This window comes from Pelophylax lessonae, assembly GCF_965119305.1.
Source record: "Pelophylax lessonae genome assembly, chromosome: 7".
Taxonomy (NCBI): Eukaryota; Metazoa; Chordata; class Amphibia; order Anura; family Ranidae; genus Pelophylax; species Pelophylax lessonae.
In genome coordinates this window covers 238,128,950-238,201,038 of record NC_138774.1, presented here as the reverse complement: position 1 = coordinate 238,201,038, position 72,089 = coordinate 238,128,950, and the positions used below count along the sequence as shown (strand labels likewise).

General features: G+C 43.4%; 1 protein-coding gene across 1 annotated transcript; it reads right to left on the bottom strand.

The window, feature by feature from the left end:
* Positions 1-39,754: 39,754 nt before the first annotated feature.
* On the bottom strand, positions 39,755-71,671 carry LOC309560957 (transketolase-like protein 2). Its single transcript, XM_082264656.1, has 14 exons — positions 71,538-71,671; positions 63,838-63,955; positions 60,070-60,183; positions 57,946-58,043; positions 56,956-57,147; positions 50,863-50,990; positions 50,589-50,782; positions 48,392-48,556; positions 46,816-46,972; positions 44,212-44,342; positions 42,667-42,750; positions 42,478-42,574; positions 41,160-41,279; positions 39,755-40,000 (listed from the first exon to the last, which is right to left on the bottom strand). The coding sequence occupies exons 1-14, from the start codon at positions 71,642-71,644 to the stop codon at positions 39,828-39,830; spliced, it is 1,878 nt and encodes a 625-aa protein (XP_082120782.1). The 5' UTR covers positions 71,645-71,671; the 3' UTR covers positions 39,755-39,827.
* Positions 71,672-72,089: the final 418 nt, after the last annotated feature.

Sequence of the window (72,089 nt, the reverse complement as noted above, 5' to 3'; positions counted from 1 at the left end):
AGATGGACAAACATGACTGGGATTAAAATCATTTCCTATTTCTGTATAAAAAAGTTTTGTGTTTCATAGTCATAGCAGTCAATTGTTTTTTTTCTAATATGCTCTCAAAATTTAAAGCTGTCCCTGGACTTTGGAGGATGCCCACATATGCACAGACAATCTGACTCTGTTGACTGTCAGATGGAAGTGATCTAGCAGCTCTGCAGCCACTGGATCCCCTCCTTGGACCCCCCCCCTCCCAGTATGCAATTTTTCCCAGACTCTGCATGCCCATTGGGTAATCCAGACCAGCATGGCAGGTCCCGCCAGGTAGCAGGGAGAAACACTAATATCCATGATTAACTCCAAAATAATGGCCTGTAGGGACTTTTAAAAAGTGTCACGAATGAAAGATGTAGGTGTTGTCGTTTCATGGGTACATGCAACATTTTGCGTATCTAGGGTTAAAATGTTGCGTATCAATTTACTTGGCGCAACCTCATCTATTCATTTTTAACAAAGAGTGGGTAATATATTGCATATAATAAATATGCTAAATTTCAGTAAAAAAATACACTAAAAGTAAATTTAGGGCCCTAGGTATCAATACATATCCATACACATCACATTTCTGATGAAATTGTGCAACAAAAAAATGTGTTAAAATACCAATAACACTATTGACACTAATAATAATGTGCAGTAAGACATAAAAGATCATACGTGTCCTAAAAGCTAATTAATAAATGTGTATGAAATCCTTGTGCTTAAAAAATGCTTTCCAAACAGTGCTCTTCAGTGGTTCCACACCAAAACCCTCTCACGGGCTACAACTCACCAGATCCTTAGACCCAGGGTTTAGGTGGGTCTAAAAGTGCTTTGGTTGATTTTCAAATCAGCATATCAGTATAGCCAGCTTCCTAAAGGCCCGTAAACACGATAAGAAAATCTGTAGGGAAAATTCGTCCGACGACCGATCTGTCGATTTTCGGATTGTTAGTATGGTGCTTTTGACAGCCAACTCCGACTTTTCGGCTGACAAAATCCTCATGTGCAGGCTATAAAATTTTTGTTGTCCATAATACAACGTCCGATTTTCGTCTCATTAGTACAGATTTAGACAGAAAAAAAAATCTTAAGAGCAAGACTAGGCATGCTCAGAGAGAAAGAACACATACAAAGCAATCCAACACATGACATCACTTCTGAAGAAGAATTCTGTCGTACGGGAAAATTCGTATGAAAATAACCTCTTCACTTTCCACATTAGACTAGCATGCCACAAAAAACGGACGACAGATCGTTGGATAATCTGATCGTGTGTACGGGGCTTTATAGTTCTCTTCTCTGTCTTTACAGCTCGGTAATGGGAAAATCAAACACAAGATCATTGTGCAACCTATTTAATAAAATGAGGTTCAAACAAAAGGTAAAAATGTTCCACTCACATGTATTGTTATTATTATATGGGCTTTATATAGCGCCAACAGTTTGCACATCGCTTTACAACTCAAGGGCAGACAGTACAGTTATGATACAATTCAATATGGGAGGAATCAGAGGGCCCTGCTCGTTAGAGCTTACAGTCTAGAAGGAAGGGCCAAATGATACAAAAGGTAATAACTGGGGGGGGGGGGGGGGGGGTGAGCTGATGGAGAAAATCATAGTTCAGTTGTTAGGTGAAAGCAGGATAAGCTTCTCTGAAGAGGAGGGTTTTGAGGGATCATCTAAAAGCAAACAGAGTAGGAGATAATTGGATTGGGTAGGGAGTTCCATAGGATGAGAGAGGCTCTGGAAAAATTCTGGACGCGAGCATTGAAGGAGGTGATGAGGGAGCTAGAGAGCAGGAGGCCTTGGGAGGAATAAGGAGAGAACGATTAGGTTGGTATTTTGAGACAAGGCTAGTGATGTAGCTGGGGGCTGAGTTGTGAATGGCTTTGTAACTAGATGGACTATTGTCTTTATTCAACCTTACCCACGATGTAACTACGTAAGTTATTGTTAGTATTTTGAATTGAATTCATTGGGTGAGTGGAAGCCAATGGAGGGATTGGCAGAGAGGAGTAGCTGGCACGGAGCGGTTGGTAAGATGTATGAACCTGGCAGCAGCATTCATGATGGACTGAACGGGGGATAGTGTATGTAAAGGTAAGTCAATAAGAAGTGAGTTGCAGTAGTCAAGGCAAGAGATGACCAGGGAGTGAACTAGGAGCTTTGTGGTGTCATTGGTGAGAAAGGGGCGTATTTTGGAGATGTTGGGGAGGTTGAGGTGGCAAGATTTGGATAATGATTGAATGTGGAGCTTAAAGGATAGATCATAGTCCAGGATTACACCTTGACATGTGGGGATGGGCTGATAGTTGTGCCATCGATCTTGAATTATTTATCTTGTATAAGAACCAAAGCTGGCAACCAGCAGAATCCAGCAGTGTACACTCTAAAGGAACTGCCATCTGCTGCAGTTTGGCGAAGTGCCATGCGTTCCACCATCTCGGAAAACGACATCACCGGAAGTGATGTCAGATGAAACGTAACCCCATTTCTATGCCTTTTGCTGTCATTAGCATTATCGGTATTATTTTGATCTTTTGTTTGAGCTTCATTTTAATAAATGAGTTGATGATCTTGTGTTTGGTTTGCTATTCCTGAGCTGTAAAGACAGAAAAGGGGACTATAAGGAAGCTAACTACACTGATATCCTGATTTGAAAACCAACCAAAGCACTTTAAAGGCTAGTACACACTATAAGAAAATCGGGTGAACATTTTCGTCCAAAGGGACAAACTCCAAAATTTTTCTCGTACGGGAAAAAAACGAACGATTTTCGTATAATGTGTTCTGTTTTCGTACGATTTTTGTACAGGAAAAATCAGAAAAGAAAGACTATGCATGATCAGAAACAATAATTAACAAAAAAAAAGCCTTTGTTGTACGAGAATTTTCTAACGAATTTTCGTTCATCGGTTCTGACTTGCTGTGAACCAACGAGGAAAATCGGACGATTGTACGAAAACGGTGCACATTTAACAAAAATCGTTTGTTTTTTCCCGCTTGAGATACATTTTGGAGTTTGTCCCTTTGAGGATTTTCTCAGGAAATTTCTAAATTGGCTGTAAAAAAGTGTGTATACACTATACGAAAATCGTGCGACAATTCTTTGGACGAAAATGGTCACCCGATTTTCTTATAGTGTGTACCCCACTTTAGACCCACCTAAACCCTGGGTCTAAAGGCTAGAACACACAATAAGAAAATCGGGTGACCATTTTCATCCAAAGAATTGTCGCACGATTTTCGTATAGTGTGTACACAACTTTCTACAGCCGATTCAGAATTTTCGTACAAAAATTCTCGAAGGGACAAACTCCAAAATGTATCTCAAGCGGGGAAAAAACAAACAATTTTTGTTAAATGTGCACCGTTTTCGTACGATTTTTGTAGAAGGAAAATCAGAAAAGAAAGACTGCGCATGATCAGAAACATTAAACAAAAAAAAAAAGCCTTTGTCTTACGAGAATTTTCGTACGAATTATCGCTTCTGATGTGCTGTGAAACAACCAGAAAAAATTGGACAATCGTTCGCCCAATTTTCTTATAGTGTGTAGTGTACCCCACTTAAGAATCTGGTGAGTTATAGCTTTTGGTATGGAACCACTGAAGAGCACTGTTTGGAAAGCACTTTTCATCTGCATGAATTGTATGGAGCACGTTAAATAGGATTTCAAGCACATTTATCAATGAACTTTTAGGACATTTTTGAACTTTTATGTCTTACCGCACATTATTATTAGTGTCAGTTTATTGTTATTTTTAACACACTTTTTGTTGCACAATTTTATTAGAAATGTGATGTATATGGATATGCATTGATACCTAGCGCTCATCCATTTTGGTAAATTTGGTTTAACATCTTAGTGTGATTGGCACCTAATAGTGGGAAGAGATGCAACTAAAAGTCAAGTAAAAGTTCTTAAAGATAAATCTGTGGTGCAGTGTTTTGAATAAAATTTAGGGCACTAGTGTATTATTTACTGAAACTCCGCATTTCATAAACCATTGCACTAATATTTCGTGACCTAAAAAATTGGAATGCCCACTATTTTATTCTCTACGACATCTGCTTTCAGAAAAACGTGTGCAAAAAAATGCAAAAATGTCGCTGACAGTAAAAGGATAATTATTAATAATATACAGGATTTATATAGCGCCAACAGTTTGCACAGCCCTTTAGACCGCATTCACATTGATCCGACTTGGACCGCGACTTGTCAGCCTGACAAGTCGCGGTCCGTCACGCTCCTATTGTGTAGTACAGGAGCCGTTCTAATAGGAGCGACACAAGTCGCTCCGACTTAGAAAAAGGGTCCTGTACTACTTCGGGGCTACCTGGAGGCGACTTGCATAGACATTCATTTTATGAAGTCCGTGCAAGTCGCGCCGAAGTCGCGCTGCACGCGACTTCACAGGTCGCCCCCTAAGTTGGAGGCGACCTAGTGTGAACCGAGACTTACAGTGTTACGGCAATCAGTACAGTTACAATACAATTCAATACAGGCGGAATCAGGGGAACTTGCTCGTAAGAGCTTACAATCTAAAAAATATCTGATCGTTTGTAGAGTGAGTTGTAGATATGAACAGCATCCAACCAGTGAATGTGGCTCATTCCTGTCCCTCATAGTAAAAAATTGGTAAAAAATCCACACTAAAATTGCATAAAAATGATAAAAAAAAGAATAAGCTGCCAACTAAATATAATATTGACAATATTATAATAGTAAAGTTCATGAAGTGGTGCTAGAAAATCCCAAGGAAAAAATCCTCAAAGGCTTCAGTGCAATTAGACACCAATCTCATCTTGGTGGTTGGTGTCTAATTGCACTGAAGCCTTTGAGGATTTTTTCCTTGGGATTTTCACGCACCACTTCATGAACTTTACTCTGTCTCTCATAGTGCCAGCATTACAGGATCAGTCTGTATAATTAGCAATGATTTTCTATTCTAATACAAAAGAGGTTTATGGGCTCCAGTTGTTAAGTTTTCTGCCGCACCCAAGAGAGCTAAATAAGGCGTGTGGATGTGGCCCAATGGGAAGTGTGGAATCACCCGGCCGTCTTATGAGTTTGTTCAGCTGTACTTGTCTCTCCAGAGAAGAGAAGAGCAGGGAAGTTTATGGCATTCCCAGATGTCATGTTCATTTGGTTGAAATGCCTTGTAAAGTTCAGAATTAATCAGCCTAAGAAAGGGGAAATCATAGTACAGATTGTTAACATTGTGTGAAGGCATGTTTTATTTCGTGTGTATCGAAGCATGTAAATCTGACTGTGATCAGTGTAAAAAAATGACCAGATAAAACAAACATATTATGGTTTTTGTAAATTTTTAAAATATTTTTTTTAATAATTTATTTATTGGATTGAATGAGCAAGGTCTTAGAAACTCTATTTCTAAAAACTAAAAACTTTTAGCAAAAAGTGTTAAAATAATATGTAAAATTGCTTCTTGCAATTGTATAAACATCTACCACCCAAACACCTAAAGCCTCGTAGACACGATCAGATTATCGGACAAATTTTCTTTAGTTTTTCATGTTGCATGCTGGTCTCATATGGAAAGTGAAGAGGTTACTTTCATACGAAAAATTCTCCTGCGACAGAATTCAACTTCAGAAGTGATGTCATGTATTCTTTCGTTTCTGAGCATGCCTAGTCTTGCTCTTATGATTTTTTTTCGGATGAAAACCGTACTAATTAAACGAAAATCAGACGTTGTGTTCACATACGATAAAAAATGTATAGCCTCCACATCCAGTTTTTGACGCACGAAAATTCATAATCGGCTGTCGAAACCACTATACTAATGATCCGAAAACCGGCAGATCCTTTGTTGCACAAAATTTAACTTCCGATTTTCTTATTGCGTGTCCGGGCCTTAAGTGCAATAACAAAATAACACAACCTTCCAGACTAATACATTTATAAAATTAGAATATCATCAAAAATGTAATTTTTTTTCAGTAATTTAATTAAAAAAGTGAAACTCATATTTTATATAGATGCGTTCCACACAGAGTGATATATTTCAAGCATTTCTTTCTTTTAATTTTGCTGAGTATGGCTTACAGCTAGTGAAAACCCCAAAATTCAGTATCTTAGAAAATTAGACTATTACATAGGCGTGCGCAGCCTATTGCATTAGTGTGTTCACCCCTAAGCTCAAAAACACGTGTGTCTGTGTGTGTGTGTGTGTGTGTGTGTGTGTGTGTATATATATATATATATATATATATATATGTGTGTGTGTATGTATGTATGTGTATATATATATATATATATATATATATATATATACACACACACACACACACACACACACACAGCAAGCCTCAGGATGCTGTGTGCAGACACTAGAGGGACAATGCAGCTGGGAAAGAGAGTCAAGGGCAGCCCTTGCTCTTGGTAACAGAGATTGGTGCAGAGATGAGTTAACCCAAGTGCTCCCTTGGCACTGCCTCTGAAAAAGGGTGTGCCCTGGCACACCCCCTGCGCACGCCTGTGCATAAGACCAATACTAAAATAGATTTTTAATACTGAAATGTTGGCTCCATGTACAGTATAGTATGCACTCAGTACTTGAATTTAAAATGTAACATTTCATTTGGAAATCAAGGTCCAAGAGTCTGGAGGAAGAGTAGAGAGGAACATTTTGTAGACCCCTACTTTAATATATATACCTTTCATACGGGTTTGATCAGGTGCATCTCATAAAATTAGAATATCCTTAAAAAGTTATTTATTTAAGTAATTCAATTCAAAAAGTGAACTCGTATATTATATATAGATGCGTTACACACAGAGTGATATATTGCAAGCATTTATTTATTGTGATGATTATGGGTTACAGCTAGTGAATTCCCACAATTCAGTATCTCAGAAAATGAGAATATTACATAATAATAAAAAAAAAGGATTTTTAATACAGAAATATTGGCTTAATGAAAAGTATGTCCATGTACAGTATAGTGAGCACTCAGTACTACTTGGTCGGGGCTCCTTTTTCATAAATTAGTGCATCAATGCGGTGTGGCATGGAGGCGATCAGCCTGTGGCACTGCTGAGGTGTTATGGAAGCCCAGGTTGCTTTGATAGCGGCCTTCAGCTCATCTGCATTGTTGGGGTCTGGTGTCTCTCATCTTCCTCTTGACCATACCCCACAGATTCTCTATGGGGTTTAGGTCAGGTGAGTTTGCTGGCCAATTAAGCACAGTGATACTATGATCATTAAACCAGGTAATGGTACTTTTGGCAGTGTGGGAGGTGCCAAATCCTGCTGGAAAATGAAATTAGCATCTCCATAATGCTGGTCAGCAGAGGGAAGCATGAAGTGCTCTAGAATTTCCTGGTAGAGGGCTGCACTGACTTTGGACTTGATAAAACACAGTGGGCCAACATAGCAGGTGACATGGCTCCCCAAATCATCACTGATTGTAGAAAATTTAGCATTTCATTTGGAAACCAAGGTCCCAGAGTCTGGAGGAAGAGTGGAGAGCCGCAGAATCCAAGTTACATGATGATCAGTGTGAAGTTTCCACAGTCAGTGAAGATTTGGGAAGCCATGTCATCTCCTGGTGTTGGTCCACTGTGTTTTATTAGGTCTTATACTGTATAATATTCTATTATAAAGATCTATAGATAAAGATTTATGTAATTTTTATTGTTTTTTTTTTTTTAACTAGTAATGACGGTGATCAGCGATTTCTAGCGGGACTGCGACATTGTGGCGGACAGATCGGAACCCTAACTGACATTTTTTACACTTTTGGGGGGGGGGGGGACCAGTGACATTAGTACAGTAATCAGTGCTAAAAATATGCACTGTTACTGTAACAATGACACTGGCAGGGAAGGGTGGGTGGTCAAGGGGTTAAATGTGAGCCTAGGGAAGTGTTTTCTATCTGTAGGGGGGATGGGCTTTTGAAATGATCACAGAAACCTATGATCCTATATAGAAGAATCACAGGCACTTTGTGATCATTCCAGAGAGAACGGTCAGCTGTGTTTACAACAGCTGACCTTTCTTCTCTCAGCGGGGGGAGCGATCGTGGGTGGCCAGCGGCCATCTGGGCCGCCAGCCCCGTGCATCGCAGTCCCTGCTCCCGAGTGGGGGGCGGGAGCGTGCCACCGGGGGCACACGCTTGCCCCCTAGCAGCAGGCGCGCGACTGATGTAGGGCTACGGAGGTTCGCGCAGGAGGGCCAGCCTGCCGCAGTGTATCTGCGGCGGGCGGTCCGGAAGAAGTTAAAGTCTCCCTTACATCCGAGTCCCCCCTTACATCAGAGGACCCATTAAAGTCTCTCTTACATCCGAGTTCTCTCTTACATTAGGGTCCCCCTTACACGGGATTCCGCATCAGAGTCCCCATCAAAGTCTCCCTTACATCTAAATTCTCCCTCTTACATCAGAATCCTCCCTTGCATTGGAGTGCCCATCAGAATCCCCATCAAAGTCTCCCTTACATCCGAGTTCCCTCTTACATCAGGGTCCACATTAGACATCAGAGGGCCACATAAAACCTTGCAACTAATCCTTGTAAACACCACTGTCAGTGTTAAATGGTTTGTCTCTCCCATCTAACTGCTACTTTTATTGGACAGCTTGGTCCGATAAAGGAATTAAAAAATAACAGACTGAGGCAGGCCATGCAAGGTTAGAATCTTGGCCGGTTTTGCAGGAACAGACGAGATTCGAACTGTGTAAGGGCAGGCTGAAGGCATCAAGGTAATCAACTTGGGTACAACCAGCATGCCGGATTTTGCCTGCGATTATCGCTAGCAGCTGCTTTAGCCGTTGCCAACAATCATTGTCTTCTCCGGGGGGGGGGGGGGGGTCGCCGCTAGCAATAATCACAGGCAAATCCCGACATGCTGGTTGTACCCAAGTTGATCGATACATTCAGCCTGCCCTTGCAATCGGTTCCTGCTAAACCGGCCAAGACAGTGGCTTGGCAGGGGGGAATCCCACATCAACACTGTCTGTGTTAATGGAGGAATCGAGCAAATTTCTTTCCTGCAACCCATTTGCTCTGTGTATGGCCGACCCTACTGGCCGGATTAACAGATAAAAAAAGGAAACAAATGCAACCTTCACATAAAAAAGTGCAATGTATTAAATATTTGTTTTTGGGTATAATATTGCTTTGATAACTATAGGAATAAACTGAACAGTCCTGAGGCTTCATTTACATGTGTAGTATACTGAAATACGCACGTTATGAAAAGTCTTTAAAAGGTAACTCTACTTTCATGGGGAAAAAAAATATTAGCAAATGAAAACCAAAATATATAGCGTCATATTGCTTCCCCTGACTTCTCTGTCAAGATCAGTGGCACAATCATCAGTCCGTCCCCACATGCCAGGGTGCTAGGGGTGAAGTGTCCTTTCAGGCCCACAACCAATCCCTGTCCAAATGATGCCGCCTCGACCTCCGCAGCATCTGAAGAATATGCCTCTGTCTAACCAGTGACACCACTAAGCTTCTAATTCACTCCCTGGTTATGGATCGCCTCAACTACTGCAACTTCCTTCTCATTGGCTTACCTTTACATAGGCTATCCCCCTTTCAGTCCTTCACAAAAACTGCAGCCAGACTCATCCACCTTACCAACCATTCAGCGTCCTTCATCCCTCTCTGTCAATCCCTCCATTGGCTTCCGCCCACCCAACAAATAAAATTCAAAGTACTAATAACAGCTTACGAAGCCATCCACATTTCTGCAGGCAGGGGGCTTATCAGAATCTGGAAGCCCCCTTTAACAAGAGGGCCCCAAGATCCCGCCCCCCCCCCCCCATACCCATTCCAGTATTGGGTACATCATACCACCACCCATTCACAAAAAAAATTTAAAAAAGGAAAAAACCACATAAGACATTTTTGACAAGCCCTTTATTTAAAAAAAATTTAAGCAATTTCAGTTTTTTTTCAAATTTATAGACAAGGGGCTGGGCCACCCGATTACGTGACCCAGGGGCACTGCCCCCTTCTGACCTCAAATTTTGGCGTGGAGTTCCCCTTAAAATCCATACCAGATGCCTGGTATGGACTAAGAGGGGGGGGGGGGATCCTACGCTGTTTTTTTCATGTTTTTTATCTGTATTGCCGGGAGCTTACAATACATTATAGCCGCGTGCAAGTTTAAATTACATTTTTTCCTTTAGAAATGTCAGTGTTGCTGCAGCAGGCTCCATACATCATACAAATGCGCCACTTTAGAGGCACATTAAGGGATCCCCCAGGCACGATATTTAAAGGATTTTTTTAATTTTTAACGTTTTACTTTAACCGCTTACTAACCGCCCGCCGTCAAATGACGGCGGAGCGGTGTAGCTATTATCCTGGGACGCCGTCATATGACGGCACACCAGAACAGCCTCTCTCGCGAGCCCCCGGGGGCGAGCGGAGCGGCGATGGTGACCGCGCCGTGTTTGCTAGGACACAGCGCGATCCCGGTAAAGAGTCAATGACGTGACTCTTTACCCATGTGATCGGCTGTGTCCAATCACAGCCGGTCACATGTAAATGAGGAAGTGCCGTTATTCGGCTCTCCTCGGCTCACACTGTCAGTTTGTGAGGCGAGGAGAGCCGATCAGCGGCTCCTCCTCATAGGGGACACAGAGAAATGTAATCAGGGCACTGATCACCAGTGCCCTGATTACACAGGAGTGAAATAAAATGCCATAACTGCCCGCCATCAGTGCCCACAATCAGTGCCCATAGCGCTGCCAGTCAGTGCCCATCAGTGCCTGCTCATCTAGGCACTGATGGGCACTGACTGGCAGCACTATGGGCACTGTGTGTGGGCACTGATGGTGCTGCCCATCAGTGCTAATCAGTGCCACCCGCCAGTGTCAATCAGTGCCACCCATCAGTGCCACCTCTCAGTGCCCATCAGTGCCACCTCTCAGTGCCCAGCAGTGCCGCCTCTCAGTGCCCAGCAGTGCCGCCTCTCAGTGCCCAGCAGTGCGGCATATTAGTACCACCTCATCAGTGCCCATCAGTGCCGCCTCATCAGCGCACATCAGTGAAGGAGAAAAATTTATTTCATTTCAAAATTTACTCACAGAAAATAAGAAACTTTTTAAATTTTCCAAATTTTCTGTCTTTTTTCTTTTTTTTTTTGTAAGAAATAAAAAACCCAGAGGTGATTAAATACCACCAAAAGAAAGCTCTATTTGTGTGAAAAAAAATGATAAAAATTTCATATGGATGCAGTGTAGCATGACCGCGCAATTGTCATTCAAAGTGTGAGAGCGCTGAAAGCTGAAAATTGGCCTGGGCAGGAAGGGGGTGAAAGTGCACTGTAGGCAAGTGGTTAAGCAGCATTAAAATGACTGCTCCTGTAAAACCATCATTTGAAATGTTTTGTTTTTTTTTGCATTGATACATGTCCCCCCCAGGGCAGTACCTGGACCCCCATACACTTTTTATGGCAATAACTTGCATATAAGTCTTTAAAATGAGGACTTTTGATTTTTCATATCTGTGTCCCATAGACTTTAGTAGAGTTTGCATGTTCACTAGAACTTTTCCCCTGTTCGAGATGTTCTGGTGCGAACTGAACAGGGGGGTGTTCGGCCCATCACTACTGGTAAGCAGCCATTCACTTATTGGTGTTGATCCATGGAGAAGTTTTGGGAAGTTGATCCTTTTCTTCTGCATGTTTCTACAGATCCTCTCTTTTTTTTTTCTGTGGAATTCACTTTTGAGCCCCTTTTTTTTATCTTTTTATTATTAACAATTATTTTTTTTTGCACTTGTTTTGCTTTTATATGAATTGTCACCATTTTGGACACATTATTTATTGCATATATATATATATATATATATATATATATATATATATAAATATATATATATATATATATGTTGTTAACATTTTTATGGTGTTGGTTTTTAATGCTCTCACTGAGTCTAGAGACAATTTTTTCACAATTATGGTTAACTTGTTTTGTTGATTAGCGCAGTACATTTGCATATACGTACATTTGGGTTTATCTATTGGCCTGTGCTAGTAGCTATCACGCAATTTTGTATGCATTTAACGCAGATTGTTGCACAAAAAGATTTCATCCCTGAGAAATGCTGGTTTTAAGATACATTTTATAATTTAGTCTTGTGGGGTTTTTTCTCCCTTTTCTATTCTTGTAACTACTCATATTTATATCCATTTTGGTACAACCTCCTCTTGTTTCAGCCTCGTATAGCAAACATATATTACGCTGCCAGTATTGGCATTACACAAGTTAACCATGTCCTGGAAAGAGGTCTAATTTTGGATTCCAAGTCTAAACCTGCATCATGATACTTGACCTCTAAGTCTCAGTAAATGTTAACCTCTTCCCTGCACTTATACAAACCCGAGAAACTTTCCTATTAGAAAAGGGTGGGGAAATCAAGTTCTCCCTCTAACCCAGCCTTCATACCCCAGGAGAACCCCTAAAGTTTTTTTCAGATCTTGGAAAACCCTTACTAGAATCAATTAATTGGAGGTCAATGCAAAACCAGCCCTTACATTGGTGGTGAGTGAGAAGATTGCCCTGTTACGGATAGCTAAAAAAAGATCATTGCTCAAGGGCTCAAGCAGTGCTGGCCCCTGGAAGAATACAGGCACCATCCATGGGAGGACATTCAGTCATAGCTCAAGGAACCCCCAGCAACATCTGGAGGAACCCCGGGGGTTTCTGTAAACCTTGTTAAAATTGACTTCTCTATACCAACTAACCTATGAGGCCAGAGGCTGGTCAGACTGGGTTGACATCATAAACACTTAAGATTCTTAACCCCTTGGCAAAAGCCGCCTGGGCCGTGGCACTGAGAGGCTGCACATTTGCGTGAATTGCGATCAAGAGCGCTGTCCCGAGAGCGTGCGCGCCCAGCGCTTCCGGCACAGTGACCGGCGTCTAACCGAAAGCTATCGGAAGTTTTCAGATCATGTGACTGTCGTGACAGCCAGTTATGGCGATCACATGATCTTAAGCCACGCCCCACCTCCCACCATCTTAAACCTCTTAAGGAGCCAGGAGGCGCAATGCGAAGAGGTTAAAGTGGTTGTAAACCCTCACATATACAATAAAGGGACTATCCTCAGGTGGGACATAGAGGTGAAACAAATCCTCCTACATAAGTTGTACTTGTTTTTCTGAAGCCATTTCTTCTCTACAACCGATTAAAGTGCTGAATTTATATAGCTTGTCTGAGAGTTTAGAAAAAAGGTGGTGGAGAGATGAAGTCACGCTCTGCTCAGTGCAGGGAGCTCTGAGAGCTGATTGGAGAGAAGAGACACACCCCATCCACGCAGCACACAGGAACAGAGCTGAGGCTTTCAATCAGCTGGAGGTCCCTCCCCTGTCACCTTTTTTTCTCTTGGTGTCAGGAAAACTTGATAGCAGAGGAACGAAACAGCAGACAGAAATTACACTTAGAGGTATATTTACTAAAACTGGTGCACACACAATCTGGTGGCAGTTGTGCATAGTAACCAATCAGCTTCTAACTCCAACTTGTTCAATTATGCTTTGATAATAAGCCCCCGTTCACCCCGGGGTGATTTGATATGTCGAATCGCATGGCAAATCATGTGAAAACGAAATAGTTAAAACCCGCGCTAAAAAGTGTATAAATGTAAAAAAATGTGAATAAAACTGTGCTTCCTGGAGCTGCTGCTCACTAAGTAAAAGATCAGAATGTGATAAAATCAATAAAAAAAGGCAGCGCTAACAGGTAAATATAATAAATATATCCGTATGACTGTGTTCAAAAATCCAAAAATACATATAGAGTAAAGTGCATATATATTTGCACTTTAATATGTATGAATTTTATACCCATTGATCACGATATGCACTTTTTTTTGAACACAGTCATACGGATATATTTATTATATTTACCTGTTAGCGCTGCCTTTTTTATTGATTTTATCACATGGCAAATCAGCTCCTATTGCCGGCAATGGCATCGTCTGAATCGGTGCAACGCTGACTTTGCAGCTCTGCACCGATTCCCAAAAGTAGTTTCTGCACTACTTTTGGCGACTTCGGGGGCGATTTTAATACACATCTGTGCATGAACCCACACAGATGCCTCTCAAATCACCCCAGAAGTAGGACTAAAATGCCGGTTTAAAATCGTGTTCACCTGAACTCTCACGATTTCAAACCCGCATTTAGGACTTATGCACACAGGGCGTTTTTACAGCTGCTTTTAGGGATAACGGGCTTTTTTTTTTTTTGCAGCTTAACCACTTGCCTTCTGTGCACTTAAACCCCCTTCCCATCCAGGCCAATTTTCAGCTTTCAGCGCTGTCACACTTTGACTGACAATTGCGCGGTCATGCTACACTGTACCCATATGAAATTTTTATCATTTTTTTCACACACATAGAGCTTTCTTTTGGTGGTATTTAATCATCTCTGGGTTTTTTTATTTTTTACAAAAAAAAAGAATAAAGACAGAAAATGTTGAAAAAAAAAAAAAAGTTTTTCTTATTTTCTGCGAGTAAATTTTGAAAATAAAATTTTCTCCTTCACTGATGTGCGCTGATGAGGCGGCACTGATGGGCACTGATAGGCTGCACTGATGGGCTGCACTGATGGGCACTGATGAGGTGGCACTTATGGGCACTGATGAGGAGGTACTAATATGCCGCACTGATGTGCACTGATAGGTGGCACTGATAGGCGGCACTGCTGGGCACTGAGGTGGCACTGCTGGGCACTGAGAGGCGGCACTGACGGGCGGCACTGATGGGCACTGAGAGGCGGCACTGATGGGCACTGGCGGATGGCACTGATGGAAACTGACGGATGGCACTGATGAGCACTGATGGGATCATCTCTCATTGGATGGTCCGATCACGTGGTGAATGGCCAATCCAAGGGACACGGCCGACACAGATTCTCCCCGATGCGCGCTCGCGGGAGCGCGCGGGGAGCCTGCTTCTGGGAGGCCGTTTAAAAACGGCCTCCCGAAAATTCGAGTCCGCGCTGCAGCCGTATATAGACTGTAGCGCGGATGGGAGAAAGTTAAAAAGGCCCCTCCATGTTATTCTATGGTCTCATGCACACACAGGTTTTTGGGAGCTGTAAGTGGCATAGGCATTTTTAAGCTGTAAAAAAAAAAACCCAGGGCTAGCGCGTTCTGAAGCAGCAGCATTAGGCTGTAAAAACGCCTGATGCTACTAAAGGCTGCATTCAGCGTTAGGCCACGTCAGACATTTTTAAGCTGTAGTAGTTGGATTTGAGGTTGGAAAATGGAAGAGGACAGAGAAAGGCTGCAAAACACTAAGGCCGCTTTTCCAGAGGGAGTCCGTTCAGATCTGCCTGTCAGTTTTTTTGGCGGATCTGAACGAATGCCCCATGCATCTCTAATAGGGCATCGGATGTCAGCGGAGACATGTCCGCTGACATCCGATCCAAACCAATCCATCAAAACCGGACGGATGGAAACCCTATTTTCCATCTGTCTGGCAGATCAGATCGGATGAGAACGGACAAACGATTCCCCATAGAGATGCATGGGGACCTGACAGCTCCGTCTCTGCACACAGCACGGAGACAGAGCTGCCATCCTCCTGCTCAGCGGGGGATGGGCGGATCGATCCCCCGCTGAAAAAAACGGAGTCCGCCTGACGAACTCCCTGTGTGAAAGGGGCCTAACACTGCTAAACGTGGCTAAACGTACAATAACTCCAATACAAAACACTTCTAAAAGCACTTTTTTACAGCTGCTTATTCCTGGCGTCAGAACTGGCTTTGAAGCTCGTTTTTACAAACATCCCGTGTGCATGAGGCTGAACCTAGGCTAAAACCCTCTAAGCTGATTGGTTACTATGCACAGCTGCGCCAGATTCTGTGTGCACCAGTTTCAGTAAATCTCCCCCTATAGCTGGCCATAGACTATATGAAAAATCGTTCTAACGCATTTTCGAAAAACGAACATTCAGCCGTGAGAGCCGACGATCGTGCCATCATGTAATGATCACATTTTGATCAATAAATTGTTCAATGGACATAAATGAATCAGTTTTTCGTTAATTTTGTCACATATGCCTAGTGCAAACAGTTCAGGTGAGAAACACATAAACCTTTCAATTTATCGTTCATTCGGCAGAATTTTCCAAACTGCTCCTTCGATTTTTTGGCTATGAAAACTTAAAACCGATTTTCTATCAGTGGACAAAAAATGAATGAATGGACCAAATGACAGATTTTCGAACGGTTTTTCGGCTAGTGTATGGCCAGCATTAGGCTGGTCATACATGGGTCGAATTTGGAAAAAATATTCTTCAGAAAATTTTGTGCATTTTGTGATTCGATGGTGCCACCATTGATTTTGAAGATTCGACCAACCAAGCCTTCGATTTCACCTCATATTGCTACAGAAAATAATTTTCGTGGCTGGGAATCTTCTTTTCTTTCCGGGAATTTTCTTTTCTTGCACTCATGCGCATTTCTTTTTCAGTTATATTTCTAGCATGATTCTCCCATCATCGATTAGAAAATTGTTCATTTTTCAGAAAGTTTCCAACATGCCCAATCACTCAAATTCGATGACTGCACGAAAATCGGCTGTTGCTGCGGCCCACTAATTGTGCGAAACTTGAACGAAAAATTCTTAGATAAGATTTTCGAAAAAGAAAATTCTTTCAAAATTCAACCCATGTATGGCCAGCCTTAGCCCACTTTCACATTGGTCCGATTTGACATGTCAAATCGCATTTCACAATGGAGCCAATTGTCGGCAGTTGCACCGTCCGAATCCGTGCAATGCCGACTTTGCAGCGAACCCGCACAGATGTCTGTGAAATCGCTTCCGAAGTCGGACTGAAATGCCGGTTTGAAATTGTGCGAGTTCAGCTGAACTTGTACGATTTCAAAATGGCCCCAGTGCAGTGAGTGGTACAGGAGATGCAGTGCTGTGGGCATAGTACAGGTGTACCATGCCCTCAGCACTGCATCTCTTGTAGTATGCATCCAGTCCAGCATAATGGCAGGCAGTGGAGGAGTCTCACCTGTTCCCGAGGGCCACATAGATTTAAAATTGGCGCCGCCCGGCGCCAACACGTCGTTACGCATGCGCCGCCGCTGCTCGGGAAAGCTCGTATTTGTTCGGCCATTCTCAGGAATAGCCGAACGTGTACGGCTTTTCCCGAGCGGCGGCGCATGCGCAGTGACATGTTGACGCCGGTGCAGCGCCATTTTTAAATCTTAAGGCAACCCAGTGGAAAGGCCCTCGGACCGACTGGCCCACCGTGAGAAGTCCCGGTGCTCCCGATTGGCCAATCCGGGCCTGCCCCAGGGTGAACCTGGGCTTAGTGCTTTTAATTGAAACAAGTAAACAGTGTCAAACTAGCGCCCCTCCAGCTGCAGAACTACAAGTCCCATCATTCCTCTGCCTGGGGAGTCATGCTTGTAACTGTCAGCCATGCAATGTGTTGTGGGATTTGTAGTTTTGCAACAGCTGGAGGGCCGCTAGTTTGACACCTGTGGCTGAGCTTTGGTATGCCAGAAAAGACTGACATCAATGGGAATGTAACAGGGGGTATAGCATGCACAGGTAATCTATCTGTTAGTCCACATACACATCAGTAACATAATCAGCCTTGGCAGCCAGTGAATCCGGGAATCGAATCCATATACATAGGCTGGTATAATGAAGCTATGCTAAGAATAAACACAGAGAAATACTTCTCTGGAGCAATGCGTGTCTCCTGCTGGATATTCCACTGTCAACAAACAATCACACACTGTAATATAGGGAGAGGAAACTCCCTCCTCCTGATGAAAATGTGTATTAATCCTTAACCACTTGCCGATCGCCTAACGTAAATTTACTGCGGCAGGTCGGCTCTATTGCGCGAAATCGCGTACAGGAACGTCATTTCATGCAATAGCCACTAGGGGGCGGGCGCACCGCCAGAAGCACAAACGCATGCTGATTAGACAGAGGGGGAGCCATTTAGCGGGTGCGGTGGAGCCGATGTCCGCCGGGCATCCGTGATCGTTCCCAAGAGAGGCAGAACAGCGGTCTGTATATGTAAACAAGGCAGATCGCCGTTCTGACAGGGGAGAAGATAGATGTCTTGTGTTTCTGCTAAGCAGGAACACAGATCTCTGTATTCCCCCAGTCAAAGCAGCCCCTACACAGTTAGCAAGCACTCCCTAGGGACACATTTGACCCTTTCATCGCCCCTGATATTAACACCTTCCCTGCCAGTGTCATTAGTACAGTAAGGCTGGCCATTAATGTTCAATCGTCTTGTACAATTTTTCCTTTTAGATCTACCAAAAACCATAGAATACAGTATGAGGTCAAAGCTGAACAACTTTCAATTGTATTTAAATAGACAATTGTACAATGTATGATCAGCCTTAATGTTGCATTTTTTTTAGCACTGATCACTGTAATAATGTCACCGGTCCCCAAGAAAATGTCAGTTAGATGTCCGATTTGTCCGCCGCAATGTCGCAGTCCCGCTAAAAATTGCTAATTGCCGACGTAACTAGTAAAAAATAAATAAATAAAAATGCCATAACAATATCCTATAGTTTGTAGAAGCAATACCTTTTGCGGAAACCAATCAATATACAATTATTGGGGTTTTTACCAAAAATATGTAGCAGAATACACATTGGCTTAACTTTATGAAGTTTATTGAAGTTATTACATTTTTTTTTATTGGATGTGTTTTATAGCAGAGAGCAAGAAGTATTGTTTTTTTTTTTTCCCAAAATTGTCGCTTTTTTTTGTTTATAGCACAAAAAATTAAAACCGCACAGGTGATCAAATACCACCAAAAGAAAGCTCTGTTTGTGGAAAAAAAGGAAATCAATTATTTTGGGTACAGCGTCGCACGACCGCGCAGTTGTCAGAGTAACGCCTGGTAATAGCCTGGTTATTAAGGGGGTAAAACCTTCCGGGGCTGAAGCGGTTAACCCAAAAATGTCAAGGTCAACACATGTCTTAAAGTGACACTAAACGATGACCTTATTTTCCACAAATAATCCATCCACATCCACTACTCAATGGCCTTATACTGTAATTACTCTTTCATGAAAATGTTTATTCCTGTGTATTTCTGTCCACTGTGAGCTCCTGAACCTCTCCTTTCCCCCCTCACTTCCATTCAGAATGAGCAGTGAACATATTGCAATGCACTGCTCTATGCACACTACACATCTCATAGTCCACAGTCCATTTTAGGAGGGAGCAAGAGAGTGTGGCTACGGTCCTTCATACAGTGGGACCATGGAGAATGAACGTAGCCACCCTCTAACAGGAAGTCACATCACAGCAGAATACAAATTTTAAAAAATTGGAGATTTGGAGGAGGATGAGATTAATAGAAGCATTTACAGTATGCAGTACAAGGCTTATTTTCTAATTTTTCCCTTTTCTTTCCTTAGGTCAGGGGAGTCAAACTCACTTTCATCATGGTTGCCCTCAAGGGGACGGTTGTATCTGTAGAACTAGAATCCCAGAGCACCCCCCCACCATTCAAAGTCAAGAGTCTCCCCACCTCCCTTACATTACAGTGCACCCCCCTTTCCTTGTGCTACTGCAAAGTTGGGAAGCAGAAAGTGCAGGGTCTGAAGGAGGACCAGAGGAGGGCTGGAGTCAGCTGAATGCTGAGATTAGGGGAGGTGGAGATTAAGGGGTGCAGGATCTGGAGCAGGAGTTCTGCCCTCCTCACTGCTGCTGACAAGGAGAGGGGACCAAGACAAGCCTCCCTGTGGTTGCAGGGAGAAGCACAGGATCTGTAGCCGGAGTTCTGTCCTCTCTGCTGCTGACTGCTGAGACAAGGTGGGGGTGGAGTCGAAGGGGATGCTGCAGCTGCAGAAGAGATATGAGGGCCACATGAAATGGCCAGGAGGGCCGGATTCGGCCCCCGGGCCTTGTGTTTGACACATGTGCCTTAGGTAAAGCCCGTTTCTGGGCTTCCATCTCCAAAAATCAACTCTCCTATCCTGTTTCCTTTGAATTTGTTTGCTTATTTATTTCTTTTTTATTTTTTGCAGATGCTTTCAGTCTTTTTGAATGAGGTACTGTTGATCTTGGACTTCTTAGCAGTGGGTGATCTTCAGTAATGACATCAGCGCTATTCTCTGCATCATTACACTGAGTTCATGGCTCCATGGTGGGGCCCCCACAAGGTGGTGCATAATGTCCTCCACTCACAATATCTTTTCTGGGCGCCAACATGGCAGCATACATGTGGTAGTATGCCGCCATGGGTTGGCGCCAGGAAAGGAAAATTACGGTAAGTATTTGGTACAATTTTCTGTCTCCTAGCTTAAATGACAACTAAAGACATCTAGTGGAGAAAAATAGGTACTGCAGGGGACAGCCATGGTGAAGAGGTGAGTATTGCCACTAGAGCTACTTCTTTTCTTGTCCCCTACCTGGGGACATTTAAAAATATTTAGCCCAGAGTTGTGGTTTTAAAGTTCCTAAAAACAAAAAGTTAGTTAGAGACACTAAGGGATCGATCACACCATATTGGTACGCCCGAACATGCGTGTTTTTCACGCAGAAAGTATGACAGGTGTGATTTGGTGGCTGCAAAATGCACCCACGAGATGTGTGGGGGGCCATTAAGAAATAATAGCACCTGTGCAGTCTAAAATGAAAACAGAAGAGCAGTGCTACTATCCATACAGACCTGGGCAGTCTGCAGATAGCAGTGGGTTTCTCTGTGATGGGGGAAAATGCGTTTTTCTGGGCACATTCTCGCACCACAAATGCTGTAAACTGGCACTTCAAATACATACATTAGGACATTTAAAATGTACCTGCTGTATATTTATAAATGCTCCCCAGTGCCACTATGAATACTTCTACCTTGCCAATAAGCTGCAGAAAAGGCACCAAATGAGTTTAATTACCACCTTAATCAGCCACAGAACCTGTGTAATTAATATGTGTCCTGGTTTAACTGCTTGCCGACTGCCCACCACAGATGTACTGCGGCAGGCAGCCGCTCCCAGGCAAATCGCCATACATGTACGGCGCTCGCTCTGGGGAGTCTAGGGGCAAACACGCGCCGCCACGCATTCCCGTGCATTCCCACCCCCGCTTGTCAGCGGGGAAACCAGTGCGTGTGTCAGGCGCCTCCGATTGCCGCCTGACACCCGCAATCTCTCCCCGCTGAGAGAGAAGGACGGTCGGCTGTTGTAAACACAGCCGTCTGTCCTTCTCCCTGCAATAATCACAGAGTGCCTGTGATCCTGCTATATAGGATCGCATGTCTCTGTGATCATCTCACAAGCCCCGCCCCTCCCCTCCACAGTTAGAATCACTCCCCCTAGGCTCACATTTAACCCCTTGATCACCAACAGTATTAACCCCTTCCCTGCCAATGGCATTAGTACAGTAACCGTACATATTTTTAGCACTGATTACTGTAGTAATGTCACTGGTACCCCCAAAAGTGTCAAAAATGTCAGTCAAGGGTCCGATCTGTCCGCTGCAATGTCGCAGTCCCGCTAAAAATTGCAGATCGCCGCCATTACTAGTAAAAAAAAAATAAATAAAACCCAATAAAAAATTACATAAATCTTTCCCGTAGTTAGTAGACGGGATAACTTTTGCACAAACCAATCAAAATACGCTTATTTGATAGATTTTCCCCTTTCCCCACAGAATACCAGGTAAATACAGTGTTTTTTTTTTTTTGAGAATGTCACATAGCAGAATGTGAAAAATATAGTTTTTTTTTTTTCAGAATTATCACCAAAAGAAAGCTCTATTTGTCAGGAAAGGGGAAAAATCTTCTGGGGCTGAAGTGGTTAAAGGGATGAGGTGGCAACCCTAAAGGAAGGGCAGGAATTAAATAGTGGCAATGGGGGTGAGGTTCAATAGTGAATTGTAACGTCAGGGGGAGAATTACATTGTAGCAGTGGGGGGCGCAGTGGAGAATTACCAGGTCTGGGGGTAGGGGGTAGGGTATGCAGTTTTCTGCAGACACCTATAAGCGGTATTTGTAGTATGACAGATGGTGTTGCATTTAAAGGGACTGATGGAATAGGATGTTATGGATACACCAATATAAACTCAGGTAGTATCAGTGGAGGTTGGGAATGGGGTGGCAGTGAATTTGTGGGGAAATCATATATTGGTGGGGGGAGGGGGGCAGTGCTGGATCGTCAGCCTCGAGTGTCAGTGGTGAATTGTGTGGTGGGGAAAGAGCGGTGGTGAATTTGGGGGGGGGGGAATCACATATTGGTGGGGTGTCGGTAGTGAATTGTGTGGTGTAAAGGGGGGAGGGTGACACAGCAGTGGTGAATTTGGTGGGGCGATCACATATTAGAGTGGGGGGTGTCAGTGGTGAATTATGTGGTTTGGCAGGGGGGGCCCTACACCACCACTGTATCATACCCCCCCACATAATTCACCACTGATCTCCTCACCAAATTCACCACTGCTGTGTCATTCCCCCCGAATTTGGTGAGGAGATCAGTGGTGAATTGTGTGTGTGTGTGTGTGTGGGGGGGGGGGGGGGTATGATACAGTGGAGGTGAATCTGGTGGGGAGATCATCACATGTTGGGGTGGGGGGGTGACAGTGGTGAAATGTGTTGGGTGGTGGGGGATGACACAGCAGTGGTGAATTTGGTGACATTACATATTGGTGGGGGTGTCAGTGGTGAATTGTGTGGTGAAGGGGTGTGGGGGGGGGGGGTATGACACAGTGGTGAATTTGGGGGGGAGATCACATATTGGTGGGGGTGTCAGTGGTGGTGTAGGGGGGGTATGACAGCGTGGTGACACCTCCTCTGTGTCAAACCCCTCCCCCCTACACATCCACTGACACCCCCACCAATATGTGATCGCCCCCAAATTCACCACTGCTGTGTCATCCCCCACCACCACTGTCTCACACCCCCACCAATGTGTGATCTCCCCCAAATTCACCACAGCTGTACCATGGTGAATTTGGGGGAGATCATATATTGGTGGGGGTGTCAGTGGATCTGGCATTTAGTTGGGCTTGCATTGGCTTGAACAAAACATGTACTGTACCATCATTCTTAGACCGTTATCTACTTAGAGAAATTACCTACCTGTTGACATCGACGCTGCCACGCCCGCGCTCACTGAGGACACCATGGAAACCCCAGCCGGGCCCCTCTTCCCACGGAAGCAGCGCCGGCCGCAGGGCCCCTCCCCTCCATAGCGATGGCCGCCTGGCCTCTCCTCCCACTTCCAGAGCGCTGGCTGCCGGGCCCCAATAGCCCGATGTTGTCTCTGAGACAACATCGGGTGAATTAATGCTGTAGTGGGCGGCGAGTCCCCCTTCCCGACCGGGCCCTCGGACCACGTCCGAAATGCCCGACCGCTCAGTCTGCCCCTGGTGGTGAGCAGGGAGCCGAGGGCCTGAGCCAGAGATGGTGGAACGGAGTTCCACAAAGTTCCAGCTGGAAAAAAGTCCTGGGTATAGGGTAGGGAAGTCAATCCTAACTCACTGGATGAAGTATGCAGTCAAGTGCAAGTCAGGGAAAACTATTAACTGCAATTTCAGTGTTAGGAAACCTTTATCACATGATTAATTAAAGTGGTTCTAAAGTCTGTTTTTTTTTTTTATCTTAATGCATTCTCTGCATTAAAGGATAAGTCCACCCTAAAACTAAAATCCCTGCATCTATAGATCTCCAGGTTCTAGCACTAACCTATCTTGCCCTGTAGATGAAATCCGTATACATACCTTTTTTTAAGCAGATCCGACCCGATCTCCAGCGGCGGAAGCTCTGCAGAGGACATGGCAGACAGCGGCTGTGAAATGAATGGGGTGTCACCCATAGAGTTACTATGGGGCTTCCGCTATCGGCTGTGTCTTCTGCAATCGCCTCCACAGCGAAGCCACCGCTGACAGCTCAGCGTGGGATTGGGTCGGATCGGCTTCAAAAAGGTAAGTATACTGATTTCTTCTTTACAGGGCTAGATAGGTTAGTGTTAGAACGTGGTGATCTATAGATGCAGGGATTTTATTTTTAGAGTGGACTTATCCTATAAGGTAAAAAAACATCCCACTATTAGTCCTACCCACTTCCCATATCTAAACACTCACCTGGCCCATGTCACCGCTCCAGCACAGTCCCAGCTTCAGCACTGCTCCTCTTACTTCCTGCTGCAGTCAGTCATACTTCTTTAGGAGAGAGCTGGTGGGGTGGCTTACCGACACTGTGTGTGTCTATAGATGCACACAGCCCAGCTCAGGAGTACCTGGCTTGCTAAGAAGGCACCAAGATGAGGGAGGAGTGGATAGTGCTAGTAGGACACTCCAGAAGAGGTGGTTGGGGATCTTTTTGTGCAATATTGTTGCACAGAGCAGGTAAGTATAACCTCTTTTTTATTTAAAAAAAAAAAATTATATATATATATATATATATATATATATATATATATATATATATATAGCCTTCAATACCACTTTAAAGCAATTCAGAAGCCTCCTAGAGCCTTCAACAGTTATTTAATAAAGAAAAAAAGAAATGACCAGTAACCTGCCTAGTCCACCTTTCTGCTATTAGCTACAAAATCTTGGTGCTAATAGGAAGGTGAAAGGAACCAAAAATGGGCAAGCCAAAGAGGACCTTCATTGTTTTTAATTATGTGGGGAAGCTGAGGGTCACACACATCTCAGGATCTGGGACAATGAAAGGAGAGCACCGGCTACAGGGGGAGAAAAAATATCACCTCTCCCAATAAATTCAAAAAGGTCTTGGGTAGCTGGACATCTACGGTGGATACTAATGGGTAGTCCCTCCATTGTTACTGTGGGATGGTTAGACTGAACATGTCCATCTATCTTGTCTTGAATGTGGGGTTGTGTATATTCCTGGAACTGGGACACTCATACTGCCATGGTATATTGGCTACAAACAATTGTCTTATAAGATCTAGTACATGACTTATCCTTGAATCTTGTGGGTATGGCACATAGAAGGGGGGGGGGGGGGGGAATTGGGGTTTGTTTTATTTTTGGTCCTGCTTAACTGATTTTCGTTTCCAGTTTGGTGGCTTTTATATTTTTTTTATTCCTATTTTTGTATATGTTTCTCAAATATTTTTAATAAAAATGGGATTTTTGACTTACCGTAAAATCCATTTTCTGATGTTCATTGATGGACACAGCTCCCGATTCTTCTTAACCATTGGGTTATACTGCCCCCTACAGGAGTAGGACACTAGGCAGGAAAAAGCTTGACTACGCCTATGGGCAGTCCCTGATTAGGCCCGTCTTGAGAATTGTGGCAGCCTCTCCTTATCTCCCTTTGGCTCCCATTCATGCCTTACAATCAAAAAGCGTTTTTTGCGCAGGCCCATGGAATTTATTTTAACACATAATTTCTTATTCCTGGAATCACTTTATTTACAGCTAAGGAGAACAGCGATGAAGATAAGGTTTGTGCCTAGCTATGCAGATTTATATATGGCTTTTTTGGAGGAAATGTATTATTCAAAAAATAATGGAAAAAGCTTTGTCCTACTCAAACGGTCTTTCAACAAATAGTTTGTATTTATAAGTGCACGCTATATTACCAATAAACCATATGTATTTATAGTCTAGTACTGTATGTATTTGAATATTACATCTTATGTATTCCCCTTTAATTGTAATGACTTGGGCCTAAAATGATGACCCGGGCCAAACTGCTTTTTTCTGTTGCAGTGATTGTTATTGAGTTTAATAAAGAGAATGTACAAACCATTGGATGTCAGTCTATTTTTTTTTTTACACTAAAAGCATAATGAGAAATGTAAGTACAGGAGATAACAAATGGTCATTAGGTCAGTTCAAGCTTTGAATGGGGTTGATGTCTTTGCACAGTGGTCAATTAAACAGTAATGAAGGAAAGGTTGGGGGAAGGTAGGTCTAAAAGCCTCACCATGGCCTCGAGTACCATCCCAAGCCTTCAGTTGTCCAGTGCCAACGGTGTGCTATTCATTACATATAGCAAAAGGAACAGATGTTCCAAACAAGAGAAACAACCATGTTAAAAAGTGAAATCAGAAAAGGGGAGGGGGGTAGACAGCTCTCTTCTTGACTCTAATGGCCCCCGAACACTCAACTGGGCACATTCATGGACTCTAGGCCTTCTCACAAAAAATGATATGCTAATATAGTTACATAGTTAGTCAGGTTGAAAAAAAAGACACAAGTCCATCGGGTTCAACCAAAAAAAACAAAAACCAGTATTGAAAACCCAACCATACAATCCCATATACACAATCCTATACCCGTTGTTGATCCAGAGGAAGGCGAAAATAAACCCCAGCAAAGCTTGATCCGATTTTCTAAAGCAGGGGAAAAAAATTCCTTCCTGATCCCCCGAGTGGCAATCAGATATTCCCTGGATCAACTTTACCTAAAAAAATGTTTAGTACCCATTTATATTATGTACACCTAGGAAAGAATCCAGACCTTTTTTAAAGAAATCTAGTGAGCTGGCCAGAACCACCTCTGGAGAGAGTCTATTCCACATTTTCACAGCTCTTACGGTGAAGAAACCTTTCCGTGTTTGGAGACGAAATCTGTTTTCCTCTAGAAGTAAAGAGTGCCCCCTTGTCCTCTGTGTTGACCTTAAAGTGAACAACTCAACACCAAGTTCACTATATGGCCCCCTTTCGTATTTATACATGTTGATCATATCCCCCCTTAATCTCCTCTTCTCAAGAGAGAATAAATTCAGTTCCTCTAATCTTTCCTCATAGCTGAGCTCCTCCATGCCTCTTATCAGTTTGGTTGCCCCGATATCCTTTTTGTGAACTGGTGCCCAAAACTGAACTGCATATTCCAGATGAGGTCTTACTAATGATTTGTACAGGGGCAAAATGATATCTCTCTCTCTCTGGAGTCCATGCCTCTGTTAATACAAGAAAGGAATTTGCTTGCTTTGGAAACAGCAGCTTGGCATTAATAAAGCAAAGGTGACCAGCGCTATGGAGTAAGTGGGAAAATCTATGAAAAATGGGTATTAAAGGTGTAAGCTGCCAACAACCGAACCCCTAAGGGTTAAAGGTGAATATAGAAAACAAAGAGGTTGATAAAGGCGCTACCTATTGGTGATGAAATGCTAAAACCAAATGGTGTACCCAACAAATAGTTAAAACAGAATATGTGTGACTTATTTGCATAAAGTGCACCAGAAATTGCGTGGTTTATTCACATAAAGTGCACAAGTGACAAAACAAAATTTATCTGCTTATAAATATAAAGTGCACAAGTGATGAAATTATCCCACTTCACTAGGGGAAGGTACTCAGTTTTTGCCCTAGACCAGACAATGTACCATAAATAAATAAAGTGCCAAGTGCAAATAAATAAACAATAACGGTGATAAATTTTATTCCAAAAACAAAGATAATATACAGTGCAAGTTCAAGTGAGGGTATGGTGCTCACCGTATTCCCAAAGTATATAATTGATGTGTAAGTGAAGATAAATAAATATGGACTTCTTTCTGAAAGTGCTGAGTGCAAGATGGTGAAGGAACTTTGTTGGAATAAATGAAACAAAGTTCAAAAAAATGAAATTCAAAAATAAATATCAAAAATAAAAAGGAAAAGAAAGAAAAAAGGTTGCGTGCACCAGTATGGCCACTAGGTGTCGCACCGTGTGTACGACCTGTGTGCTTGGTTTGGTAATAGCAAAGCTGTATCAAGTATTCGGGGTTCCTTCCAGTCCAAAAGAGCAAAGGGCAGGTTCTCTAAGTGCTCAAGCGAAAAAAGGAGACCCCATAAAGCAAGGTATAAATTCAGTCAATGTAACAAGGACACATAGTAACTCACAGTATCGGCTGCTATAGATCAGCGTGGTAGCCGGGAAGCTTCCACGTTCCATGGCCCAAGCTCCACAAACCGGAAGTGACGTATGACGTATTCGACTCCACCCTACGCATTTCGTCAGAGGACGTCTGCTGGAGCAGCTTGGCATTGCATGCTATTATTAAGCATATGATCTACCAGAACACCCAGATCCTTCTCCGCTATGGATTTCCCCAGTTCTACTCCACCTAGTATGTATGATGCATGCATATTCTTAGCCCCCAAGTGCATAACTTTACATTTATCAACATTAAACCTCATTTGCCACACAGTTACCCAATGAAACAGTGCATTGAGGTCAGCTTGTAAGTTGGAGACATCCTGTAAAGAAGTTATTCCACTGCAAAGCTTGGTGTCATCTGAAAAGACTGACATGATGTTTATGAAGCATAATCCCAGAGAATTTATTTTTTTGTAGCAGAACCTTCTACCACAGAAGATATCCAAGCTCTAGTGATGGCCATTTTTTGCTGCCAGGAGCATTTAAAAAAAAAAAAACATCAGTGTCTAAAAGTGTTTGGAGATCTCAATAACCAGTTCATTAAAGAGGGCTCTGTGAGCAGTCCTAAGAACATGGATGTTAGTAATAGAATGAGTCAATATCTTATTTCTTGTGCAGTACTGGTTGATTTTTGGGCCATGTCCACCAACTTGGGGCTCCATTGCCAACTGTCCACAGCCTGTAAAATAAGCCAGGGAGTCCTCCAGATACATCTTGGAAATCCAGGTATGTACCAAAGGGAAGGATCCTTGTAATTGGTCTCTGCAAGACCTTGTCTAAGGATTCCTTTGTACAGTATAATCTAGTGATCCATGAGGTATAGACTTCTTTGCTAATCTTTGTTCAGTCTCCTAGGTCTGCCTAAACTGATTTTTTTTTTTTTTTTAATACCTAAATACTCATATGGGTACACCCAGGAACCTAAAGTAGAATTTCAGTTCAATATCTATACCTAAACCGGCTCCCACCCCCATTCTAAGGCTATTCTAACTATCCTGTAAAGCAGGGGTCTCAAATTTCTAAATAGTGGCAAGTTTATGGTCCTTCAGACTTGAAGGGGGGCCGGAGAGGCCAGTGGGAGTAGAAAATGCCCCGGTGTCAGTTAAAAAAAACATTACATAACCAGAAGGAATAGTGCCCCTACATTGGTATGGAATTTGGTATTGGCATTTGTTGTGAGTCCATCACACAGTCAAATTGAGACAATCTTCCTGACCAATCAAAGCAGACTAAGATTTTTATTATTTTCTTTACCTTGCATATAAAGCACTAATTGCACAACAATCCCCCATTCTTAGAAGAATGGCAAAGAGAAAAGTGATATACTATGCTTTTTCTATTGCTTATCTGTCACTAGTAAAAGTGCTAGTTGCAGGAATCAGGATCTAAACTCCTCACTTGATGGTACCGGGTCCCCTTAAAGTCCAAAATGTAGCCATATAGGTCTTAAAAAAGTATTCACACCTCTTCACATTTTGGTGTACGTTTATGAAACCGAGTAGTTTTCTCTCCGTTCACTTCTTGGCCATTCTCAGATGAAAAATTCTCTCCTCTGGCACCCGGTTTATGAACTGGAGAACTTCAGAAGTTTTTCCTCTGAAAACAGCTGAGATCCATGTAAAAATAGGTTGGCTGTCTGTAATCTCGCAAGACATTGCGAGATTACAGTGCCACCCAGTTTAAAAAGTGAAACCAAAGATAAAAAAAAAGAACACGTAATGACATGTATAGACACATGATAATTAACAAATAAATATAAATATATATATATATATATATATATATATATATATATATATACACACACACACATACACACGTGTGTGTGTGTACAGTAACACTTTGGTTTGCGAGCATAATTAGTTCCGGAAACATACTTGCAATCTAAAGCGCATGTATATCAAAGCAAATTTCCCCATAAAAATTAAGGGGAACTCAGATGATTTGTTCCACAACCATTTATTCATATAATGAGGCAATACAAAAAAAGAATTACAGTACACCAACAATGGTTAGGAGTCTGGTGCAATTCCAAAGCCACCGGTGCACAGTATACAGTTCTGTATGTGGCCAGAGGTCCAGGGGCGATAGTGGCTCCCAACGCTTCCTGCAGAACTCGGGAGACACTTGGGAAGTGTTGAAGTCACTTCCAGGTGCTCTGAATGTCGCCCACCCACCCACTCTTTAACCACTTAAGCCCCGGAAGATTTTACCCCCTTCCTGACCAGGGCCTATTTTGCGATTCGGCACTGCGTGACTTTAAGGGACAACTGCGACGCTGTACCTAAACTAATTTGACATCCTTTTTTTCCAACAAACAGAGCTTTCTTTTGGTGGTATTTGATCACCTGTGCAATTTTTTGATCATGCGCTATAAACAAAAAATAGCGCCAATTTTGCAAAAATAACAATATTTTTCACATTTTTTTTTATATGAAATTCCCCAAAAAAAAACATTTTAGGCCAATTTGTTTTATTGTAATAAAAGTGGTTGAAATACACAAGGGAATTGTCAAACACTCGCCCAGCGCTTAAAATCCGAGAATAAAAACCACATAACCATAAAAGACTCAGTATAAAATATCATAAAAGTTTTGCTGATCGCAGCTACTGTAAAAGAAAGCAGTCTAAAATGAAATGTAATAAATACTAAAACTAGCAATGTCCAGCATAAATCACATCCAAAAAAATGAAAAGTAATAAATACAAAAACTAGCAATGTCCAGCATGAATCACATGAATCACATTCAGCAGCGCTTAATATGTATTCAACATATCCTGATCATATAGTCCTCATGTAAGAGAGTTATACCGCCAAAACAGTCTCTAATAAAACAAGCCTGTTATTTCTCCAATATTTGGTGTTCCCGGTGTTCTGAAATACTTAATCCGGTATATGCCTTCACCACACCATTAGTGACCCCTTAAGAGTGGGCACTCACCAAAAATAACATGAAAATGCGCCTGTAAGCATTGGTCCTCTGTTGAAGTCGCACACGACGAAACGCATCAGGACACAGGCACGCCGTTTCCCTGGTGGTCACCGAGGTCTTGGTCGAATTCCGGAGCTTACCCACAGCCACACGGTCAGATCCTGTGTAGGAACGGTGAGCAGGCCATCACATCGTGATTACTAATTACAGGCTTGAATACTTCTATCTTGATGTAAGCATATTGGATGTGGGGGGTTTTTTATGTGAAAGTGTGGGTACTAAATAAAGCTTCTTTGAAACGGTATCACACTATTGTGCCTCCTATCTTTCCTATCCTTTATGGTTATGAGCTGATCCCCGACTAAGACTGGTAAGCGGAGTCCTTCTGGTGAGAGCAGAGGTGGCCCGGAGTATCAAGGGTCCAAGCAACCAATGCTTACAGGCGCATTTTCATGTTATTTCTGGTGAGTGCCCACTCTTAAGGGGTCACTAATGGTGTGGTGAAGGCATATACCGGATTAAGTATTTCAGAACACCGGGAACACCAAATATTGGAGAAATAACAGGCTTGTTTTATTAGAGACTGTTTTGGCAGTATAACTCTCTTACATGAGGACTATATGATCAGGATATGTTGAATACATATTAAGCGCTGCTGAATGTGATTCATGCTGGACATTGCCAATTTGTTTTATGCTACATATTTTTGGTTTGCAAAAATGGCAAAAAGTGTATTTTGATTGGTTTGCGCAAAAGTTATTGCGTTTACTTTTTGTTGTTTTTTTTTTTAACGCGTATTGGCGGCGATCTGCGATTTTTTTTTTGTGGGACTGCGACAGACAGATCGGACCCTTGACTGATATTTTTGACACTTTTGGGGTTACCAGTGACATTACTACAGTAATCAGTGCTATACATATGCACTGTTACTATAAAAATGACACTGGCAGTGAAGGGGTTAACTTTTGAGAGGGAGGGGTTAAGTGTCCCTAGGGGCGTGTTTCTAACTGTGATTGGTTGTGGCTTGAGGTGTAAGAACAGAGATCAACGGTCCTACATAGCAGAACTGTATGATCACTATTCTTACACAGGGGAGAATGACAGGCGGCTTTGTTTACATTAGCCGCCTGCTTTTCTCCCGGTGTAATGGGCGATCGCGAGCGATCGGCAGACATTGGGTCCGCCGGGCACACGCGTGTGGAGGGGGGGGGGGAGGGTGTTCCGTGACTGAGCGGGAGCGCACATCCGGTGGTGCACGCTTGCTCCCCAGAGCCTCACAGGCTAGTGACATACCCCTACGTCACTTTGCCTGTGACGGGTTGACCGCCGCAGTATATGTACTTGCGGCGGTCAGCAAGTGGTTAACATTGTGAGTATAAATTTTTTTTTTTTTTTTTTACATTAAAACTACTGCTCATATATCAAGACAGCACTTGCAAATCAAGGCCAAAAAAAAAAAAACTTTTGCATATATATATATATATATATATATAGTTTGTATAAAGTTTTAACCCACTAGTGCTGATGTATAGGAAGAAAGAAGTCTTCCTCTATTCGCACCAGCTTCTCTCCCAGATTCTCCACCTCTGAGCTCACGAATCTGGGAAGGAGATATTTCAGAGCTCACATTCATAAACTGTCAGTTTGTGACAGAATGGTCATGTACTGTGATGAAAAGCTGAGAACATGTTCTCTGCTTCCCATCCCAGCTACATAAACCGGTATACACCAGGGATCACGGCTTGTTTCATAAAACGGACACCTTTTTCATGTTACAGCAAAAAAATGTAAATGTCTTTTATTGGGATTTTATGCTATAGACCAGGGATATGCAAACTGTGGCCCTCCAGCTATTGAAAAACTACATGTCCCATCATGCCTCTGCATGTCATCCTTGTGGCTGTCAGAGTCTTGCTATGCCTTATGGAACTTGTAGTTCTGCAACATCTGCATTTCAGCGATTGCACAGTGAATGAACATAGGAAAAGCTGCGATAAATACCAGACTACAGATGACTTGAGATAAATACCACAGACGACTTTGTTTACCCCTTCAGCCTTCTCCTTGTAACATGCACTCTCTACCCCCTCTGACAGCTGTGTCCTCTATCCTTGAACTCTCTCTCTCCTTCACCCCTCTTCTCCATTCCACAGCTTATATATCAGCCTTGCTTCTGTCCTCGCCTTATTTCTGCACTTAACCATCTCCTATTTCTAAATCCACACGCATACAATCTCCAGGACACTGGGGCCTATCCCTTCATATAAATTACACTCATATTACCTCGCTCACCTTTCTACTTCTCCTAACCTCTGGAGATATATTCCCCCCCAAACCCTGGGCCTCCATCATTTACCTGTACTCAACACACCCATTACCCTGCACTCTCTGGCTGCAGCTGCAATCAGCACAGTTTAGTTCCCATCGCTCTTCTTCCCAAGACCAGACTCACTTTCTCTTGCGCCCTTTGGAACGCCCGCTCTGTCTGTAATAAACTCACCTCTTTATCACTAACTCATTTATCTACTCACCATCACCGAAACTTGGCTTCATGAATCCGACACTGCGTCTTCTGCAGCCCTATTCCAAGGTGGTCTTCTCTGGACTCCCAGACCCAATGGACACAAGGGAGGGGGTGTCGGAATCCTAGCCCCACACAGCACCTTTCAGGTACTTCACCCACCTCCCTCTCTGTCACTCTACTCATTTGAAGCACACTGCATTCATCTTGTTTCTCTAAGGATAGCTGTGATCTACCACCCCCCTGGACCAGTATCAACCTTTCTTGATGACTTCTCTGCCTGGCTACCCTACTTTTTCTCTTCTGAAATCCCCCACATTCTCAGCAACTTCAACATCCCTATTAACTGCTTGCCGACCACCACACGACTATTTACGGCGGTGGTCAGCCTCTCACAGACAAAGTGACGTAGGACTGTGTCGCTAGCCTGTGAGCCTCTAGGGGGCGAGCACGCGCCGCCAGAGGCACACTCCCACTCATTCCCTAAGCCGCCTGTCATTCTCCCCTGTGTAACAGAGATCATACGGTCCTGCTATGTAGGATCGTAGGTCTGTTACACCACTAGCCACACCCCTTACAGTTAGAAGCACGCCCCTAGGGACACACTTAACCCCTTGATCACCAATAAAGTTAACCCCTTCCCTGCCAGTGTCATTTTTACAGTAACAGTGCATATGTATAGCACTGATTACTGTAGTAATGTCACTGGTAACCCCAAAAGTGTCAAAAATGTCAGTCAGGTCAAGGGTCCGATCTGTCCGCCGCAATGTCGCAGTCAGGCAAAATCGCAGATCGCCGCCATTACTCGTTAAAAACGACAGAAATCTTTCCCTTAGTTAGTAAACGCAATAACTTTTGCACAAACCAATCAAAATACGCTTATTGCGATTTTTTTTTTACCAAAAATATGTAGCAGAAAACAAATTGGGCCAAAAATGTTAAAAATTTGTTTACATTTTTTGGGGGAATTTCAAAAAATAAAAATGTGAATATTGTTATTTTTTTCAAAATTTACGCTCTGTTTATAGCGCAAAAAAAAAAAAACCCAAGCAATGGATACATGCTTCTACTCACTCTGAAGGCAATATCCTTGACCTTGTTTTCTCCCACCTATGCACTCCATGCAACCTCTCAAAACTATCCTTCCCTGCTCTCTGATCACTACCTTATTAGTTTCACTCTCTCCCTCGCCAACTGCCTTACAGTTACCCGTAGAAACCTACGCCTTCTCTTCTCTATTCTGCTACCGACCACCTGACAAAAAGCACACCTCTTTCCTAAACCAACCTAGCCACTTCTGTCTACAACACTTCACTTTTAGCCTCCCTGAACACACTGTCCCCCCCCCCCCCCCCGCCCACTACACATCGAATCAGGCCCCAACCCCTTCAACCTTGGAAAACAGATAACACTAGAAGTCTGAAAAAGTGAAGCCGTGCTCTTGAGCTCCTATGGCGTAAAACTAGGAAGAAGAAAGGCGGCTCTGAATGTAGCAGATAACACTTTATTACACAAAATGATGAGCAGACTTACACTGAGGATGACATGTGTCCTCACGGCCCAGGGTCTCTTCCACAAATGGATAAAAAGAAGTTTGTAACCAGAGATGTTGATCAGGTATATTCACCAGGAAGTCCATGGAGCTCATAAAACTAGGTCTCAAAGATTTCAACCAATATAAATCTGCCCTCCAAAAATACAATTTAAGTCTCCACACTGCCAAGCAGACCTATTTTATCACTTTAATCCAGTGGTCCTCAAACCTGCCCTACAGGGCCCACTAACAGGCCAGATTTTCAAGATAACTGAAATACATCCCAGGTGATATCATTTGCTGCTCAGTGATTGCAGTACTCTAGTCTGCATCTCCCCAAGGTAATACCTAAAATCTGGCCTGTTAGTGGGCCCTGTAGGCCAGAGTTGAGGACCACTGCTCTAATCAACAACTAATCCCATTCCTGGTAACTCTTCTATACTTCGTCCTCCACCCACTAACTCACTGCCCAGGAGATTGCCAATCACTGCAAATTGAACAGCAGACATTGCCTCACGATTTGTATCAATCTTCTGTAATCTTCCACTCTTTACACTTCATGCCCACAGGTACCATTCACTACTTCCCTCATCCAACCCCACCACTATAGATGAGGTTGCTAAACTACTTACCAACATCCAGCTAACCACCTACCCTCTGGATCCTGTTCCCTCGCAAATGCTACGTTCACCCTCTGGCTCTATTCTACACTCTAACCCACATCTTCAATCTCTCCGTCTCTTCTGGCATCTTCCCCAACTCTAAAACATTCACCATCAGCCCCATACTTCAAAAGCCCTCACAGGACCCCAACCAATCTTAACCTACGCTTTATCTCCTTGCTCCTTTATAACCCTTGAATATCTAGTCTACAACCAACTGAGCAACCACCTTGCCAAGAACAGCCTTCTTTATCCCCTGGATTTCGGCCTCAACACTCCACAGAAACTGCTCTCCTAAAACTAACAAACGATCTACTAATGGCCAAAACAAACTGACACTATTCTGTACTCCTTCTCTTGGACACTATTCTGTACTCCTTCTCTTGGACCTTTCTGCTGTCTGATTTAGTTGACCTCCCCCTCAAAAAAACCCCCATGCCTTTGGTCTTCGTTACTGTACTCTTCACTGGTTCTCTTCCTACTTATCCAACACCTTTAGCGTTACTTATAATTCTACTTCCTCTCCCTTTCTGTTGGGGTCCCCCAAGGTTCTGTTCTTGGACCTCTCCCATTTTCAATCTACACCTCCTCTGGGTCAGCTAAAAGCCTCCCATGGCTTCCAATACCATCTCTATGCCGACGATACCCAAACCCATTTATCAAGCCCTCAACTCACTCAGTCTCCTCATGTATCACTAATTTACTAGCAGATATATCAGTCTGGATGCCACACCACTTCCTCAAACTCAATCATCCAAAACCGAACTTTAATTTTTTTCCTCCACCACGTGCCCCTTCCCCTGATCTCTGTCAAAATGGCACAACTATCAGCCCACCCCCCACATGCCAAGGTCCTAGGTGTAGTCCTGGACTCAACTCTCCTTCAAGCCCCACATCCAATCACTGTCCAAATCTTGCCTAATTAGTAAATAGAGTCCACCTGTGTGTAATTTAATCTGAGTATAAATACAGCTGTGCTCTGAAGCCCTTTAGTGGTTTGTTAGAGAACCTTTGTGAACAAACCGAATCATGAAGGCCAAGGAACACACCAGCCAGGTCAGGGATAAAGTTGAAGTTTAAAAGCAGGGTTAGGTTTAAAAAAAAAAAAAAAAAAAAAAAAAAAAAAGAAATCCCAAGCTTTGAACATCTCCCAGAGCACTGCTCAATCCATCATCCAAAAATGAAAAGAATTGGAGACAACTGCAAACCTACCAAGAAATGGCCGTCCACCTAAACAGACAGGCCAGAATTAAGCAGAGACTCAGCCAAGAGGCCCATAGTAACTCTGGAGGAGCTGCAGAGATCCACAGCTCAGGTGGGAGAATCTGTTCACAGATCTATTAGTCATGCACTCCACAAACCTGGCCTTTATGGAAGTGTGGCAAGAAGAAAGCCATAAGAAATCCCATTTGTAGTTTGTGAGAAGCCATGGGGGGGGGGGGGGGGGGGGGGGGGAAGGACACAGGACACATGTGGAAGAAAGCACTCTGGTCACAAGACCAAAATTGAACTTTTTGGCCTAAACCAGTGATGGCAAACCTTGGCACCCCAGATGTTTGGGCACTACATTTCTCATGATGCTCAACTACACTGCAGAGTTCATGATCATCATAGAAAATTACGTTTTAAAACATCTGGGGTGCAAGGTTCACCATCACTGGTCTAAAAGCTATGTGTGGCAGAAATCACTGCACATCACCCTTAACACACCATCCCCACCATGAAAAATGGTGATGGCAGCATCATGTTCTGGAGATGCTTTTCTTCAGCAGGGACAGGGAAGCTGGTCAGTTGATGGGAAGATGGATGGAGCCAAATACAGAGCAATCTTAGAAGAAAACTTGTTAGAGTCTGCAAAAGACTTGGGTGGCGGTTCACCTTCAAGCAGGACAATGACCCAAAACATAGCCAGAGCTACAATTAAATAGTTTAGATTAAAGCATATTCATGTGTTTTGCCCAGACCTAAACCCAATTGAGAATCTGTGGCAAGACGTGAAAAATAAGACTTGAAATTTGTTAAACAGATGCTCTCCATCCAATCTGTACAGAGCTGGAGCTATTTTGCAAAGAATGGGCAAAAAAAAGGTCTCTAGATGTGCAAAGCCGGTAGAGACATCCCAAAAAGACTTGCAGTGAAAGGTAGTTTTACACAGTATTGCGTAAGTGGGGCTGAACACAAATGCATGCCACACTTCACATTATTTTTTTAACAAAAGTGTGGAAAACAATTTCATTCCACATCACAAATGTGCCTCTTGGCCTTTGGTCCATCACAAAATCCCAATAAAATACATTTTTGGTTGTAACCTGACAATGTGGAACATCAAGGGGGGTATAAATACTTTCAAGGCACCGTACCTGTAAAAAAGGAAGGCTTTTTAGTTTTGGATAAAGTGGAGATCTGCATCCCCGCTAGGGAGGTTCACCCTCCAATTGTCCTGTTGCCCATTTAAAAACATTTGGGTTGTCCCTGGAAAAGCAAGAGACAAAATCTTTCAAATGGGGACACTAGTTCTGGTGACCAGCATGGAATGGATTTCCTCCCACCCAGTTTTGGCTATAGGACAGAAAGTGAATTGAGGACAGAGGCCCCCCTTTACCAACCTTGGTAATTTCTTCTGGCTTTCCCCCTCAACTCTAACAGATTCAGATTGATACATCAGTGAGCATTGGGGGACTTCTTGAATAAGCACCAATTCTCAAGATCAACCCAGAAAAGATTCCATCCACTAGTAAGGTTTGTGTACCAGCTTTGGAATTCTTTGCCACGCAGAAGGCTCGACAACTGAGATTTTTCTGGACACGCGTCAGGTGGTTTTCTGGTCTACTATGACAACTTGGAACAACTTTTCTCCATTCCTCCCTTACACTAACCACCCCCCGCCCCCAGAAAAAAAAATAAGTTACCTTTAGTTCTGATAGAATGAGGGTTTTGGGTGTTGGAATTGATCCCCATTAATGGAGGGATCCCCTTCAACAGTACATAAGTGATGTTTTCATAACAGAGGTTTATTTACTAAAAGGCAAACTATACTGATTTTTTTTACCAAAACTAGGATGTGCAAAATCTGGTGCAGCTCTGCATCGAAACCAGCCAGCTTCCAGGTTTTTGTCAAAGCTTAACTGAACATGCTGAAGTTAGAAGTGGATTGGTAAACATGCACAGCTTCAGCAGATTTTGCACTCTCCAGTTTTAGAGTAACAACCCCACTTTGCACTGCAATTGTAGTTGCTCTAGATTCGAGAGGAAGCAGTCGCTTTCCATTAACTCCTGTGCAAGCAAAAAATGCAGTTTTGTTTTCTTTGCATGTGATTGCAAACACTCCGTGAAGCTTTGCCCCCACATACTAAGCTATGGAGCAAGTGCATTTGCCTTTAGTAAATCAACTGCCTAAAGTTGATCCAGGGAATATCCGATTGGCTCTCGGGGGATCAGGAAGGAATTTTTTTTCCCCTGCTGTAGTAAATTGGATCATGCTTTGCTGGGGTTTATTTTCGCCTTCCTTTGGATCAACAGCGGGTATATGATTGTGTATATGGGATTGTATGGTTGCGTTTTCAATACTGTTTAATTGTTTTGGTTGAACTTGTGTCTTTTTTCAACCTGACTAACTATGTAACCCCACTGTTTTTGGTCTGTAGGGTTTTTTCCTTTACACACACACACACTTTGACCATTAAAGGAGCCTTTGGACCCAAAATCTTGGTGACAGTTCTATAAACCGTCAGCCATAAAAATGTTAAGGCTCTATCCATTTCCCACCCCACATATTTGCTGGAACAGCAGGCTATGAGTTATACAATTCAAGAACCAGACCAGTTTTCTGCAGCTTAACATAACAGATGAGTCTTTATTAAGTGCTCAGAGGTGGAAACAGAAGACAAATCATGGAATGAACCGTTGGTGTGGTCAGGTCAGTACACCGTTATGGTCACACTGAGGTAGTAGAACAGAAATGGTAATGTTAAGAGCCTAGTAAACATGGCATCAAAACTATGCTAATAGTAACCTGTAATAGTATGAAGGCTGCTACTGCCATCCTGCCCTTCTAAAAATGGTAGCTGTCCATTATGCCTCTCCTTTAGTACTTTAGAGTCAGCGACTAGTATGTCTGTTGGAAGCTTTGACCTCATTTGCATTTTTACTGTCAGTAGCCATTTGGCTTAACACAACAGCCAGGCAGTTAGTATTTTCTGAAGGTCTGTAATGACAGCCTTTGTAATTTTCTGTACAGGTTTCCTGTACAGGTTTCCTTCAACAAACTAATCAGCTGATCTACTTTTCTACTGGCAACATTCTGTAGCACTACTAGCTTCATTAATTTGCAAAGGTGGACTTTACTGCTTCAACAATGCACTTGGAACTGATGCCGAACATTTCTAACAACTCTGTAGGCTTTCCACTACGAGGAACTCCTTTGACTGCCAGACTTTGGACTATGAATCCGGGCTCTCCGGCCAAGGCTGAGGCCACTGCATCCCCGATGCCCCCTGGAGAGGGAAAAAAAAAAAAAAAAAAAAAAAAAAAGTTAAATAAGTTCACCATTAAAAAGGTCATTTACAACTAGACAGCTTCAGCCACTATTTATCCCCTTCTGCTGCTTGTCCCTGCCAAATACAAAGTGTTCCCAAACTATAGCTATAGATCGTTGCAAGTCAAATTAAAATGAACTGAGTTTACAATGCAATCCATGTTTAGTGCAAGCAGGTCTTGCAGCAAGGATGGCCATAAACAGGCAGACAATCTCCATGAAACAAAGGGTTAACTTCAAGGACTTGAAATCATTAAGCCGCTTCATAAACCATTTCAGATTAATTGCTCTGAAGGCCAAGTTCACCTCTTGCAACATGGTGCAAATGTTCCCCCTGCACCCTTACACCACCCACCTCTTGTGGCAATGTATGGGCGAGGGGGGGGGGGGGGACAAACATCTGAAAGAACTACAAGTCCTGTCTGCCACATCAAGGCTCAAGTAGAGCGCCCATAGTCCCATCAACACTTCCACCAGCTCAGCTACTGAAAGCCTGTACAGAGATAAAGGCAGAGAGCTGGAGAAAGTGTTCCAGATACCAGACACTGCACCCACCATTCAATGATAACGGGTGCAATACGTTGCAGGCTCCTCTAAAAATAAATAAATGCCCTTTGTTTCTTGTACAAAATGTGTTTAAACATGAGCTTGGTCCACTTGTGCATTTTAAACATTCTTAAGATTCCCCAGCATTGGACCACAACTGTTTTTTTTCTACACTGCAATTTCCAGGGTCATATACTTGATCAGACTACAAGCAAGCCTCATGTTGCAGATTGACCATCCAATGACAAGGCAAGTGGGGAAAAAAATAAAAAGTAAAAGCTGAAATAGAACCTAGGCAGAGAATGTGGCGGCATCTATTCATCTATGCCAACTGGATCACAAGACTGGCAGAATAATTAAGGGTACAGGAGACTGTACTTTGGAATGAGCACAACAGAAAATATAGGACAAGCAAGTTTGATCCTCTGCACCAAAATATTTAGGCAATCCCAGTTTTGGTTTGACTTGGCTTTCAGGGCTCTTGGCAATTCTAAAAAACCCAGGAGGTCCCATATTCCATCTACTGAACCCAAACATAGCTGGCACATAATCCAGCTGTACAGAGATCTTACCTTCCTTGTAATGATCCTCTACAGTAATGATATGACCACCTGTAGCTCTGCCACTGGATATAATGGTAGCGGCATCCAGAGGTTTAATGGTGAATGGATCAATCACTCGGACATTGATGCCTTTTAAAAAAAAAAAAAAAAATAGATGAGACCATTAGAGGCTTTGGGCAAAGCATAATACACTACATAACAGATGACAAGTACCTATATATGGCTTTCAATTTACATATTGTACATTTACTAAGGTCCCCTACACTTAAGGAGCTCCCAATCTAAGGTCCCCTACACTTAAGGAGCTCCCAATCTAAGGTCCCCAACTCCCATTCATACATATACTCGGGTCAATTTAGACAGGAGCCATTACTTAAGTGGAACCAATGACCCCCCCCCATTGCCTTCATCTCCATGGTGCTGCACATATCAGTTCTGACAGCAGCCATGGCTAGACAGTTCTGCTGAGCATACAAACTCAGTTTTACATTTATTGCATGCCTTGAACATCACCATTTTGGGAAACTTAAAATGGTTTTCATTCCCCACACAAAAAAAAAAATAAAAAATAAACCAGCAGCATGCATTAGGAGTAGCACTCAGGAGGAAATAAAAATTATTCACGGAGGCCAATATTTGTCTTACAGAATGATGTATTTTAACATTAGGATTTTATTAGCAAAAATGACCGGGACACAGGGAGCCTGAATTCCTGAACTTCCCCAAACTAATCTGGAGCAGAAATAAATGCCGCCTTTGACTACAAGTCTACCAGGCAAGTCCAAGTGAGGATTGCCGTCAACAACATCTAAAAGCCATACCAAAGTTGAGAATAAATAAAATGTAGACTAGAATGGTCCTCATTATTGAGAGGAACCCCACACCCCCCCATATCTTCAATGCACCAACCTGCACTTTCCCAAGTAAACTGGAAAAAAGAGGATGCAAAAAAGCTCATCAATGCAATGGCAGGTCTATTACAAATCCAGCTCAAGGGACCCAAGTCGTCATTTGTATAGGGATTCCCTGCTAAGCTGTGCTCCAGCACTGCTCAATTGTGCAAAGGAGTTTGCTCTGCAGCTGTATGTTTATGTAGCTTTACTACCACTGGCTGTTCGATCAGTCAGGGCACATAAACATGCGCACTCCCACAGATTCAAGTTGGCATTTGTATACAAGATTGCTGGCATGTACTCATACAGTGGATGATGTCTAGTGTAGATCTAGAGCTCGCTCAATTAATGCTAATCTCCCCATGCATAGAATTACTGATGGTGGCAAAGGCTGCAATTAAAAAGCAATCTTAGCACATAGAAGACGGACTGACCTTGTTTGGCAAGCTCATCTGCAGCTGCCAGTGCCTCATGCAATGTGACACCCGCCCCGATCACTGTCACCCTGTCTGAATCGCTCTGACGTACAACCTTTAAGACAATAGCAACGTTAAGGGAGAAAATGTCTCTTTCACACACTTACTAAAATTAGAGGGCATCAAAGCCATCTTATGCCTCATTACCTTTGCTTGTCCAATTTCAAACTTTTCCTCGGGAGAGTAGATGATCGCAGTATCTGGTCTGCTGGTTCTAATAAAACATATGCCCTAAAATGTAAAAATGAAAGCCGATTAGAATATGCCTGAAGCAAAGCTTATTACACACAAGGAATTAAAACAATGGTTTTATCCAGCAAGCTGCAGTTCTAGACAAAGACATGGCTGACAGATCGGGTGACCTTATAATTGGCATTTTGGGATCTCTGGCAGAATCACCGATTCTACTCCCAATTGCAAAAACACATGGCGCTCAAAACGTGTTTTACAATTATAGTGAGGTTTGGGCTCACGCACAGAATCATGAGATCCCAAAAACACCAAATGTGAACAGAGCCTTAAAATGGCTGTAAAAACACATACACGAGATGGGAGCCCACACAAACATCCCTGTTCCTTTAAGGCATGAGATAACAGTGCCTTTGTCATGCCAACTGTCCCTTTCTATGTTGTACAATACCTGGTTGATCCTGCCAGCTTCTGTGGTCCCTTGTTTAAACTAATGCCCCATACACACGTGCAGATTATCTGCAGACTTACCAAAACCATATAATGTGAGGTCAAACCTAAACACTTTCAATTTGTATGCAATCCGGCAGGCCCTTGCACTACATAGAAAAGGTAAGTCTGCAGACAAAAGTCTGCAGATAATCTGCACGTGTGTACGGGGCATTATGTTCATCATGGCTTCTAATCCATTATAGTGGTCAGATTACAAGCCTCATCACCAGTTACCTCTCTACATCATTCCATAATGTGTGTAAAGCCAATCTCCTCCCCGCCTCTCAGTTGAACAACAAATCCCCGGCAGCTGCTTCCCCCCCCCCCCCCCACTGTTAAAGTTGGTGTCTCCCAGAGTTTACTCTTTGGAGAGAGCAGCCAACAGAACCATATTCTATACTTTCCCATGGCACTTTTTAAAACAAATTTAAAGAGCTTTATTTAGTTTAACTAAAATTTCAAAATCCTAAATTACTTCTGCAAAGTGTTAAACAATTATAGCTATACAGTGACTTAAATCATTTGATCAAGGCTAGGTTCCTTCCTTCAATCAATTCGTTATGTGCAAATAAGTCACCCTGTGTTATTTATCCTTTTCCATAGAGTATAATACCTGGTTGATCCGGCCTGTTCTTGTCAAGCCGACTTTCCATCATCCTGCATCTGCATCTCCCTCTTGCCCTTCCTGCCATTTCTGGGGTCTGCTTGAAGCTGATCCCCCTCCCAAAACTGAAACTAAACCAGAAGAATGCATGCCTCTCCTAATTGAATCCCTCAGGTTGGGAGTAAGACCCAAGAAAACCCATTTAATTCACAGAACCACTGCTGGCTGTGAAAAGTTATTTTGAGATTGCTGGAGAAAAAAAAAACAAAACAAAAACACAGACACTCGCACATAGCCATTACCATTGCCCCATAAGAGAACCCATCATGGGGAGTTTATTCTGAAGACCATACACCCATTTTAATATCGGCTTTGCATAATACTGCATTACTGAATATGACACTTACTGGAGTGTTGGCAGCCAGTGTGACTGCATATTCTGTGGAAACCCCATCACTGGGATAGAAGACTGTACAGGATGGGATAGCACGGAACATGGCAATATCCTCCAAAGCCATCTGAGAAGGACCATCCTCACCTGACCGTACAAAAAGACATTTGTATTCATTCCAAGTTGCACAATTACACATCAGAAGTTCAGTTTTCGAATGTAAAAAGTCCTCATCCCCTCAAAGCAACTTTAAAACATCCACCCCACTGCTTACAAAAAATCTGGATATATGAATGCCACATTTTCACAGAACGTGAAACCTGTAAACTGCAAAATAGTAAAGCTGGGGAGCTGCACGAGTTGTCCCAAACCATGAAGCAGATTTTTTTTTGGCAGAAATTCTGGCCATAGCCGAAATGTGGGCAGGATCTTAAAACCTCTGAAAGGTCATAGTTAGAATTTAGTCACATTCAACTGGTTCTGTAATGTTGAAAGGCGTTTCATAGCTTACCAAGCCACTTCAGTTCAAAAGAATGTCAGGAAGATACCCCAGCATTTAAACTAGGGATGCACCGAATGTTCGTCAACCGAACATTATTCGGCCGAAAATAGCAAAAAAAGCACTTTCGGTGTTCGGCCAAGTAAAAAGGCCGAATGAATTTGTGCCGAACAATAGGGCTGAACGATAGTCGATATGATATCGACTATCGTTCTGTGGCCGTAGGCGATATTCATATCGCCGAGGTCACGATATTTACATAGGCAGGGGGAAGGGACTCCGAGGAGGACTCACAGACTTCTGTGTTAGGCAGGGGAAGCCGGGACACTTAAGCGGTGAGCATACATACATTACTCACTCGTGCACTGCAGCCTGCCCCACACATTCAGTGAGTCTTACTCTCCTCCCTAGTTTGTTCAATGGCACATTCAGGGAGCCAATCACGCCGTGATTAGCTGCACAGCGAACCAATCACGCGTGCCTGCACACCTGATTGGTTCCGCTGTGCCGCTACTCACGGCGTGATTGGCTTCCTGAATGTGCCATTGAAAAAAACTAGGGAGGAGAGTAAGACTCACTGAATGTGTGGGGCGGGCTGCAGTGCACGAGTGAGTAATGTATGTATGCGGCTGTGCTCCTTTCCAGGCTCCTACCACCACCACTATGAGAGACTGTCTGTCACTGTATAATCTGATCGAGTCCACACTGACACTGACTGACTGTCACTGAGTAATTGATGTTACCACATTAACCCTGACCTGCCCAGTGCCCTGTATCTGCAAATAAAATTTACAAGGCTGCCTGCTTGCTTCCCGATTTCCATTCCCAGCATCCTTCCCAATCCCTACAGTGTCACTAACATTAACCCTATGGTACAAGGCTGAATAGTCACTATAAAATGATATTGTCTGAAAGAATATTAAAGTAACACATGCAGTATGTACACATGCATACACTGCAATAAAAATCATGTATTTACCTAACACTAGCACATTGCGATATATGATGTAAGCCATTTATATTCCATGTCATGGGATCAATTAAAAAATTGCAGAACTAACAAGTGTTGGAAAAAAAAAAAAAAACCAGCACCGTCTATTAAAGACAAATGCATCCAAAAAGGCACAACATTTTCATGGATTTACTTTACTTCCTCAGGAGCAGATGCATCAATTTTAAATTGGCTAGAGAATAAACATGCAGTACTACAGATTGAGGGCGGCTAGAAAGGTCTGTCCCTGGAATTGTGGTAATGGAAGCCTATGGAACAAACCAGGAGCACACAAGGATCCCCAAGAAAAGAGGAGTCCTTGTTGCAGTCTGATGAAGGGTAGCAGCTCCAATTCTTAGGTTTGCACATTGAGCCATGATCCCATGACATGGCATACAATTGGCCATGTAGATCACAAATGTGCTATATATGTAAATATATGAATTTTTATTACTGGCTAAGAGGCCATGGGGGGGGGGGGGGGGCACTGAACGGCAGCTCAGTGTCTGAAATGACATGGAGCTGCAGCTCGGCTCAGGTGTCCCCATAGCAAGCCGCTTGCTGTGGAGGCACTTGACAGGAGGGAAGGGCCAGGAGCAGCAACAAGGGACCCGAGAAGAGGATCCAGGTTGCCCTGTGCAAAACCAACTGCACAGAGAAGGCAAGTATAACATGTCTACTAAAAAACCCGACACTTAAATCACTTTAAAGCCCAACCTTTTGGTGCTACATGTGTTCCACAGAAGGCACCAGGCCGATTTACTATTGCCATCAAAAGGGGATGACAAGTCCCCATCACATAAAAGTGCAGGAGGTAACCAAAAATGTTTAGGTTTCATGTTCTTCAGCAGAGATCAGTAAATATTTTTTTCCCTGCCATTTCCCCATCTTAAAGCCCCTTCTGGACACCCAGGGCTTCCTTGGAGAAAAAGCTAATCCCAGGGCACATGGCAGGGATAAGGAGTCAAACTTACAACAATGTGGAAGAGATCAGTCTTTACAGGTGCCCAAACCACTTCAGGAAAAATGCTGAATTGCAGCAATGCTTTATTTACATGCCATTATGGTGAACAAGTTATGGCAAGATACCCAAGGCAAAAAAATTGTGGTAAATTAGAAGGATAACTCACCAATAGAAACTCCGCAGTGTGAGCCACACAGGTTAACATTGGATTGAGAAATGGCCCCCATACGAATGTGGTCATATGCTCTGGAGAGGAAGGCAGCAAATGTGCTGGCAAATGCAACAGTGCGATTGCGGGTGGCGCAGCCCATTGCAACACTAACCTGTAAGACAAAAAAAAAAAAAACAAACACGATTACTGTCACAAATTCAGCATTCTGAAAAACGGTCAACCCAATCAGCTACTGTATTTTAACATCTGGATTATTTTTTTGTCTAGCCTCCAAAAAAGGTCATGGGTACCTCCAAATAGATGTCCAGATAATGATCAGTAGAAGCTGGAACCTCAGGTTATTGATACTCAGGGCCCAGTGCCAAGCCCTGCTCAGGTGCAGGAGGGAGGATGGATCAAGCCAATACAACTTTTAAAAGCCAAACATTTATGGGCAAGATAAAATCCTAAATGGTAGACTTATTCCCCTTACCAAGCTCTATTATACACTGGTCACATCTAGGACATACATACATACATACATACACACGTCACATCTAGACTACATACATACAGGTCACATCTAGACTACATACATACAGGTCACATCTAGACTACATACATACAGGTCACATCTACATCTAGACAATACTTGTGATTAGGTGTGTGCAAGTTTTCACAATATCATCCAGCATTTTGCAATTGTATGATCATAACAATATCCATGCACAAACTTGTCCATATGCACAAACTGTTCCAACGATTCGATAGACATTTTATTGGCGAGTATCTATACCCAAAACATGACAGGTTCTAATCCTTCCCGAGTGTCCAAAATGAAAAATTCGGTATAGGTACATTCTAACACAGCATCTTTCATGACACCCCCATATAGCCTACTTATATTTCACCACTAGGGGGCATGCATATTAAGGCTGTAAAGTTTGACATTGCATTGTGCTACGGTACTTTAAAAAACAGACAATTGTATGGCCATGCAACGCTGTACCCAAACTAAATTTAGATACATTTTCACGCTTTCCGTTTGGTGGCATTTGATCACCACTGAGTTTTTTTTTTTTTTGCGGCAAACGGAAAAAAAAAAAAAAAAAAAAAAAAAAACCACACACAAGCGGTCTCCTGTCATATCACCTCTGTCAGTAGTAATGCAATTTGAGCCCACATTTACAGCACCCGCTCTGCCATGATGAAGTAATTGCCGCATGCATTCGCGAGTGATGTCATTACTGCATGGCCAGAAAACAAGACAGACTAGGCAGGAGCGCGAACATGGAAGACCTGGACAAGGTGGAAGAGTGCGGGACCTGCTGGAGAGGCGACAGCACAGACTTGGAGGGCTCTTGCTTGACAAGCAAGTCTCATAATGTGCAAACATAGCAAGTTCCACATACACTTCACACGGGTGTATAAAGCATGCTTTTTGGCCTAAAATTTGTAATACAATTTAAAAAAAAACCCAGAACAGACTAAATGTCATTTTTAAACAATGCGATTAGACATTTATAACAAGTACAGGATACTCAGGTCCAGCTACGATGAGGACAATGCATCCAAATAATGAATGTCTTACCATATTCTGCTCAGCAATGTAGCACTCTATAAAGCGGTCAGGATGCTCATTCTTGAAGATCTCAGAGAAGGTGGAGTTTTTGGTGTCCCCATCAAGGGCAACAACCCGGCTGTTCGCATGTCCAAGTTTAGCAAGAGCCAGGCCATAAGCTTTACGTGTTGCAATCTAAAAATGTTGGAAAGGAGTTATGCAGGAGTGGATTTCAACATGCAGGACACACTTCAAGCCAATGTTACCAATACAGAGAAATCATAACTAGTGAGGGACTTAGGACATCGTGACCCTGAGCATTGGCTACCATAAAGGAATGGATCCTGACCCTGAGCATTGGATACCATAAAGGAATGGATCGCAACCCTGACCATTGGCTACCATAAAGGAATGGATCGCAACCCTGAGCATTGGCTACCATAAAGGAATGGATCGCAACCCTGAGCATTGGCTACCATAAAGGAATGGATCCCGACCCTGAGCATTGGCTACCATAAAGGAATGGATCCCGACCCTGAGCATTGGCTACCATAAAGGAATGGATCCCGACCCTGAGCATTGGCTACCATAAAGGAATGGATCCCAACTGTAAAGCTTAAAAATAGATATTAAAAACATTAACATTGGCACCAGCATGCATGAAGATCAATACTTTTGGCCAAACTTTAGCACTCTGAGCAAGGGAAGCCGGATCTTACAAAAAATGTACATGGACCATGAGTGTCACTCTGTTGGGCTTGAGGCATCAGCAGCCACTCAGGGCATTCAGAATGTAATGAAGAACCCAGATACCAATTGGTCTAGAGTTTAATTGTTGCTGCTGCACTGTGTACACATTATGCCGTCAGACCTATGTTAGCTAGAATTATATGCAGATCATTTAACTTCTGACTGCAACCAAGCTGCAATCTAACCAGTACCGGCAGCCAAACACCATATGCAGTGCAATAGGTCTTGCCATGAGTCAGTTTTGCAGGCAAATTGAAGGAATCAAAAAAAGGGGGGGGGGGGCACAGAGCTCCATATATCCTTAAGGTTTCATAACAAAGTTACAACCGGTAGGAAACATATCCAATGTGTTTCAGGGGCCAAAGCATCCCTTCATCAGGGCTCAAGCTTGCTTATTTTAAAGCACACAGCCACTATGTCTACTAAAATGTTTTTGTTGGAGGATACCACAAGGTTCTTAAAGAATTTTTAACAAGCTTGTACTATGGCCTTAAATGTGTTGGGATAGATTAAAATATCTACTGATTCTAACTTTGCTATCAGGAATAAAAGGATATCTGGACTCCCGATTGATCACTTGGTGCTCTTGAAAGTGCAGATATCTTATACTGGACTTGATAGTAAAGTCACATTAGCAGAGAAAAAAATCTTAAGGCCCCTTTCACACTTGCGGACCCTTCAGACCCGCCTGTCAGATTTCCAGGCAGATCTGAACAGATGCCCCATGCATCTCTATGGGGCATTGGATGTCAGCGGAGACATGTCCACTGACATCCTGTCCGTCAAATCCAGACGGATGGAAACCCCATTTTCCATCTGTCTGGCAGATCAGATAAGGACAGGCTGTCCGTTCTCATCCAATTCCCCCATAGAGGAGAGCGGGGATCTGACACCTCCGTCTCCGCACACAGAGCAGAGACGGAGCCGTCATCTGCCTGCTCAGCGGATCGATCCCCCACTGAGCACGGCTCCGTAAATGGAACAGAGCCTTAGGGTTACTTCCAGGCAAGAATCTTTAGTAGACACAGGTAAGCAAGTGGATTCTAGTGGCTGTGTAGTCGTGTAATAGCTAATACTAAGCTTCTAATGCTTTTACCAAGCAAGTTTGATACCCGATGAAGGGATGCTTTGACACCTGAAATATGTTGACTAATTTTCCCATTGGTTTTGACTTGGCTATCAACAGATAAGGACTCAGTTTCATTAAAAAACTTCTGATCATTTGGCACCCTTTTCCATTCACCTAAATCTTCAAGTAGGGTGGGCCCCACTAGCAACTTACTTCTGAGGGGGGGGGGGGGGGGGGGGGGGGGGGCGCGCGCGCAACACACAAAACTAAGCTCCAAATCCAGCATCTATTTTTCTTGCATAGTTTTGCAGGTAGCATTTAACTGTAAGACATGTGACTGACTGTACATTGCTCATCATTCAGATAGGAAATAGGACTTCTCGGATAATACACAAAGATGAAACTCACCTTGTCTCCAACTTTGTAACTTGGAGGAGTGGGCATTGTAATGTTGTCAATGCTGACCTCAGGAGCATCTTTGATGGGAGCTAAGGGAGTCAGTTTCTTATTGGTCTGGGTCTGATTCTGGATCTCATTAATAATGGACTCCACCTTGTCTTTAGGCATAGGCTTTCCATGCCAGTTATCTTGATTTTCAACACCTGGAGAGGAACAAAAATAGTAACAAGTGTACATATTTCTTACAGCTGTCAATGTATGAACAGCACAGTCCGAACGTTACCTGTAATGCCTTTTCCTTTGTAGGTTTTAGCAATGATTGCCGTGGGCTTGTCTTTTACGTTGGCCGCCTGCCAGAGAGCATAGCACAATTCCGCCACATCATGGCCATCCACAATGTAGGTGTTCCATCTGCAAACACAACAACAAGTCAGTGTTAACAGGAAAACTGCAGCTCCCTGGGGTGCTCTTTGGATTCCTCAGAGTGATGCATGCACAAAATCCAGTTAGCCCTGGGTGAGAAGCCTCTGATGCCGGGGCTGATGTAAATGGAGTGGAATATGATGCAATAGGGAGGGGGGGGCCTGGAAATGAAGTGGGACCTCCGCTATGAAGCCGGGGGGGGGGGGGGGGGGAATATAAAAAAAAAATAAAAAAAAAAATAAAATGACCTAAAGACAGATTGACAAATACTGCCACCATGTGGCACAATCATGGGTGATGCAACAGAGAAACAGCCGCCTAAAAACAAATCTTAAAATGCATGTTGATTAGGGCTGCAACTGATTATTTTCATAATCGATTAATCGGCTGATTATTATTTCTTCAATCGACTAACCGGATAATAAAAAAAAAAAAAAAAAAAAAAAAAAAAGAAGAAAAATGCGTATAATTTAGATGATATGTAAAGTAAAGGTGCATGCACGGGCTGTGAACGGACCAGATGCGCGGCACCGAAGCACAGATCCCGTCTTACCTATCCTGACTCCCCCCTGCTCAGCGCCGATGTCCCAGCACCAGACCCAGTCCACAAGAATATTGAAGCCAGATCCTCGCTACTCTGCAGCGGTGGCCATCTTGCCCACGAGGACAACTAAACCTACCATGGTAGCCAGCACACAGATCTCCTGTACCTCCCCCCATTGGTTGATTCTCCCTCAGGCGCAGACATCCTGGCTGCAATAACTGCCTACAGGGAGACTATGGAGAAAATAGATTTCCTGGCTACTGATTTTAGCGTAATCCACCAGGATTAGTTTTGTACCATGGTCTGAGGTAGAGGACCGGGTCTCCACGCTGGAGAACTCGGTCTGACTCCAGGGAGTTGCAGGCCCTGCAGCTGCAAGAGCGTGCCATAGACCCTGAGAACTGTCTCAGGAAACATCCATCTCCTTGGTCTCCCAGAGCAGGCTAAAGGGTCGAGGCCTGTGGAATTTGCCGAACACCTCCCGACTACACCCTCTTCAACTTGCCTCCCACCTTTGTGGTGGAACGGGCGCATAGGGTCCCACCAATACCACCCAAACCTGCCCCCCCCAGGGCTTTTCTGCAACGCCTCTTGAATCACCGCTATCGGGGACCGTATACTGACTGCCGCTTGGGCCAAGCCTGATATACCATTTATGAACACCAGGCTGCTGTTTTTCCCAGGAGGTCCAGCAACGCTGCCAAGTCCTTCATGGAAGTCCACAAGGGTCTCCACTTTAGTCTCCTGTATCCTAGCAGGCTGCGCATCACTGAGGGGGAATCAGACACACTTCTTCAATACTCCAGCTGCTGCCTCAGCCTGGTTGGACACCCGCTAAGAGATCCATCGGCCTACAACTGGTTGTTGGCCTTTGCCCTTGGTTTTCAGGCAGAAGTTAGCCTCCATTTTTACTAATTTCATGTACTCACATCCACATCTTCATCAGGTACTGCTTGGCGACTACCTACTAGAGCTCCGGTACAACCTTCACAGACTGATTAGTTCCACTTACTCAGCTTTACTAGCCTACCTCGGGAACTTGGCTTCTGCTGAGCGCACTGGAAGCAATCCCATCTTGCCTTTTGGAGAAGTAAGTCCATAAAATTATTGTCTCTCTATTCCCCAATACTCCTAGTCGCATGTGCTACCTGAGGGACAATTACTACCCTCACCATATAGGACAAAGTACCACTGTTGGCTAATTGCTTGGTTAGGTTTTTGAGATCTAAGCCTGCCTTGTTTTTAGATGGAGTCAGACAAGAGCAGGGTAGGTGCTTTGACACCAGGTGGTTAGGTTTTGTTAGTTGTGTATGCGCTGAGCTTTTACTGTGTTTTCATGTCTCCTCCGCTGTCTGCTGTCCTTGAGTTGCATTCTGTTGTCCCACCACTTTGTGTCCCGAGTCATGTTCCCCACCATTCCAATGTTGCCACATGATGAGGCAGAATTCTCCATCATGGAATATTCGTGGCCTTCACTTCATTCGTAGCCTTCCGCTACTTAGCAACCCACTCCCCACGTATAGTGCTTTTGCAGAAGACACATCTCATGGGCAGTAAGCTGTTGGCACTGAGGAAGCCATGGATTCAGAGGGCGTGTCATGCCTCCTTTTCAACATTTGCCAGAGGGGTCTCAATATTAAACTAACAAGTCACTGCCTTGGTAATGGAACACATTCATACAGACCCTCAGGGCAAATGTGTCAGTTTTCATGCTATGGGGGGTGGAGAATCAGAAATGTATCATTGTTGGCGTTTAGGTTTCTCCCCCCTTCTCCAGTGTGTTATTGTATGGCTTGCTGGAGAGGGTCACCCCACCTTATCCAGCCAACTATTAAATGTGGGCATGCCATCCTTGATGTGTGAAAAGTATGTAATCAATATAAAGTAACAGTGCTATTTCACAAATAAAAGTGCAAATTCAGCAAAACCTGTGCAAATGAACATACAGCAGCTATACGAGGCTTCCTCACAAACGGAAGCAAGATGGATCAATATAGTAAAAAAATATACAGCGCTATATAAAACCAATAAAGTGACAATGTGCTTAATAAAAGATAATTACAATTTATCTTAAGGTGCATATATATATATATATATATATACACACATATACATATATAAGTGTCCAAAACATATATTCCAAAATTAAGGCGCAATAGAAAAGTCCAATCCACAAAATATCCAAAAAGTGAGATAAATGTAAAGTGCTTGATAGGTGTCTCAATACTAAATTAGTGCTCCAAAACACCACCACCGTCTAGCCACAAGATGGCGTCTCACCTCACTGAGATGATTTAAATGCAGTAAATCCTCAATGCAGATCTATGGATACCTTTGGCAGGGCTGGTACTCTCATGGGCTCCGTATGCAGGAAGAAATGTAAAAAATATATACACACGATCTAAGTGCTTACTGCTAGAATAACCCTTTATTGAATAAATGATAAAAATCCACTCACATGTATGGCACAATAAGGCTTGTGTGGACCATGCAGATAGTTACAATAATATAGTGAGGTGAGAGGCCATCTTGTGGCTAGACGGTGGTGGTGTTTTGGAGCACTAATTTAGTATTGAGACACCCATCAAGCACTTTACATTTATCTCACTTTTTGGATATTTTGTGGATTGGACTTTTCCTATTGCACCTTAATTTTGGAATATATTTTTTGGACACTTTATATATGCACCTTTAGATAAATTGTATTATTTATCTTTTATTAAGCACATTGTCACTTTATTGGTTTTATATAGCGCTGTATATATTTTTTACTATATTGTTGCCATCCTTGACTCTGCTCTGGATAGACCCGCTCCTAAACGTTTCTAGGCTCAGGCGGCAGGCGTGTCAGGTTTGGTGTTGGAAGATACATCTAACTATATCTCCAACTAGCTCTTACTCCCATTTTACAACCTCCTATAAAAAGGACAGCCTCCCAAATTGACTTGGCATTTGCCAACCCTGCTGTTCTGATACGGTGTACCTGCACCTGCCTGATCATGCCCCTTCAACTCACTTCCCTGGAAGCGCTCAAGCTTCTTTTATTAAGAGGTCCCCGGGCACCTTATATACGCCAACTCCCCCCATCGCTTACCACCATTCGTGCCTGGGTGCTGGCTTGAAATGCGAGTGCCACCCCAGCGCAGCCATTTCCCTGAATGCCCCCTTGTGGCTGAATCCCACCCTCCCTCTGTTCTATAAACTGCCAGATCATGTTATATGGACTAAACAGAACATTAAATTGGTTTCCCAGATTGCCACCAGCCAGGAACTGTCTCCCCTGTCCTCACTGGCCTGACTTTCAATCTACCCAATTCATATCTTTATCAGTATCAGCTTTCCCATGCCTGCCATGTCCAGTTCTCACAAACAAGTCCACTGATCGAGCAGTCACTCCTAGAGACGATACTGCAGTCTGACTGTTTGGAGAAACCCAACCTCATTTCAGTTTCTCTCCCAGCATTGGAGTGTCTTCAGGTTCGTTGGCTGCGAGACATACCAGATCTGGGCAATGACTGGGACTTCTCATAATCGAGCCCAATGTTGATCATTTACCAAAACCTAATATTTTGCATTTTTACATTTATTTATTATTTTTTTTTTTTTTAAAACAGCTTCCTTAACCACCGACTACCCGCCCGCCGTCAGACGATGGCTGAGCGGTGTAGCCATTATCCTGGGACAGAGTCATATGACGGCGCACCAGAACAGCCTCTCTCGCGCGCCCCTGGGGGGCGAGTGGAGCGGCGATCGTGACCGCCCCGTGTGGCTAGGACACGGCACGATCCTGATCTCGGTAAAGAGTCAATGACATGACTCTTCATGTGATCGGCTGTGTCCAATCACAGCCGGTCACATGTAAATGAGGAAGTGCCGTTATTCGGCTCTCCTCCTCATAGGGGACACAGAGAAATGTAATCAGGGCACTGATCACCATCCCCCCCCCCCCCCCCCGATTACACAAGAGTGAAATAAAATGCCATAACTGCCCATAGTGCTGCCAGTCAGTGCCTGCTCATCTAGGCACTGACTGGCAGCACTATGGGCACTGATGGTGCTGCCCATCAGTGCGGCATATTAGTACCTCATCAGTGAAGGAGAAAAAAAATTACAGAAAGAAAAATTCTCTTCAAAATTCTGTTCTTTTTTTTGTAAGAAATAAAAAACCCAGAGGTGATTAATACCACCAAAGAAAGGTCCATTTGTGTGAGAAAAAAAATGATAAAAATTTCATATGGGTGTAGCATGACCGCGCTATTGTCATTCAAAGATGTGAGAGCGCTGAAAGCTGAAAAATGGCCTGGGCAGGAAGGGGGTGAAAATGCCCTGTAGGCAAGTGGTTAAACCCAGGAGCATCATGGTGGCAACTAAACCTTTTGCTGCTAATGTGCATTTCAGGCCTTAAGATAAACACCAGAGACCATGAAATATGATAAAAATGCTTTTAAAAATCAGTGTTTAACTCCAGTCCTCAGGACCCACTAACAGGCCAGGTTTGTAAGATAACTGAAATACATCACAGGTGATATCATTTGCTGCTCAGTGATTGCAGTATTCTAGTCTGCATTCCCCCCCCCCCCCCCCCCAAGGTAATACTTAAGTCTGGCCCGTTAGTGGGTCATGAAGACAGGAGTTGAGAACCACCATCTTTGATGCACGCAATTCCTCTCACCAGTCCTGGAAGGATTTATCAAACCCATATTTTCCATTAGGCCAATTTTAGTGCACAAACATTACACAATTTTGGGTAAAATATGAGGATGTAATTTCAAGTTTAACTCTGACATCACAAAGGGCTGACAAGCTTCTTCCCCAGCCAGTGCTGACGGGGAATGAGAGCTTAAAATGGAAGTGGTGAAAAGCTTGTTGCTTCCGTCTTCATTCACCAGAGGAAAGATCAGCAAAATGGATGTTCACTGATCTGCCTAAATCACTTCCAATAGAAAGCAAACAATCGGCTTAAGTGTAAAACCCTGGTAGTGTTTAGCAACATGTGCTACCTCCAAGCCCCAAGTCATTGGCAGTGAAAGAGTTTATTTAAAAAAAAAAAAACACCCTGACAACCTGTCAAAATTGCCCCAATAGCTGGTTTTATGCTGCTCATTACTTGGCAGATAGAACAAGGGGGAGGCAGCTTGATCTATTGCATGCAATCATTATGCATTTCTTTAAGAAGATGTATAAAGATTTGGGAAGGGTTACTGGTGCAATAGTTGGTGAGCTGGACCTCCTAGCAGAGTTCTGGCTGCCACAGGGAACATCTTTTGCTCTAATCCCAACACAAGACTCAGCCAGCGATCATGCCGTGCCTCACCTTTGGTTCCAGGTCAACTTTAAAAATCAAGAGATGTAGGTTTGAACAAGGTTACTGCGACACGGCTTCTCAGTGTGCAAAAAAAGATCACTCACCCAAAAGCTTCACATCTCTTCCTGTAGATCTCAGTCTGGTGCTGGAGAGGGGCGGCTTCACTCTGGCCCAGACGGTTTACATCAAAGATGGCCACCAGGTTGTCTAGATGATAAAGAGAGGCAAATGCCATGGCTTCCCATACAGCGCCTTCAGAAGACTCGCCGTCACCCAGCAGACAATAGACACGATAACTGCAAAAAGATAAATGACCACATACCAACAACATTATTATTCTTTGTTCAAAACCACAAATGGCCGATACCTGGAAAATAGTGAAGGGAAACCCTCCCCCCCCCCCCCCCCCACACACACACACACACACACACACACAATTTGTCAGGCCATCCTTGCCAAGTTATCTATGCACACAGCTCCACATAGTATGGTGAGCAGTGAACTACAGTGTTATCTTATACTGCCACATCACTAACACCTGAATTTTTGGAAAATGTTTCTTACCCATATAGTTGGGAGTATGGGGAGTGGAGGAGAAATTATTCTGGGTTTTAAGTATTAGATGTATGCATTCTTCACAATATTCAGAAAGTATGCCGCTGACGATTTCCAGTTACCATGATCTGCAACCATAAGCTGGTCTATGGCCAACCATGCATCAGCAGGGCATGCTGGGGCTTTCAGTACCAAAGCACACGCACAACACCAGGTCACACAAGTTGCAGACCCCAGCCAGCCTAGAACAGTAAGTAAGAAAAACTGTTGGATACCCCTGCTATCTACTTTCTAAAAAATGCTGGCTGCCTCATAATGCATCATGGAAGACGCAAATCTGTTCAAAACATCCAGGCAGCTAGCATTTTCAGAAAAAGTCAGGTGGGACCCAGAACTGCCGACAGGGGACCTGAGAAGGAGGCTCTACTGTACAAAACCTTTGCTCAAAGCAGGCAAGTGACTAATTTGAAGCTTTACAAAACACTTTAACTCCATTAAATATGTACACTACACATACATTTGAGAAATGGCATACATACCTGGCCTTATCAAAGTATTTCCCGGTGTAAGCCATGCCACAGGATGCTCCCAGCCCTTGTCCAAGAGAGCCAGTAGCGACATCAACAAATGGCAGTTTCTGTAACAAAAACATTGTGTAAGTATATATGAAGTCAAGCCATACAAAGTCACTATAACATGCAAACACCCATTTCTCACTGTAGTAGATTCTTCCTACTCGATTCCTGCTTGATAGTCAATTAAGCAGGGTAGGGGTGGACGGGGGCATTCATGCCTTGCACATTACAGGTTGACTAAGGGACTACAGCCATACTATCTCAGCATATTGTAGTCAGGACCATGGACAAGAACCAACAGGAAGGTCTACCTATAGAAGGGCACTAGATGGATCGAAATTTATTTACCAAGCAGACCCAAGATACTTGGCAATTGTGAGGGGCATTATGTAAATGGTAAGCAAAAAAAAAAAAAAAAATATATAATTTTTTGGGAACTAAATATATTTTACCCTCTTTGCGCCAAGAGCAAGCAAATATGCGGCCCCTCAGCAGCCGGGCCTTGGTGCCGAGCTGCTGCACATTTGCATGCAATAGAACTTGCCTGCGTGCTCCTGGCACAGTTAGCAGTGATTAACCCCCTTAGTGGTATCCCTGAGCGTGACTCAGGGTGGATTTTCCATGCTATTATCGGTATCCCCAAGTCACGCTCGGGGTGGATGTGCAGAGCGTGCAGCGCTGTCCCTTACCTTCTCCTTGCGATCCAGCAATGATCTCCCATTGCTGTGATCGCCAGCCAAGATCCACCGATCGTCCGTCGGTATGAGGACTTCCTGGTTCCGTTTCCTGCAGCAGCAATGGTGCATGGGAGCGGAACTGGGAGGGAAATTCAAACGTTGCACAAAACACAAACCTATACATATACTGCATGAATTATAATCTAATCAAAATATTATATATATATATATATATATATATATATATATATATATATATATATATATATATATATATATATATATATATATATAAAATAAAATTTGATTATAATTCATGCGTTTGAGTTTCAAATTTATTACATCTGGGATGTCTACTAGACTCTTGTTTTGGTCAGGTTTAAGTCAGTAATTACTAAGAATTGTAGGCCTATAATACATAACGCCAAATTTCCATGCAAAAAAATTGTACCGCTTTTGGTATATAATAATCATACCGCCAGTGAGATTAACTGAAAACTCCCGCTCGCTGCTTGCGATTGGGAGCTTTACAATCATGCGACAGCCAATCATGAGGGTCACATGAGCATAAGCCCCAGCATTCTTGAGCCCTTAAAGGGCCAGCAGGTGCCAACTAAGGGATTAAGCATCATTACAGCATGTAGGGGGTACTTTACCAAGACTGGAGCAGCTGTGCGTGACAACCAACTAGCTTCATTTTCAACACAAGAAGCCAATTGGTTGCCAGCGATAGTAAAATTCCACCCCCCAATAATTTAGCATTGGAATCCAGAAAAACCAAACCACCACTACCACCCACCGAGGGTAGTTTTGCCTCCTAGGAGCTGCTGCTCTACTGTCCTCTTAGGGGATTACATTTTTCAGAAGGGTGATCTAGATCAGTGTTTCTCAACCCTGGTCCTCAGGGCCCACTAACAGGCCAGGTTTGCAAGATAACTGAAATACATCACAGGTGATATTTTCTACTCAGTGATTGCAGTACTCTAGTCTGCATCTCCCCAAGGTAATAATTAAAATCTGGCCTGTTAGTGTGCCCTGAGGACCGGAGTTGAGAACCACTGATATAGATGACTGCTACTGGTGGACAGGACCTTAGCGTTCAGAATTTCTCAAAAAAGGTAATTTTGTCCTGTGACCCCCCCCCCCCCCTTTTTTTGCAAACTACATGCAAATGGTAGTTTTACACCACAAAAAGAAAGCTCTCATGAAGATAGCCAGACAATTTTGGAGATGCACCATGTTTAAACTGCTAGTTTTTGCTCAGCTTAATACAACAGGAATACTATAGTATGTTTGGCCAGGAGGTGTGAGCACAGGGATTCTTTTTCAGGGTCACAACTATTCAGACCAGTGAGGATAGAATACATTTATTTATGAATTTTTTTTTTAAATACACAGTTGTGAGCGTTACCGGTGTTGGATGGCCCTCCAAGTCGCAGTCAATCTTCCTCAGGTTGAGAAGGTCGGATTCCTTAATATAACCGGCTTCAGCCCATGCAGCATATAGGATGGGAGCAGCATGACCCTACATAGAAGAAGAAGAATTTCAGGTTTAAAAAAAAGAGAAAGCCAAACAATCCAGAAACACCAACTAAAATCAGCATCAAGGTTAATGCAAACAGATTTCGTTTTTAAAATAGTTCAGTTTGGCAGTGATGAGTGGGGAATAGGGTGTTGGGATTGGTCACCTTTGACCGTCTCCACCGTGTAATCTACTCCTGTTCTGGTGACATTGTTTTCCCTCACTTCCTGTCCAGGTGACAACGCTTCCCCATTTTCCAAGAAAGACCTGTGGTCACACCTTTGGGGTTCAAAGCACCCTTTACATAGGATATAAAAAAAAAAAAAAAGCTGCACTAAAAACACGGCAATGCCCTCTGCTCTGTGTAACAGCAGTGGTTCCATGCTTTTGCATACGCAGCACCAAGATACTTTGCTATGATTGAAATACAATCCGTTTTCATGCACATAGTGAAACTGATGTGATCAATAACTAAACACATTGATTGTCAACTATAGATTACACTATTTCTAACAGAAACGATCAAAGAAGAAATCCATAAGTTAAGTGACGTGCGTATGGCCAACTTGAGAGATTCATTTTTATGGGTGTTGATAGCCAAAATTTAAACTGGCTGCCTTAACGCAGCACACCTCCATACACAAAAACATGACTGGGCCCTTAACCCCTTGGAGCTGGCCCCTTAAGGGATTTTACATGCCGGGAGGTAAGGCTTAAGGTCATGTGACCGCTAGGATTGGAAATCAGTTTTCCATCAAGCACTAGTAACTGTGCCAGGAGCACCAATTCGTTAAACGGAGTTCCAGCTTTTTTTTTTTTTTTTTTTTAAATCACCCCCATGATATTCACCATATTGGAAATCGGCATATGCTGCATATGATGTTTTCTGTGTCACAAGTGTTAGTACTCACTGTAGCCTGATCCAACAAGTGTCCATCCTGAGTGTGGGCATCTGAAGCCCACAAGGAGTCTCTTCCAAAATAAGATGCTGCTGGCTACCCAGCAAGCATCTCCCGATCTCACACATGTGCAGTGGGACTATTACGGCCATAGCAATGGAGCCTCGCATTGCATCTAGGGCTGAAACAACTAAATCGATAATTACAATCGTCATTATCGATTAGTTGTGCTCTTTCCCCGCCTGTCAGCGAGCTCCGTCTGCATTCACTGTCTCTCACAGCTCTGCACTTCCCCCCCCTCCCTCAGCCTTTCCTCTCCGCCTTCTTTGTGACGTCAGTGAGGGAGTGAGTCAGAGCAAAGTAAGGGAGAAAAGAGGACAGAAGCAGCAACAGAACGTGAGTGCCGAGCTTAGTGTTACAGTGTCCTGTCAATGCAACCCGCCAAAAAATATAAAAGCTTATCCAGATAAAAGTTAATATTCCTTCTAAAGTGCAATATTATAATAGAAAAATAAGTGATTAAAAAACATCCGTATAGCACATATAGGGGGTCTTTCTATGCTCCCTATTTCATATCTATGGCTGACATGGATGTTTATTCACTTATTTTTCTATTATAATATTGCACCTTGTAAGGAATATTAACTCTTTTATCTAGATAAACGTTTATTATATTATTTACAGTATATAGGAGCTTAATTAAAAAAAAAAAAAAAAAAAAAAAAAAAAAAAGTTTTGGTATAAGCCTCGGTTCACATTTATGCAATGCAGGAAGGCTGCGAATTTGCAGCCTGTTCCCGCATCGCATCCGCACATCTGGCAGTTCACACTGCCACATGCAATACGCAGGGGGTGTCAATTAAAATGTTTACGACACCCCAGTTTGATCGCATATCGAAGTGCGATCTGAAAGTTCGCACAAGTGTGAACCACTGTGCGATCCAATTCTGCTGCGGCTGAAATGCCTCATGTGCGAGTTTGCTGCGGATGCGCTGCAAATTCAGCAATACAAAGTGTATGGCTGAACTCGCATCCGCACAGGAGATCGCATGCAATTTAGGAGCAGTGCGCTCCGAATTACATGCGATCTCGCAAACCGCACAAGTGTGAACCGGCACTAAGTGCCAGTTCACACTACTGCGGGTGCGCTGATCGCATGTAATTCAGAGCGCACTGCTCCTAAATTACATGTGATCTCATGTGTGGATGCGAGTTCAGCCATACACTTTGTATGGCTGAAAGCGCACCACCCACACAAAAGTCGCACACAACCTTTTTTTCAGCAGCATCAGGATCGGATCGCACAGTGGTTCACACTTGTGCAATCTGATTCTGTGCGATATGCGATTAAACAGGGGTGTCGTAAACATTTGACACCCCCTGCGTATCGCATATGGCAGTGTGAACTGCCTCTTGTGCGGATGCGATGCGGGAACAGGCTGCAAATTTGCAGCCTTCCCGCATCGCACAAGTGTGAACCGGCACTTACACGCTATTATTTTAAATAAATGAAAAAAAAAAAAAAAAAAAAAAGGCATATTGAGTTTATGATTTTATCATAATCCCAGGAGCCACTGCAAAAGAGGATATGACGTACTTCGACGCGACTGGGTTTGGATGGAAGTGGATACATAAAAAAAAAAAAAAATTACATTATACAAAAGGGAATGGCGGAGTGATCAGCAGCACGTGCAGATTTAAATGCAAATTAGGGTGGAATTCCGCTTTAAATATGCCCAATGATGTAATAGAGGAAGAAAATCCTCCTACATAAGCTGTCCAAATGACACTGCAATTGCAGAACGTGCTGCGGAGGATATGGCTTTGGGGGGGGGGGAAACGCAAAATGTCCTCCCAGAGCTGGACTACTTTGCTGTAGCCATCATTCAGCTATAGCATGGTCAAAAAGTGGTTAAAGCGGAGTTCCACCCTAATTTGCATTTAAATCTACATGTGCTGCTGATCACTCCGCCATTCCCTTTTGGATAGGGTCATTTTATTTTTTTAATATATATAGTACCTTTTCTTCCAAAAAAGATCCACTTCCGTCAAAACCCAGCCGCGGCAAAGTAAGTCATATCCTCTTTGCAATGGCTCCTGGAATACCAGTGTAAGCAATCCCAGGAGCCAATGGGCATCCTACGAAGCTAGCATAGTGTTACTTCTAAAGCAGAAATTATGCGATGCTAGGCTTCATTGCTACAGCCATGAAAGTCCCACTGCACATGTGCGAGATCAGGAGGTGCTTGATGGGTAGCCAGCAGCACCTTATCCCGGAAGAGACTCCTAGTGGGCTTCAGATGGTTACAGTGAGTACCAACACAGAAAACATTGACATATGCCGATTTCCAAGACATATTTGGCAACTATCACAGGGGTGATAAAAAAAAAATAAAAAAAGGCTGGAACTCCGGTTGAGGGTTCTTTAAACCCTTAAAGCGAAGTTAAGGCTTGCCAGATCACCACTTCATAGAGATGTGTGAATGTGAAGACTACAAGTCCCATCTGCCACAGCAGCAGATCCATTATTGCCTCCAGCCGCAGTAAAGAAGGTCCATACCCAAGTATGGACCGGAGCAGGGAGCCCATGCATTGTGCCCAAAATATACACACACACTTCCCCCCTTGTTATTTTTGGGTGCACTTATGATTTATTTTGTTTGCAAAAGGTGGGCTATGCCTTTAAATTATTACCATAGCACATCCAGAAATTGAATTATACAACTTCCATATAGCAAATCCTCCCAGCCATCCTCACCTTTGACAGAACAAAGCGGTCATTGTTGAAGTTGCCGGGGTCAGCTGCATCGTATCTCATGGTGTTGAAGAAGAGGACAGACAAGATTTCGGCAGCGCTGCAGCAGGATGTGGGATGCCTGTCACAAGGAGCAAAGCATATTAAGTGTTAACAGGAGGATACAAGCCCCAATTTACAGATCACATGATGCCTCATGCCAAAGGGACACATCTGAGTAATCTATGGACATTGCGAGGATTTTAACAAACTGTTGCAGATTCCTAACTTTTGAAAGTGGTTTGTGTCCATATGCAAGGTGGATGCAAAGAGGAGGGATTATATACAGTAATTACATTTTTGCTCAAAATCTTGACTTTAGATCTTAGTGCAGACTTCTGGGACAGCAACCCCCCCCCCCCCCCAAAAAAAAAAAAAAAAAAATAAAAAAAAAAAGTGCATCATGGCCATTGGCTAGAGTCAATCACAGGAATTATTAAACAAAAGTACAGTGATAATTTCTGACTGCTGTGTAATGTTTGAGATACATTTGTACAGCAATATAAAAAGGGAACTCCTAAATTCCCCATTCACCCTTTGTGGAAGTGTAGGAAGGGGATTTGGAGGGGGTGTACATACATGTGACTTGTAGTACAGCAGCAGAATTGTGCATTTTTGGCCATAAGACTCAACGGGGGGGGGGGGGGGGGGGTGGGAGAAAGCATTCTCATGAAATTCTATGGGGCCCAAAAATACATGATTCTGCCCCAAATAATGTAAAATAAGTATTTTGAGAGAGCAGATGAGCAGCACTGCTCTGGTGTGAACAGGCTGTTTGAAAACAATGGGATTCTATTTGAACATTGTCACTTCAGGAATCGTGCAATAAAATGCTTGTGTGAATGGGGGGGGGGCAACTATACTTTGTAAAGGGCTGTGGGACAACCAGTGTAGGGCAGAATAGAGTACAAACTAACAAAGGCAGGTTTTCAGTGTTGGCTAGATTGGAGCAGGATTAGATCACCAGTCAGGTTTTTATTGCTGACTGTGCCCCAGTTAGGGAGATCCACCTTCTCCATTTGCCATTGTTCGCAGTTATATTTTCGGTTGTCACCAGAATTAGAGTAGAAGGGAAATCTTCCAATGGAGACACTAGTTTTGGTGAAAACAGACAGCACAAAAACATGCGCCAAGTGTAGAGAGCACCTTCCTAATCTGCAGCCAGCAGGGAAAATCCCTAGACGATTCAGTCTACCTGCCTACAGCAATATGCTGGAAGTGGAGGCATGCCAGATGCCAAACAACACTCCTGCCAAATTAGAACAGTACATAATTCCCATTACATCACCCCCATCCAGGGACAGTTTATTCTGCAGGGTGTATCTTTAATTAAAACCCGTTAGGATGTTTATGCCGTTTCATGACTTCCTGCAGAGACCAGAAGTTCATCAGAAATCCCCGCTTAGCAGTCACTGCAGAAAAATTTACCCCTTGCCTCTTGTTAAAAGACAGCCAAATATTTTGTATTTCTCCATCCATAGTCTATGGGGAAATAATTTATATCATGGTACTCGGGGCATGCTCCTAATGAGACAATGGATGGTGTCCTGGGGTATTTCCTCCCAGATCTGGACCAGGGCATCACTGAGCTCCAGAACAGACTGAGGTGCTACCTGGTGGCGGACTGCAATGTCCGAGTTCTATTGGATTTAGGTCAGGCGAGTGAGGGGACCATTCTATGGTATCTATTCCTTCATGGACTGGCTGCATACTCTCACCACATGAGGCCGGGCATTGTCATGCACCAAGAGGAACCCAGGACCCACTGCACCAGCACAGGGTCTGACAATGGGTCCAAGGATATCATCCCGATACCTAATGGCAGTCAGGGTGCCATTGTCTAGCCTGTAGAGGTCTGTTCATCACTCCTTGAATATGCCTCCCCAGACTCACGGACCCACCAAACCGGTCATGCTAAATAATATTACAAGAGTGAACCTGCTCTCATCTGTGAAAGCACAGGGTGCCAGTGGCAGACCTGCCAATTCCAGGGTTCAAAAGCAAATGCCAATCAAGCTCAACTAGAGGATGTCAGGCCACCCTCATGAAGTCCCATTTCTGATTGTGTGATCAGACATTCACACCAGTGGTCTGCTGGAAGTCATTTTGTAGGGCTCTGGCAGTGCTCATCCTGTTCCTCCTTGCACAAAGGAGCAGATACCGGTCCTGCTGATGGGTTAAGGACCTTCTACAACCCTGTCCTTGTAGAGTAACTGCCCATTTCCTGGAATCTCCTCCATGCTCTTGAGACTGCTGGGAGACACAGCAAACCTCCTGGCAATGGCACACAGAGACGTGCCATCCTGGAGGAGTTGGTCACACTTATACGGTATATAGGAAAATTCTATATACTGTATACAGTGTGTTGTGACAGGGGGTATAGGGGTGATCAGAGGGTTAAATCTTTATTGGGGGGGGGTGGCGGGGACCCTAGACTTCCTTGGGACAGAAAGTAACTCCAGTCACAATCACACTAATAGAAAATACAATAAAATAGCATATTACTTGTTTATCAGTGTGCAATGTGACGGGGGGGGGGGGGGGGTAAATCTTTATTGGGAGGGGGGTGGCGGGTATCCCAAGGATAAAAGGAACGTCCGCAAGCGCTAAACCTGGTCACAAGTCACACTTATATGGGTATATAGGAAAATGCTATATACTGTATACAGTGTCTGAACCTCTAAAAGTGTCCAGGTGTTGCCTCATGCTACTAGTAGTGACACTGACGCTAGCCAAAACGCAGAACTTGTGAAACTGTCAAAAATGGATAAAAAAAAAAAAAAAAAAAACTGTTCCTTTCATTTTTTGAGCAGTGTATAACATGGCCTACAAGACAAGTGTTTTGGTGCGTGCCAACATACATGTTAAACAGGAATACGTGAACCGGGCCTAACCATCAAAATCTGACTGGATGTTGCGAGCAACAGTTCCAGCTCAAATCTGCTCCAGTTTCATACAATGAAATATTTAGGACAGGGGGAAAAGGCCTTATTTAGTCTTAAAGCTTTATAAGGCCAGTATAAAAAGGCGACCACCAGCAATCCGCCAGGTACATCATAATCTAACTACAAGCCTTCTGCATGAAGATTGTGACAGGAAAGTGGTTTCTCCTATGGCCAAACAAGTTTAATCGAAGGCCTTAAGACCTCACACATGGGATGCATCAATGCATACCTCACGTGAAGGGCGCGTTTAACCACACGGAAATGCGCAGCTGTCCTGTGTATCCCCAGGAAGGCAATTCCATTCATGTCTATTGGGACACAGTGACAAGGATGCTGCAGACCCTGTATGGTCTTGGCCACCAGGCTGCAGCCCAGTTTCAGGGTCTTGGCAATCTTAAAGCCTAGGCCATCTTTATGTAGAGCAACAATTTAATTTTTAGCGCCTCAGTTCTTTGCTTTGAGGTGCCATGTTGAACTTCCAGTGACCAGTATGAGTGATACACACCTGCTCCCCATTCACACCTGAGACCTTGGTAACACTAATGAGTCAAATGACACTGGGGAGGGAAAATGGCAAACTGGGCCCAATTTGGACATTTTCACTTAGGGGTGTACTCACTTTTGTTGCCAGCAGTTTAGACATTAATGGCTGTTTATTTTGGAGAGGACAGAAAATTTACACTGTTATACAAGCTGTACACTCACTACTTTGCTACAATGTAAAGTGTAAATTCTTTGCTACAATGTAAAGTGTAATTTCTTCAGTGTTGTCACATGAAAAGATAATTATTAACAAAAATATGAGGGGTGTACTCACTTTTGTGAATATCTAAACACACATCTAAAAGATACATTGAGTAATATAGTGCAGTGGTCCTCAACCCTGGCCTACAGGGCCCACTAACAGGCCAGGTTTGCAAGATAACTGAAATACATCCCAGATATAATTTGCTGCTCAGTGATTGCAGTACTCTAGTCTGCATCTCCCCGTGGTAAAACCTAAAATCTGGCCTGTTAGTGTGCCCTGAGGACCACTGATATAGTGGATCCAATATCGCCCTATACTGGAGGAGCTCTGGTGAGTAAGAAGATTTGGTCAGAGGTGTGGATTAGTGCACACAGCACCACATTTGATTTTGAAATCAGAGGAATTATCAGCCACTTTTATGTTGAATTATTTGATATTAGCGCAACTATCACTATATATAGCATTTGTTATTTTTCACATTGGAGTGAGAACTTTATAGCTGCAGCTGAGGATTTATGATTTTTTGTTTGTGCCAGTGACAGACAATACCCCAAGAGGGATCCCATTATGTCCATGGGGACTGTTAACTATGCAGGCCTTTGAAAAAGGTGCGACTGTTTGATCCCATAAACTTCAATGGGGGTGCATAGACGACAGTAGAGGTCTCTGCCATTACCCCTTGATAAATGAATACATAACATGTACCAAAGGGGCTAACGTTTTAGCATCAGGGCTCCAATTCATCTCTCCCCATTCAAATCTACATATTTTATATAGCAATAGGTATAGTGGACACTCAAAGGGCTCCTAAATGTGAACAAGGATGATACAATAACTTATTGCACCAATGTTACAGCAAGTCCCCTTCTCAAAAAGGTTGAGACATTTATCTTGGATGAAGTTGCATATTGCATTCATATACACAAAAATGTATGCATGGGTTTTTCTTTTTTTTTTAGCAATGTGTTACAGCAGGGATCTCCAAACTACGGCCCTCTGGCTGTAGCAGAACTACACATCCCACAAGGCATTGTAAAACTCTGACATTCACAGACATGATGGGAATTGTAGTTCCTAAACAACTGGAGGGCCATAGTTTGAAGACCCCCGTGTTACATGATGGGAATTGTAGTTCCTAAACTGGAGGGCCATAGTTTGGAGACCCCCGTGTTACATGATGGGAATTGTAGTTCCTAAACTGGAGGGCCATAGTTTGGTGACCCCTGTGTTACAGCATCACAATGCACTTCTGTGCAAAGAGCTACATAAAGTTTTATTTTCCTCTCTCCTAACTCTTATTGAGTGTTTCCAAACACTGCAAAGCATTGCAGCACATGCACACAACATAAAACACGCCCGCAGGTGTGAACTTTATATTCCGCCAAGCCAAATAAAGCAGGAGTGTCACCAGTAACCAATGGGAAGGACCAACCCAAGCACGTATCTCCATCTTGTCCCCGGCATGCTGACCTCAGCTAAAATTTTACTTCAAACATTCTGAATCCAAAGTCTAAACCGCAGAGCTGTCTATTTAGTTTTGAACTTAAAAAAAAAAAAAAAAAAAAAAGGTCACAGACAACAGCCTAGCACAGAGGCCCTACAGACAATAGGCAGGCCTTCAAGGGCAATGCGTTCTCCTGTGTAATTGTGTTCATCCTTGTGACCATGGGATCAGCTTTCATCAGCCTGTTCAATGTGGAACACACAAAAGTTAGAATGATGGACTGGCAGGGGTGGAGAGAGATACCAAAGGCTCAACCTGAAGCTAAGAGAATCCTGCAAAAAGTAGACAAGACAACTACTACAACACTTTTCCTGTCATGTATATATTTTTTTTTTTAAACATACATATATCTCTTTGCTGCATGTAAGGCAACCCATGCTGTCTCAGCGTAACACATCGGATACCTTACAGCTATGCATTTAGCAGCCAACTTCTATATCATATATAAATGATACAAGCAGCTGCAACAGTAAATTCTGATTGCAAGTGTCCAGGATGCCAAGAAAGAAACCCAGTCCTGACTGCTGACCAACATTATATATATATATATATATATATATATATATATATATATATATATATATATATATATATATATATATATATATATATATATATATATATATATATATATATATATATATATACACACACACACACACACACACACACACATACATACATACATACATACATACACACACACACATATATATATACACACATAATACACACTAGATTGTAAGCTCTACGAGCAGGGCCCTCTAATTCCTCCTGTATTGTCTTCCCTCAAATTGTAAAGCGCTGCGCAAACTGTTGGCGCTATATATACATATATTTTTTTCTCTCGTTAGGCCCCATCATTAGACCCCTTGCACATGGGTGTCTTAGAATCAGCTTGTCAGTGGGGAATTCTCCTCTGATCCCAGCTGAGCAGGCAGATCCATGTCCCGCTCTCCTCTATGGTGCAATCAGATGGAAATGGCCCAATGGATCAATGTCCCCTTCCCTCTCTACATCATGGCAGAGAATATGAAGGGCAAAATACATTGTAGTAGGGGCCCCACATGTGGCCCAGGGGGTTTGTAGTTTGGAGACCCCAATGTAGAGCACCTCTAGTGATTTGATTCAGAAATGCAGTTTGCAACATACACATACAATATTGATCTAATCAGGTGCAACAGCCCCATTTATTTTAATTTTCTGCTGCAGAAATACAAATTTTCAATGCATAAAATATATTTAAACATTGATTAGCGATCTCCTCCAATTATAGATTTTCTGATCTGGTGCAGAGAAGCAGTTTTCAGCGTATAAAATAAATGACCTCTTCTAATGATGGAGGGGAGGACTGCAGCCATACACAGAGAGAGCCCAGCTTTCTCCTCCTGCAGCCATACACAGAGAGAGCCCAGCTTTCTCCTCCTGCAGCCATACACAGAGAGCCCAGCTTTCTCCTCCTGCAGCCATACACAGAGAGAGCCCAGCTTTCTCCTCCTGCAGCCATACACAGAGAGCCCAGCTTTCTCCTCCTGCAGCCATACACAGAGAGCCCAGCTTTCTCCTCCTGCAGCCATACACAGAGAGAGCCCAGCTTTCTCCTCCTGCAGCCATACACAGAGAGAGCCCAGCTTTCTCCTCCTGCAGCCATACACAGAGAGAGCCCAGCTTTCTCCTCCTGCAGCCATACACAGAGAGCCCAGCTTTCTCCTCCTGCAGCCATACACAGAGAGAGCCCAGCTTTCTCCTCCTGCAGCCATACACAGAGAGAGCCCAGCTTTCTCCTCCTGCAGCCATACACAGAGAGCCCAGCTTTCTCCTCCTGCAGCCATACACAGAGAGCCCAGCTTTCTCCTCCTGCAGCCATACACAGAGAGAGCCCAGCTTTCTCCTCCTGCAGCCATACACAGAGAGAGCCCAGCTTTCTCCTCCTGCAGCCATACACAGAGAGAGCCCAGCTTTCTCCTCCTGCAGCCATACACAGAGAGAGCCCAGCTTTCTCCTCCTGCAGCCATACACAGAGAGAGCCCAGCTTTCTCCTCCTGCAGCCATACACAGAGAGAGCCCAGCTTTCTCCTCCTGCAGCCATACACAGAGAGAGCCCAGCTTTCTCCTCCTGCAGCCATACACAGAGAGAGCCCAGCTTTCTCCTCCTGCAGCCATACAGAGAGAGAGCCCAGCTTTCTCCTCCTGCAGCCAGAGAGAGCCCAGCTTTCTCCTCCTGCACACGTCAGGAAGACATCAATGAGCTGCCATTAACCCCTTCCATGCCGGCTATGGCAGTAAAAGGTGATCAGTAGCTATATAGACAAAGGACAAGTCATCTAAGTCGCGCCTCCATAGGCTGTAGCGATGCTCCATGCTGGGGGCAGCGCCCACGTGGCCGGGCATTTAAATCTGCACGTGTTAGATGTGACACACCGGCCTGTACAGGGGGGACCACGTGGGCTGATTGATGATCACCTACCCCGAGTTGGAGGCACAGGTAGCCCGGATGGAGAGGATCCTCAGCCGGTTGGCCACATCCCTCAGGGCCTGCAGGTCCTTGTCCTCGGGTTTCTGGTAGGTGTCCATGCTGCTGACAATGGGGCGGAATGTTCTGATGATCTCCTTCCTAACCTGACCACTGCCTGAGGATCAGTCCACTGGGCTGTTCTTATAGGGAGCCGCCCTCTCCTCTGACTGGAGGAAATGAGATCAGAGGAGAGGAGGAGAGGAGGACTGGGATGGTGTCACCCCATCATCATGCATTGTATGACATGGTGACATCCAGCATGCAGATCTCTGGGACTGTTCATTTCCTCTGATTGCTGTGCATGAGATCCTTTCTTCCCTGGACACCATTCACCAGCTGTATTCCATTGCAGTACACAGCTTTATATCATGTCATATCAATATATATATTATATTTATATCATGTCATATCATTATATATATTATATTTATATCATGTCATATCATTATATATATATTATATTTATATCATTATATCCCTACAGCAGAGGGATTCCCCTCCTGG

Bases quoted from the DNA above. Each gene is read 5' to 3' on its own strand.
- LOC309560957 (XM_082264656.1), bottom strand. From the start codon at position 71,644: ATGGACACCTACCAGAAACCCGAGGACAAGGACCTGCAGGCCCTGAGG. The intron at 48,557-50,588 runs GTGAGTTTCATC...CAACATTTTTAG, and splicing joins GTTACAAAGTTGGAGACAAG to ATTGCAACACGTAAAGCTTA. The intron at 42,575-42,666 runs GTAATGAGGCAT...ATTGTCTTAAAG, and splicing joins TTGAAATTGGACAAGCAAAG to GTTGTACGTCAGAGCGATTC.